The following is a 72,089-nucleotide window of genomic DNA, read 5'->3' as shown; positions in this document are numbered from 1 at the left end:
CAAGCAATGCAAGATTCCTCTCATGGGATGCAATGCACTAACCTTCACATATTAGAAGGCTGCCAGGCAAAATCGATTGCAACTCATTGAACTTTCAGACCCTAGAAATCAATGATTCAGATGAAATAAGTATTCTGAAATACAACATATGGAAATGTTAAAAGATCCAACTCATTCTTAGACAGCTAATATAGCACTTGATTTAAAGGAATTATATGTACCCTTATTAGAAGCCAACCTAGTGTTTTCTATGCCTCTTGCCGTGGCTCTGATTGCAAAACTTTCAAGGTTGATTAACTAAAGTTAAAGAAAAGTATGTCTACCAGCCATTACAATAGCATTTTTTTTTTCCAGGAAGTATACCTGGGCTGTGCAAAACACTTCTCAGTAAACTATGTATGCACTAAAGTTTTAGGCTTAGCTGTTTAGTCAATTATGTGCCCTACTCTGACTGAAAGTACCTATTATATATTTAAGTTAATCACATTTACTCTTAAGGATTCAAAATTGTTACTGTCTTATTATAGTAATGAGATTTACAGCGTAGCTTTTTGTACCATTTGTTTATGTTATTTACAAGATTGAGAAACTATTCAGTTAAATTCAATAAACATTTATTTTGTCTCACCTATAACAAAATACTCTGTCACTTTGAGTACAGATTTAAATTACACATGGTTCCTCCTTTCAACTAAAAACGCAATGTTATGGGTACATTTATTCATATGCACATACTTAAAAATAATGGAATGCAGTAAAGGGCCTCAGTATGTGAAAGATTTTAACTTGGGGGCACTTCATTTAAATAACAGCTTCAACAATTTTTTTGTTCAATCATTAAGTATGGCTTTTCTAAGCATCTGCTGTCTTATCACTAAAAAATAAAAGTTTTGTACTTTTTAAAGTTAGAATTAAATAATATAGCATATGTTAGGAGTTTGGCATTTGGATGGCCTTTGATGAATATCGGTTTATTTCTCTATTTGAATGCACATAGAAGCATGAAAGAAAGACAAAGCCATCCTTAAGAAAGAAATGTTAAACATGTAGAAACTAAATTTACAAATAGATATGGTTTTATAGGCAGAAATAGACCATTCCTGGAAGCAGAGAGTCTGGAAACAAAAGTTTGGAATTACAGGGAAGCCTTAGAAGGCAAGATTATATGAAAAAAAAAAAAAAAAAAAAAAGAAGAAGAAGAAAGAAAATGAAAAAAAAAAGAAAATACACAGCAGTCTTCTCATTTTGAACATAATGTTTGTGGAATAAGGCTGGCTAGTTTGTACAAAGGGGAGAGGAAAAGATAAAAGGAAAAACAAAGGATGATAAAATATCATGTAATTGTGATTAGAGTGATTAATGTAACATAGTAGCATTTCAATAAACGTTGAATTGACATTGAATTAATTTTATGTGTATTTGTACCCTGGTTCCATGTGTCAATTATTATTAATGAAAAGACAACAGGTTCCTATGTGAAAAATTTTTGTAAGTTTTTTTGCAGTGGGGTAGGTAACTTACTGAATGTGAGTTTATGAAAATGCTATGTAGGTTACTCCATATTTCCAGAGTGATTGATTTTTATGTCAATTGCAAAAGAGAAACTGGGCCATGAAAATACACACACACACACACACACACACACACACACGGCCCCATATACACCTTGTAGCAATGCCCTTCAAAGAAAAAAAATCATATGAAACTGCTACACAGTTATCTCCCTGTCCGTTTCTGGCACTTTAAACAATTTAAATCTTTATTTTCACAAATACATATATGCCACCCAGTGAGGCAATCATGCTAGTTGCAAAGGACATTTGTGATTTTTCTGTACTGAATCCTGGAATAATTAAGATGGTTGTGTTAGAAAGAAAAAGAGCAAATGACAGTCCCCAAAATAGGAATAAAAACAGTATGGCTGCTGTTTGGAAATCTCCAGTTACCATCACAGTAAAGGATTTGTCTCTAAGTAGCTGTTTTGTCCTTATTTCTTATATTTCTGCTGTGATGATCTGTAAACTATTTTAAAATAATTTTAAAATATGGACCTATGTGCTTGTTTTCATGGAACCAAAGAAGAATGAGAAGCTCAGAAGCTGGCTTCCCACTCTGTGGACAAACTTAAAATGGACAGAACCCAGAGGTACAATGTCTGATGGGAGGCAGCCTCAGTCGCATCATGAAATAATTATATGAACCAGCTTTTGTGAGAAAGTGACATGGGCCTAAGCAATAAGTTGATCTATAGAATACTCCATGCATCTTTTTAAAAATAATTTTCAATGTTATTATAGTGAAGAACATATAGACAGTGACCTCAGTGGAAGGAATAGTATATTAATTTTGAGATCTGGAGTTCAATCCAGTTCTTTTCCCTCTTCCAGCCATGTGACCTGGGAAACTCATTTAACATTTTCTGGTACTATTTAATTGCATGATTTTCAAGAGCTGTTACTGCTCTGAAATACTCTTTGATGCTAGGAAAGGTTTTGCTGGACTCCATAGAGACAAAAATAAACAAAATCTCAATTAAGATGCAAACCAGATGCAACATTTGAAGACTTTGGAGTTTTAAAATAGTTCCCATCCTGCTGGTGAGAAGACTAACGAACAGTGAAATGACCAATTGCGAGCAATAGATGGAACAGGGATAGTGGGAGGGAGACATCTGAAAAACTCCATCACCTGGATAATCAGCCCCTGAATAATTCAGAGATGACTGCATTTCCTTTACTTGTTGCCTGAACATTTAGCAAAACTCATTGATGTTATTCCTATGACTCTCATGAGGTGACTTATATCAAAACAAATGCTCTTCCATAAAGGCCCAATACTAAGTAAGAAAAGATCAGTAATGACGCTTTTCCCATTTTTCAATCATTGGCAACTTTTACATTCAGCCAGGTTTTCCCTGCCCTCTGCCATTCGAACCCATTCCATCCTATATGCTCCCACTGCCAGTCCCTTTGTCCACATCGCAGTACCTCTCTCTTAGATTTTTGATGTAATATCTTAGTTGCTCACTCTGATTCCAGGCTTTCCTTGCCATTAAACATGCTAGCTATAAGAAAAGTCTTCTAAAATTTGAACCTCTTTATAAACGTCCAACATCACTCTTCAGAGCAAGTGATATACACCAAATTTTGTGTTACAGCTTTAAACTTCCCTTTAGCACTAATGCAAAATTCTCCTCATTCCCATCTTTGAAAATTCCATTACTAAGGAATTACTGCAGCCTACTTATACTCAATGTTTACTTTGTCACTTTTATACAGATACATAAATACACATATATTTTAAATTTTGAGAATAGGCAGAAAATATGACAAAAGAAATAGAGGGTACTGAGAGGCAAAGCCCGCTGGGCTTCTGGGTCTGGTGGGGACTTGGAGAACTTTTATGTCTAGCTAAAGGATTGTAAACACACCAGTCAGCGCTCTGTGTCTAGCTAAAGGTTTGTAAACACACTAATCAGCACTCTGTAAAAACATACCAATCAGCGCTCTGTGTCTAGCTAAAGGTTTGTAAACGCAATAGTCAGCACTCTGTAAAAATGGACCAATCAGCACTCTGTAAAATGGGCCAATCAGCATTCTGTAAAATGGACCAATCAGCAGGACGTGGGCAGGGCCAAATAAGGGAATAAAAGGTGGCCACCAGAGGCAGCAGCAGCAACTGCTTCTATGCTGTGGGAGGTTTGTTCTTTTGCTCTTAGTAATAAATCTTGCTGCTGCTCACTCTTTGGGTCCGCACTACCTTTGTGAGCTATGACACTCACTGGGAAAGTCTGCAGCTTCACTCCTGAAGTCAGCGAGACCACCGAACCCACTGAGGGGAACGAATAACTAACTCCGGACATGCCACCTTTAAGAGCCCTAACACTCACTGTGAAGGTCTGCAGCTTCACTCCTGAAGTCAGCGAGACCACGAACCCACCGGGAGGAATGAACAACTCCAGATGTGCCACCTTTTAAGAGCTGTAACACTACTGCAAAGGTCTGTGGCTTCATTCCTGAAGTCAGCAAGACCACGAACCCACCAGAGGGAAGAAACTCTGGACACATCTGAACATCTGAAGGAACAAACTCCAGACACACCATCTTTAAGAACTATAACACTCACCGCGAGGGTCCGCGGCTTCATTCTTGAAGTCAGTGAGACCAAGAACCCACCAGAGGGAACCAATTCCAGACACAGTACTATCAGGAAATGTATTGATTTAACTGATTTACTTATGCTTAGAGCACAATGGATAAAAACAAATCTAAACTTGAGGTCCAAACATTGAAATATCCAAATACATTACTTTAAATAAATTTTCACTTTAGCCTGAAAGTATGGAAACAAAGAAATTTTACATTTAGTCTTTACATAAGTTTCAAAAAATTCTATTTTCTTAGAATTGTTGAGCTATATGTGAAAGATAGAAAGGAAAGATGATAAATTTCATGTCTGTTTCTGTTGCGGGAAGTCAAGGACCCCAAACAGAGGGATCGGCTGAAGCCATGGCAGAAGAACGTGGATTGTGAAGATTTCATGGACATTTATTAGTTCCCCAAATTAATACTTTTATAATTTCTTATGCCTGTCTTTACTGCAATCTCTAAACATAAATTGTAAAGATTTCATGGACATTTATCACTTTCCCCAATCAATACCCTTGTGATTTCCTATGCCTGTCTTTAATCTCTTAATCATGTCAGCTGAGGAAGATGTATGTCACCTAAGGACCACGTGATAATTGCATTAACTGCACAAATTGTACAGCATGTGTGTTTAAGCAATATGAAATCTGGACACCTTGAAAAAAGAACAGGATAACAGCAATTGTTCAGGGAATAAGAGAGATAACCTTAAACTCTGACTGCCGGGCGGAACAGAGCCGTATTTCTCTTCTTTCAAAAGCAAATGAGAGAAATATCGCTGAATTCTTTTTCTCAGCAAGGAACATCCCTGGGAAAGAGAATATGCGCCTGGGGGTATAGGCCCATAAATGCTCCCCCCCAGGTGTGCCCATCTCTTATGGTTGAGTGTAGGGGTGAAATAGACCCCAGTCTCCCAAAGCGCTCCCAGGCTTATTAGGAAGAGGAAATTCCTGCCTAATAAATTTTTGGTTAGACCAGTTGCTCTCAAAACCCTGTCTCCTGATAAGATGTTGTCAATTACAATGGTGCTGGAAACTTCATTAGCAATTTTAATTTTGCCTGGGTCCTGTGGTCCTGTGATCTCGCCCTGCCTCCACTTGCCTTGTGATATTCTATTACCTTGTAAAGTACTTGATGTCTGTGACCCACACCTATTCGCACACTCCCTCCCCTTTTGAAAATCCCTAATAAAACTTGCTGGTTTTTGCGGCTTGTGGGGCATCACGGAACCTACTGACATGTGATGTCTACCCCGGACGCCCAGCTTTAAAATTTCTCTCTTTTGTACTCTGTCCCTTTATTTCTCAAACCGGCCGAGGCTTAGGGAAAATAGAAAAGAACCTACGTGACTATCGGGGCAGGTTCCCCGATATGTTTCTAACATACTCAGAAGTTAAGAAGCATTTTTTATTTTTCATCGTGTTACTTGAGTTTACAAGGATGTGAAACACTGCTAAACCTTTGAGTTTCAGCAATTTGTTTGTACATTTTTTCTTGTACTTGGCTGACACAATAAATAGGGGCAAAACATGTTTTCCTTCCAGCCCAGATTACTTTATTCTAACACTTTATTCTATTCTATTTATAACTGTTCAAATACCATTATCTTCTGCGATAAAAGAGAGATTATAACTAGATTTCATCTAAAAATATGCGTCCATACCCACAAGACAGTACATTCATTCTTCAGTAAAGATAGTAGGTTTTAATGGTATGTAAGAAAGCTAATAATATTGAAATGTCAACAAATGTAATTGTCACAAAGCAACATATAACAAAATATATTTAAAAATGTAGCTTTGCCACTGTTTCATCGCTTGAACTCATTTAGTTGATTAATTAATTAGCAATTTGTTTTATCTATTACTACTGTAATTCATCAGCAATTCCTGGCAATTGTTGGCTTTCCTTGGACACATCTCTCCAATCTCTGCTTCTAGCTTCACATCAACTTTTCCCGTGTGTCACTTTGGGTTTTGTTCTATCCCTCATAAGGACACTTTCATTAGCTTTTTTACCCATCCTAATCCAGTATGATCTCATCTTTAGCCTCAGATCACATTCTGAGTTTCTGGGTGGACAATAAACTTGAGAACTATTATCCAATATACTACACCTTCGATGATAAATTATTTTGGTGTAAGGGAGGTAGAATTCTTCCCCTACCTTCTTAGGGAATCCAGCTGGGCCTAAGAATTAAATGGCCATAGACAGACTAAGAAGATAAAAATACACACATTTTGTTTAATAATTTTTGTAGGCACCTGGGCGCCCTCACAATAAAAAAAAGTCAAGACCCAAAGAAGCAATTGGAGCCCTAAACTTATGTACTAGGTTAAACAAGGAGTAGTAAATTGTGAAAACGTGACACAACAAAGGGTTTGGGGCTGTGGCAGATAATTGTGGGAAAATATTACTACGAAGATAAGAATTAGTTTAACAAGATTTCTTTGTACAGATTCCTCTCAGCCTCAACTGCCTGTCTGGTCAAAAGGATGTCTTCCTTCCACCAGGTACCGGGAGGGCACCTTTCACCTGGGAGTTTTATCTCCTGCTTTCAGGAAAAAAGAAAAGTCAGAGTGCCCTTCTTGTATCTGCTGTATTTCAAAGGCCTTTAATTTAAAATAATGGAACAAAGTGGCAAATTTTGAAGTGGCATTGTTTGAATGCCTTTGTCTAAGGCATGTCTAACTTGTAGGCAATTTTTTCACCACTTAATTCTGAGAAAGAAGGTTGATTAACATTATGAAGGTCTGAGAGAGCTAAAAATATATAAAGACAAGCATACATTACACTGGAAACAAGGTAACAAGAAAATTTTGATGCCTCAAGCAAGAGCAATTGCAGAAGAATGTGACACATGTTGACAGCCATAAATTGAAGACAAGATGGAAAAAGAAAGGATGCCTACAAGCAAGATAATTCTTTAAAGATACTTATTTTTTCTCTAAAGGGGAGGGGCAGGGGAGAGATGGTAAGTTTCTCCTCAAGGGTTCAATGGGAAAATGAAATTCATAAATAAATCTGACCGATTTAAATGATAATGATAAGGAGCTCATTAAACGGAATTCCTAGAAAATATTTATTTTCTATAATTTCTGGCTCTCATATTACAATGAGCTCCTTAAGGTAAGGGACCAACTAAGTATTTGCTATAACAGGTATTCAGTATATATTACAAAGCAGGTATGACTTCATAGCAGTTATTTAGCAGGTATACAGTACCTACTATACTATAATATTTATGTATGCAGTGATATATAACCATTTCTGTTGTTGCTATTGAATTCAATACATACATATATATGAAAAATGGTATTAAATATGAATATCTTTCTAACAATTGAATGGCCTGGGAGTGCCTAACTGAATAGCTATTTCTGGGCATTACTAGAAGAACAAGAATTTACTCTGACTAGGAAATGAAGGCATTTAAGTCAAAGGAAATATAGCGAACTATTTTCGTCCCACTATCATAAAAACTCCTCTTGTACTTTGTCCATTTTGTTTAGTGAATTATGCAATAGGCAGATGCAAGTTTATCAGGCTAAGTAGAAAATCAATCTTTTATTTTATTATTATTAGTATTTTTACTGAATATAGGAGTACCATAGTTATTTTTGGCTCCCTAAAAATTCCTGTGTACCAGTACTTACTCTGACACAGTTATGCAGGTTGTTTTGCTTATACTGATTAGCAAACATATTTATTTGAGGGAAGGACACATTGCTCGTAAAACTCTGAGTGTATATTATTTATCTACCAGAAATCAGCACATAAAATAGGTTTCTATCTACCCATGCCCCCACCCAGGTGAATTGGGGTAGATGAGAGATTCGTAAGGACCTAGCTCCTAGGATGCTTGAGGCTGAAGGAATGGTGTTTAAGGAGAAATCTCAAGCAGTGCCAAGTTCCAGTCAGGTAGAAGGAGAGTAGCTGAAACAAGGGACCTAAAGTAGCCAAACACTGAAAAAAAGAGATAAAAATGTTGTGTGTGCATGTGTGTATATAAATATTCTCAAAGCACATAGATAGACAAGTGAAGAACAGAGCCTAGAGCAATTCCTGAGACAAAATAATAATAAATAAATAAAACAAGAGATGAGTTTGCTTTGTTGGTTAGTTTCCTTTTTCACAGTTCTTCTGAAAGCTGACAAGGATCTGTTGCAGATAATTAAAAAAGATATTCCAGAGTAAATGTATTCATACTTTGCAAAATTGAGAGAAGAATAAGAAGCTTACATCAGTCCCAAAAGAAATCCACTACCCACCATTTTCATTTTGCTTTTGGAAACCACCTCTAGTGATTATTTGGCAGACAAAATCTTATGAAATATGGAGATGATATTTATTTGATTGTAATACTCTAAAGGATGGATAATTGTAATTAATATAGTCTGAGTATAAAGTTCTTAAATTCATTATTATGATTTCACCTTGTTACTGCCCCTGTCAACATTTAATTAAATAAAGAGTAAAGGTGACTAAAATATCTTTCGATTAGAATCTTGGAGAAAAACTCAAGTTTTATGATTCAACTTTCTTTCCATATAGTTACTAGCTTCTTTAATTTTGCAAGCACAATTCATCTAATAAGAATTAAATAAAAGGTATTGTGATGGTTAATTGTAGATGTCAAATATGCTTGCCCACAGTCCCCAGATATTTATTCAAACATCATTCTAGATGTTTCAGTGAAGGCATTTCTTAGATAAGATTAACATTTCTATCAGTAGCTTTTGAGTGAAGCAAGTTACTCTTTATATTAAGGGGAAGAGGGGACATAATATGTATTAAGACTTACCAGTTGAAGGACTTAGTAGAAAAAGACTGACCTCTTATAAAAAAAAAAAAAAAAAAAAAAGGAATTCTGCTAGCTGGCTACTTTCTGACTTAAACTGTGACTCCTTTTACCCTGCTGGCCTACCATGCAGATATTTGCATAAGCCAATTCCTTAAAATTCCCTCTCTCTCTCCTTCTAGTTCTTTCTCAGGATGCATACACACCCACACACACCCACCCCCACACACACACACACGTTTCTGATGAATTCTGACTAATACATGCACTGAATGAAAATTAGAGATATAAATAATGGTTTTATAATTTAGGAATTTTTACATAAAATGTTTAAAATATTTGTGTAGTACACTCTTGAAAATGCAATTTTTATTAAAATATTTATGTAACATATAATGTGTAATTAGAGGATAATAATAGCTGATATCTATTGAGAGCTTACCATAGATTTAATACTGTTCTGAATGTTTTATGTGAATTAATCTAATTCTGATATTATTCCTATAAGGCATGTATTGCTATCACATCATTTCTATGATAAAGAGTCAAGAGTTCAAGACCAGCCTGACCAACATAGTGAAACCCTGACTCTACTAAAAATACAAAAAAATTAGCCAGGCATGGTGGTGCGTGCCTGTAATTCCAGCTAATCGGGAGGCTGAGGTAGGAGAAGCGCTTGAACCCAGGAGGCAGAGGTTGCAGTGAACCGAGATCGTGCCACTGCACTCCAGCCTGGACAACGGAGCAAGATTCTGTCTCAAAATAGAGAAAAGACTGAGATAAAGTGGTTGCCCAACTTATCCAAGGTTTTACTACCAGCTCTAACAGAGCCAGACTGTAGAGCAAGACATTCTGACACCTAATCCCAAATGATAAAAACATTGTGCTATAATGCCTCGGAATAGAAGTGCTACATTCATCTGGGAGGATGTAGAGTCTTCTATTCCTGGCTTACCAAGCTAATGCTTTATTTCATACAACATAAGGTCCCAGGTAACTAGGAAGAGTGAAAAGATTTTCAAAAATAGCATAGGAAGTAGAGTCTTTAGACATGATTCCGGGGTTAACTGACATATTAAGAATAAGGACTGAAGGCAGATACAGCAAAAAAGAAGTATAAAAATATCCAAGGCCCATGGTGAATAATTTATCCTCCTAGATGGCAACACTGCTCTAATGCAGATTATTACAATAGGCTATATTCTTCCAGTTTCAATGTTTTTTTCTCATTAGAGACATCACGGATTTTGAGTATGTGAAAAGCATTTCAGGAGAAATGGTAACAGAAATTGGTATAAACACACTGTGTAGTAAAGTTGGTTGGAGGCATTCTCAGTATTGCCAGTGCTTGGTTCCTATTGCAAAGGAAGTCATAACTTAAAAATGGCATTAAAAATGTGTAAAATTGTGTGATGTTTCATCTCAATATATCTCATCTAAAGAAGCAAAGGAAAGAAAATCTGGTGGTTATAAAAGTAGCTGTGGGTAGCAGATTCATCAGCATCTAGTGACCAGTAAAATTTAAGTATTGTGGCTGACTTTTAATCAGTGTCTTTTAAGAGACTCAGGAAGAAGTAGTTAGTTAGCATGTATTTGTATATATAAATACATTGTACAATGTGACTGAAATTCTAGTGCCGTATGGTAAAAGAAAATTGAACACGCTGAAATCACATCAAGGCAATAAAGACAACTTTTTAATCACAGGTGTAGTAAAATGCAAGGACCTTAGTGCACTGTGCTAGGTGACTTTAAGATAAGACCAGATAGTGCCTGTGCCTGCCCTGCCTTTCAAATTTTGTTACCTTAACTTGGGTTTGATGAGAATATAGAACATTCAATCCAGAGAGGCAACTTGTTAACAGAGAGACAGTCACATGAAAAATAATACTGCATAGTATTTAGTAATGTTGGCTTTAGAGTTAAATTTGATATTATTACTAGTTCTAACTCCTACTAGAAGGTTGGACAACCACCTTTTTTAATGTGTGGTTAACAAAGCCTTTCTCACAGATGGATGCTATGGTAGAGTCTCCTTCGAAGGTCTGTTCCTTAAAACCCGGGGGCTATACATTCTTCTTTCTGCAAAGTTTAGAGCTGACAACAGGTGGGAACAATATAATTTATCAGATTAAAATGATTGTTAAACAACGTCGATGAATACTGAACACAGTTCAGTTGCTCATCACTATTCCCTGTGAAGATATGATGACTATAACATAAAATGCATAGGTATTTGTAATTTTTTTTATTTTAAACATTTTAATCCTTATTAAAGTCAGAGAAGTAGGACAGAGAAAACAAAGGCCTGCTTCTTGGTATTGTGCATGATGATCTATTTTACATTTTGCAGCACATATTTTGTTTACTTCAGATGGCATCAACACTGAAAGAAATAAGCTTTTTAAAAGAAATTATGACACAGATAAAACAAAAGACCATTTTATACTGGACAGAAAACAAAAGTAAAAAAATATATTTGTTTAGAATTACATAAAACTTCACGAAGAGACCTATCAGTAGAAGAAAAAGATAGTGGGATAATAACTGACTTTCTCATAGTTACAGTTGCAATAAAACCTGATACTGGGTTGCTTACCTAGGAAAGTAAATGCAACTTTATGAATGATTCATAGGTTAATGGTAGAGAAACTCTGGGACTACAACACAACCAGACAGAGCATCTTTCTAATCCAGAGAATATGCACCATGATTAAAAATCAGATATATAAGAATTAGTGGCAAAAATACCTAGACAAAGATGACATTTACCAGGATGTGCTAATTGAGAAGATGCAAATAGAGATATCAAAGAAAAATGTCAGTATTTTATATGTAGGTTAAAATTGATTAATTCAAAACAATGAAGAGGTGAGTTTATCCGTAAGAATAATGTATTTCTTAGGAATTTTAAAGATAGAGACCATCAGTCTGCTGGCAAGATGGCCAAATAGGAAAAGCTCCAGTCTGCAGTTCTCAGGGAAATTAATGCAGAAAGCAGGTGATTTATGCATTTCCAACTGAGGTACCCTGTTCATCTCACTGGGACTGGCTAGGCAGTCTGTGCAGCCCACAGAGGGTGAGCAGAAGCAGGGAGGGGCATTGCCTCACCCAGGAAGTACAAGGAGCAGGACAGGAAGTACAAGGAGCAGGGGTCCCCCTTTCCCAGCCTAGGGAAGCCATGAGGGACTGTGGTATCAGGCCCAGAATATATGCTTTTCCCACAGTTTTTGCATTCCGCAGACCAGGAGATTCCCTTGTGTGCCTACACCGCCAGGGCTCTGGGTTTCAAGCACAAAACTGGGTGGCTGTTCAAGCAGACATGGAGCTAGCTGCAGGAGTTTTTATTTTTTTTTTCATACCCCAGTCATATCTGGAACCCCAGCAAGACAGAACCGTTCACTCCCCTGGAAAGGGGGCTGAAGCCAGGGAGCCAAGTGATCTTGCTCAGGGGGTCACAATCCCACAGAGACCAGCAAGCTAAGAACCACTGGCTTGAAATTCTCACTGACAGCACAGCAGTCTGAAGTTTACCTGGGATGATGGAGCTCGGTGGGGAAGGGGCATCTGCCATTACTGAGACTTAAGTAGGCAATTTTCCCCCGACAGCACTAAGGAAGCCTGGAAGTTTGGACTGAGTGGAACTCAACACAGAGTGACAAAGCAGCTGTGGCCAGACCACCTTTCTAGATTCCTCTTCACTGGGCAGGGCATCTCTGAAAGAAAGACAGCAGCCCCAGTCAGGGACTTAAAGTTAAAACTCCCATCTCCCTGGGAGAGAGCACCTGGGGAAAGGGGCGACAGTGGGCACAATTTCAGCAGACTTAAACATTCCTGCCACTTGGCTCTGAAGAAAGCAGAAGATTCTGACAAGGAGGGTTCTACCAGCACAGCGCTGGAGCTCTGCTAAGGGACAGAGGGCCTCCTCAAGTGGGTCCCTTACCCTGTGTCTCCTGACTAGGGGAGACCTCCTAACAGGGGTTGACAGACATCTCATATAGGAGAGCTCCGGCTAGCATCAGGCAATTGCCCCTCTGGAACGAAGCTTCCAGAGGAAGGAGAAGGCATCAATCTTTGCTGTTCTGCAGCCTCTGCTGGTGATACCCAGGCAAATAGGGTCAGGAGTGGACCCCCAGCAAACTGCAGCAGACCTGCAGAAGAGGGGCCTGACTGTTAGAAGAAAAACTAACAAACAGAAAGCAATAATGTAAACATCAACATCAACAAAAGAAACTCCCACATGGAAAACCCATCCAAAGGTCTTCAGCCTCAAGAATAAAGGTAGATAAATCCACGAAGATTTGGAAAAACCAGCACAAAAATACTGAAAATTCCAAAAACCAGAATGCCCCTTCTCCAAATGATTGCAACGCCTCTCCAACAAGGACACAAAATTTGACAGAAAATGAGTTTGACGAATTGACAGAAGTAGGCTTCAGAAGGTGTGTACTAACAAAGTCCTCTGAGATAAAGGAGCATGTTCTAACCCAATACAAGGAAGCTAAGAACCTTGACAAAAGGTTACAGGACCTGCTAACTAAAATAACCAGTTTAGAGAACATAAATGACCTGATGGAGCTGAGAAACACGGTACAAGAACTTTGTGAAGCATACACAAGTATCAACAGCCAAATCAATCAAGCAGAAAAAAAGATATCAGTGATTGAAGATGTACTTACTGAAATAAGGTGTGAAGACAAGATTAGAGAAAAAAGATTGAAAAGGAATGAACAAAGCCTCCAAGAAATAATGAGACTATGTGAAAAGACCAAACCTACAATTGACTGGGGTCCCTGAAAGTGATGGGGAGAATGGAACCAAGTTGGAAAACAGACTTCAGGAAATTATCCAGGAGAACTTCCCCAACATAGCAAGACAGGCCAACATTCACATTCAGGAAATACAGAGAACACCACAAAGATACTCCTTGAGAAGTGAAATCCCAAGGCACATAATCCTCAGATTCTCCAAGGTTGAAATGAAGGAAAAAATATTAAGGACCACCAGAAAGAGAGGTCAGGTTACCTGCAAAGGGAAGCCCATCAGACTAACAGTGGATCTCTCTCCAGAAACCGTATATGCCAGAAGAGAGTGGGGGCCAATATTCAACATTCTTAAAGAAACAAATTTTCAACCCAGAATTTCATGTGAAGCCAAACTAAGATTCATAAGGGAAGGAGAAATAATTCCCTTACAGACAAGCAAATACTGAGGGATTTTGTCACCACCAGGCCTGCCTTACAAGAGCTCCTGAAGAAAGCAGTAAATATGAAAAGGAAAAACAGGTATCAGTCACTGCAAAAACACACCAAAATATAAAGACCAACGACGCTATGAAGAAACTGCATCAATTAATGTGTAAAATAACCAGCTAGTATCATGACGACAGGATCAAATTCACACATAACAATATCAACCTTAAAGGTAAATAGACTAAATGTCACAGTTAAAAGACACAGACACAGAATTATCTGTTCATATCCTTTGGCCACTTTTTGATAATGTTGTTTGTTTTCTTCTTGTGAATTTCTTCAAGTTCCTTGTAGACTCTGGATATTAACTCTTTGTCAGATGGATAGATTGCAAAAATTTTCCCCCATTTGGTAGGTGGCCTGCGCACTCTGATGATAGTTTCTTTTGCTGTGCAGAAGCTCTTTAGTTTAGTTAGATCCCACTTGTCAATTTTGGATTTTGTTGCCATTGCTTATGGTATTTCAGTCATGAAGTTTTTGCCCATGCCTATGTCCTGAATGGTACTGCCTAGGTTTTCTTATAGGGTTTTTATGGTTTTAGGTCTTATGTTTAAGTCTTTAATCCAAGTTGAGTTAATTTTTGTATAAGGTGTAAGGAAGGTGTCCAGTTTCTGTTTTCTACATATGGTTAGCCTGTTTTCCCAACATCATTTATGAAATAGGGAATCCTTTCCCCATTGCTTGCTTTTGTCAGGTTTGTTGAGGATCAGATGGTTGTACATGTGTGGTGTTATTTCTAAGGCCTCTGTTCTGTTCCATTGGTCTATAAATCTGTTTTGGTACCAGTATCATGCTGTTTTGGTTACTATAGCCCTGTAGTGTAGTTTGAAGTCAGATAGCAGGATGCCTCCAGGTTTGTTATTTTTGCTTAAAATTGTCTTGGCTATATGGGCTCTTTTTTGGCTCCCTATGGAATTTAAAGTAGTTTTTTTGAATTCTGTGAAGAAAATCAATGGTAGCTTGATGGGGATAGCATTGAATCTGTAAATTACTCTGGGCAGTATAGCTATTTTCATGATATTGATTCTTCCTCTCCATGAGCATGGAATGTTTTTCCATTTGTTTGTGTCCTCTCTTATTTCCTTGAGTGGTGATTTGTAGTTCTCCTTGAAGAGGTCCTTCACGTCCCTTGTAAGTTGTATTCCTAGGTATTTTATTCTCTTTGTAGCAGTTGTGAATGGGAGTTCACTCATGATTTGGCTATTTGCTTGTCAATTATTGATGTATAAAAACATTTGTGATTTTTGCACACTGATTTTATACCCCGAGACTTTGCTGAAGTTGCTTATCAGCTTAAGGAGATTTTGAGGTGAGAAGATAGGTTTTTCTACATATACAGTCATGTTGTCTGCAAATTGATTCAATTTAACTTCCTCTCTTCCTATTCCTATTTGATATCCTTTATTTATTTCTCTTGCATGAATGCCCTGGCCAGAACATCCAATACTATATTGAATGGGAGTGGTAAGAGAGGGCATTCTTGTCTTGTGCTAGTTTTCAAAGGGAATGCTTCTAGCTTTTGCCCATGCAGTATGATATTGGCTGTGGTTTGTCATAAATAGCTCTTATTATTTTGAGATACGTTCCATCAATACTTAGTTTATTGAGAATTTTTAGCATGAAGGGGTATTGAATTTAATCGAAGGCCTTTTCTGCATCTATTGAGATAATTATGTGGTTTTTGTCATTGGTTCTGTTTATGTGATGGATTATGTTTATTGATTTGAGTATGTTTAACCAACCTTGCATCCCAGGGATGAAGCCTATGCAAAAAATATTCATCATCACTGGTCATTAGAGAAATGCAATTCAAAACCACAATGAGTTACCATCTCATGCCTGTTAGAATGGCGATTATTAAAAAGTCAGGAGACAACAGATGCTAGAGAGGATATGGAGAAATAGGAATGCTTTTACACTGTTGGACAGAGTGTAAATTAGTTCAGCCATCGTGGAAGAAAGTGTCGCAATTCCTCAAGGATGTAGAACCAGAAATACCATTTGACCCAGCAATCCCATTACTGGATATATACCCAAAGGTTTATAAATCATTCTACTATAAAGACACATGCACATGTATGTTTATTGCAGCACTTTTCACAATAACAAAGACTTGGAACCAACCCAAATGCCCATCAATGATAGACTGGATAAAGAAAATGTGGCACATATACACCATGGAATACTATGCAGACATAAAAAAGGATTAGTTCATGTCTTTTGCAGGGACATGGATGAAGCTGGAAACCAACATCCTCAGCAAACTAACACAGGAACAGAAAACCACACACCACACGTTCTCAGTCATAAGTGAGAGTTGAACAATGAGAACACATGAACACAGGAAGGGGAATATCACATACTGGGCCCTGTTGGGGAATGGGGGGCTAGAGGAGGGATAGCATTAGGAGAAATACCTAATGTAGGTGACAGGTTGATGGGTGCAGCAAACCACCAAGGCACATGTATACCTATGTAATAAACCTGCATGTTCTGCATGTGTATTCCAAAACCTAAAGTATAATAATAAATAAATAATTAAAATGAATGACATAGATTGGCAAAGTGGAGAAAGAGTCAAGACCCATTGAAGTGCTGTATTCAGGAGACCCATCTCATGTGTAAAGGAACACACAGGCTGAAAATAAAGGGATGGAGGAATATTTACCAAGCCAATGGAAAGCAGGGGTTGCAAACCTAGTCTCTGATAAAAGACTTTAAGCCAATAAAGATCAAAAAAGACAAAGAAGGGCATTACATAATGGTAAAAGGATCAATGCAACAAGAAAAGCTAACTATCCCAAATATATATGAACCCAAAACAGGAGCACTCAGATTCATAAAACAAGTTCTTAGAGACCTACAAAGAGACTTAACCTCCCACACTATAATAGTGGGAGATTTTAACACCCCACTGTTCATATTAGACAGATTAACACGACAGAAATTTAACAGGGATATTCAGGACTTTAACTCAGCTCTCAACGAAGCAGAACTAATAGATATCTACAGAACTCTCCACCTTAAATCAGCAGAATATACATTCTTCTCAGCACCACATAGCACGTAATTGGAAGGAAAACACACCTCAGCAAATGGAAAAGAATGGAAATCGTAACAAACAGTCTCTCAGACTATAGTGCAATCAAATTAGAACTCAGGAATAAGAAACTCACTCAAATCTGCACAACTTCATGGAAACTGAACAACCTGCTCCTGAATGACTACTTGATAAATAACACAATTGAGGGAGAAATAACCAAGTTCTTTGAAAGCAGTCAGAACAAAGACACAACGTACCAGAATTTCTGGGACACAGCTAAAGCAGTGTTTTGAGGGAAATTTATAGCATTAAATGCCCACATCAGAAAGACAGAAAGATCTAAAATCAACACCCTAACATCACAATTAAAAGAACTAGAGAAGCAAGAGCAAACAAATTCAAAAGCTAGCAAAAGACAAGAAATAACTAAGATCAGAGCTGAACTAAAAGAGATAGAGACATGAAAAAAGCCAATGAATCCAGGAGCTGTTTTTTAAAAAGATTAACAAACTAGACCACTAGCCAGACTAGTAAAGAAGAAAAGAGAGAAGAATCAAACAGACACAATAAAAAATGATAAAGGAGATATCACCACTGATCACACAGAAGGACAAATTACCATCAGAGAATACTGTAAACACCTCTATGCAAATAAACTAGACAATCTAGAAGAAATGGATAAATTTCTGGACACAAATGCTCTCCAAAGACTAAACCAAGAAGTCGCCGAATCCCTGACCAGACCAATAACAAATTCTGAAATTGAGGCAGTAGTTCATAGCCTACAAACCAATGAAAGCCCAGGACCAGATGGATTGACAGCCGAATTCTACCAGAGGTACAGAGAGGCGCTGGTACCATTCCTTCTGAAACTATTCCAAACAACAGAAAAAGAGGCACTCCTCCATAACTCATTTTATGAAGTCAGCATCATCCTGATTCCAAAACCTGGCAGAGGCACACACAAAAAAAGAAATTTTGAGACCAATATCCCTGATGAACATCAATATGAAAATCCTCAATAAAATACTGGCAAACTGAATCCAGTAGCACATCAAAAAGCTTATCCGCCATGATCAGGTCAGCTTCATCTCTGGTATGCAAGGCTGGTTCAACATATGCAAATCAGTAAATGTAATCCATCACATAAACAGAAGCAATGACAAAAACCACATGATTATCTCAATAGATGTAGAAAAGGCCTTCAATAAAATTCAACACCACTTCATGCTGAAAACTCTCAACAAACTAGGTATTGATGGAACATATTTCAAAATAATAAGAGCTATTTATGACAAACTCACAGCCAATATCATACTGCATGGTCAAAAGCTGTAAGCATTCCCTTTGAAAACCAGCACAAGACAGGGATGCCCTCTCTTACCACTCCCATTCAAGATAATATTGGAAGTTCTGGACAGAACAATCAGGCAAAAGGAAGAAATAAAGTGTATTCAGTTAGGAAGAGAGGGAGTCAAATTGTCTCTATATGCAGATGACATGATTGTATATTTAGAAAACCCCATTGTCTCAGCCCAAAATCTCCTTAAGCTGATAAGCAACTTCAACAAAGTCTCGGGATAGAAAATCAATGCGTAAAAATCACAAGCGTTCCTATACACAAATAATAGACAAGCAAAGGGCCAAATCGTGAGTGAACTCCCATTCACAATTGCTACAAAGAGAAGAAAATACTTAGGAATACAACTTACAAGGGACGTGAAGGACCTCTTCAAGGAGAACTACAAATCACCACACAAGGAAATGAGAGGACACAAACAAATGGAAAAACATTCCATGCTCATGGAGAGGAAGAATCAATATCATGAAAATGGCCATACTACCCAAAGTAATTTATAGATTCAATGCTATCCCCATCAAGCTACCATTGACTTTCTTCACAGAATTCAAAAAAACTACTTTAAATTCCATATGGAACCAAAAAAGAGCCCATATAGCCAAGACAATTCTAAGCAAAAAGAACAAAGCTGGAGGCATCACGCTTCCTGACTTCAAACTATACTACAGGGCTACAGTAAGCAAAACATCATGGCACTGGTACCAAAACAGATTTACAGACCAATGGAACAGAATAGAGGCCTCAGAAATAACACCACACATATACAACCATCTGATCTTCAACAAACCTGACAAAAACAAGCAATGGGGAAAGGATTCCCTATTTCACAAATGGTGTTGGGAAAACAGGCTAGCCACATGCAGAAAACGGAAACTGGACCCCTTCCTTACACCTTATACAAAAATTAACTCAACATGGATTAAAGACTTAAATGTAAGACCTAAAACCATAAAACCCTAGAAGAAAACCTAGACAATACCATTCAGGACACAGGCATGGGCAAAAACTTCATGACTAAAATACCAAAAGCAATGGCAACAAAAACCAAAATTGACAAATGAGATCTAATTAAATTAAAGAGCTTCTGCTCAGCAAAAGAAATTGTCAGCAGAGTGAACATGCTACCTACAGAATGGGGGAAAATTTTTGCAATCTATCCATCTGACAAAGGGCTAATATCAAGAATCTACAAGGAAGTTAAACAAATGTACAAGAAATAAACAACCTCACCAAAACGTGGGTGAAGGATATGACAGATATTTCTCAAAGGCAGACATTTATGTGGCCAATAAACATATGAAAAAAGGCTTACCATCACTGACCATTAGAGAAATGCAATCAAAACCACAATGAGATACTAACACTTGCCAGTTATAATGGTGATCATTAAAAAGTCTGGAAACAACAGATGCCGGTGAGGATGCAGAGAAATAGGAACACTTTTACACTGTTGGTCAGAGCGTAAATTAGTTCAACCATTGCAGAAGACAGTGTGGTGATTCATCAAGGATCTAGAACTAGAAATACCATTTGACCCAGCAATCCCTTTACTAGGTATATATCCAAAGGATTATAAATCATTCTACTATAAAGCCACATACATATATGTTTACTACAACACTATTTACAATAGCAAAGACATGGAACTAAACCAAATGCACACCAATGATAGACTGGATGAAGATAATGTGGCACATATATACCATGGAATACTATGCAGCCATAAAAAGAATGAGTTCACGTCCTTTGCAGGGACATGGATGAAGCTGGAAACCATCATCCTCAGCAAACTATCACAAGGACAGAAAACCAAACACCACATGTTCTCTATCATAAGTGGGAGTTGAACAATGAGAACACATGGACATAGGGATGTGAACATTACACACTGGGGTATGTCACAAGGTCAGGGACAAGGGGAATTACAGCATTAATACAAATATCTAATGCATGCAGGGCTTAAAATCTAGATGACAAGCCCAGCACTTTGAGAGGCTGAGGCGGGCGGATCATGAGGTCTGAAGACCAAGACCATCCTGGCTAACACGGTGAAACCCTGTCTATACTAAAAATACAAAAAATTAGCCAGGCATGGTGGCAGGCATCCATAATCCCAGCTACTCAGGAGGCTCAGGCAGGAGAATGGCGTGAATCCAGGAGGAGGAGCTGGCAGTGAGCCAAAATCGCGCCACTGCACTCCTCCAGCCTGGGCGACAGAGCTAGACTCCATCTCAAAAACAAACAAACAAACAAAAAAAACAAAACAAAAAAAAAAACAGATGACAGGTTGATAGATGCAGCAAACTACTACCACGGCACATGTATACCTATGTAACAAACCTGAGCATTCAGCACATATATCCCAGAACTTAAAATAAAAAAAGCAAAAAAAGTCAAGGCAAAACCATAAAGTTAAAAAAATAAATAAATAAATAAATAAATAAAGAGACCGTCTTTAAAATATATACCAGATTTAATGACAAGATATGCCATGTTGAAATCATGGGCAAGCAGAGAAAATTAAAGTAAATATTGAAGTATATTTAAAAGAAAATTCTCGTTCTTTGACTCCTCAAAAAATTCTGACCCTTTATAAAAATAATAAAATGACACTCAAATCAGATAAAGATAATAAATATGATAAACATTGTTTAACTTCTCTCAATGTGTTAAGATTGATGACATAATTTTAATCTCTTATTCCAAATCTGTTTTATGAACCCTAAAGGTAAGACACCGCTTACATAAAAATAAGTATGTACCATTGTACCAGGCAACAGAGAAGCATCACATTTCACTATGTCTCTTAATAATAGCGGTTATCAAAATTACAATTGATTGGAATAAATTTGAAAGTTATTTTGAAATAAATCTAATTCTTCTTATTAATGATTTTTTCAGAAGAACTGACAAATACAGAAGATGAAAAATGAATGAATTAAGGAGATAGGCAGACATGGGGTCAAAAATATTAACTATATATTCAAATAAAATAATATATGAAATAGGATAAATATAATTTATCAAATAATAAATACAGCATTTACTCTAGGATTCTCTACCTCTGTTGTACAAAATAAACTTTTTAGAGTGTGTCCTTATTTGTCAAAAAAATAAACAAACTGGAAAAATGAGTAATGGTATCCAATTACCTAAGCAGGAGATATGAAGAAATACAAGCCATAGACCCACTCTCACTTTCTCAAGGGGAAATGTAAATAAAAGAATGATCATAATTTACAGCTTGGCAGTATGTAGTTCTGGTTCATTCACTTTCCTCGCGTTCAAACCCTACTAATGTAAGTACTACTGTCCTTGTCTTCATTTACATATTCAGAAATATTTCCAAGAGTGTAAGGCTAGAGGGTAAATTGCTAGGACAAAGGTGTGTACATTTTCATATTCACTTCAATATTCACCAAATATTCCCAAATTACTCATGAAATTATCATACCAATTTCCTTCATATAAATAACATCCTCCCCAATGTATACTAACAGACTGATAAAATTATTTTTTTCATAGTCTTTCTCAATTGGGATTTTTTATCTGAATCACAAAACATAGAGAGTGAATTGAGTCACTATCTTCTCAATTCACCCAAGAATGGAACATAACTAGTACCATACTAAATGAATTGGGGAGGGACTAATTCATTACATATGTTAAACACCTTAAGGGATTATATCTTAATATTCCCCTGAATCCTGGTGGAGAAAAGCTGTATCAGTATGAGAAATAATATCCTAATTAAGAACTAATTTGTATTTTGCTGATTAGGAATGAGGTTCACTCCATCATTGTTACTGTCCTGTATATGACACCTTTTCAAAAAACAGTAATTATTTACAATTCCAAACAATCCCTTTACTATCAATCTTATTTCACCCCAATCTGCTCTACTTTTTAGTTTTTAAATAATTTTACCTTCTAAAACAGTATATAATTATTTATCAGTAGACTTCTTATTGCTTATCTCTCTCTGTTAGATGTAAGCTTACAGTGGCAGTGATCTTGTATGCTTGTTCACTGATATTTTTAAAATACCTTTTAGGTGTTTTTATACAATCTAGATACTAAGGCTTTTTGGTTTTCAACACTGCAAATATCCCCTGATACTCTCTATGGCTGCTTCTTTTTATTTTATTTTATTTTATTTTTTTTATTATTGAGACAGAATCTCTCTCTGTCACCCAGGCTGTAGTGCAGCGGTGTAATCCTGGTGAATTGTTTTATTTTTTGTAGAGATGGTTGTATCACTGTGTTGTCCAGGTTGGTCTCAGACTCCTAGGCTCAACAGTCTTCCTGCCTAGGTCCTACAGAGTGCTGGGATTATAGGCATGAGCGACCACATCCAGCTTGGCTGCTTCTTTTTAGTAGTATCATGTCACATACAACCTTTTCATACAATCCAGTTTTCACATAATTATATGAAATTTCATTACGTATTATTTAAATTATAAGAAAAATATTACTTAAATATATATTATTTTTCATATACTTCAATTCTTCAGTGTTTTCCATTATGTTTTACTTTTCCAGCCCGTTAACATTTTATCTTCAGTGTTCAAATAAAGATTTTGATAATATATATCACAAATTGTAAAGTTTTGCTTTTTAACTTTACTTATAGTTACCTTGAAATTCATTTTTGTATTCATTTCAATAAAATAATTCAATATATATAGAGATCAATATAACCAATTTCTTCTACATCTTTTATTGAGTTACTCCCTTCCCTATTAATCTGCAATCCCATGTGTGATTTATATTAATTTTTCATATATGCAAGTGTTTGTTCCTAGTTTCTCTATTCTGTTAGTCCATTTGACTATAACTGAACTAATAGGAAGCTCTCAAAATTACAATAGCTCTATCTAGTTCCAAAACATTTCATTACTCCAGAAGAAACCACATACCTATTAAGCAGTCTATTTCTTATTTCCTCTCATCAGCCCCTGAAAACCACTAATCTGATATTTTAGATTTATCTATCTGGACCTTTCATAAAAAATGGAATCAGCAACATGTTACCATTTGTGTCTGGCTTCTTTCACTTATCATGCAGTTGTCAGGTGTATCTCATTGTAGTATCCATCAGTATGTCCTTCCTTTTTACAGCTGAATAATATTCCATTGTATTAATATACCACAAATTGGTTATGTATTCATTTGTTGATAGACACTGGGTTGTTTCCATCTCTTGACTATTGTGAACTATTGTGACTATCTATGAATATGCATTCACATGTATTTGTTTGAGGACTTGTTCTCAGTAATTTGGGGCTTACACCTAAGAGTGGAATATCTAGGTCTAACTGTAATAGTATGGTTAATATTTTCTGAAACCACCAAACAGTATTTCACAATGGCTGCACCATTTTAAATTCCCACCGGCAAAATACAAGGGTTCCACATTCTCTGTATCTTTTTAACACTTACTACGTAAAAAAGTTTTTATAGCCATCATTGAGGGGGTGAAGTAGTTTCCCATAGACTTTTGATTAGCCTTTTTATCATAACTAATGATGTAAAAACTTTTCTTGTGCTTGTCATTTATAAATATTTTGGAAGAAATATTTATTCAAATCATATGCATAGTTTTTAATTGAGTTGTCTTTTTTGATGAGTTGTAAAAGTCATTCATATATTCTAGATACTAGACCATTATCAGATACATAATTTGCAAAATATGTTATACCACTCTATAGATTGATTTTTTCTCACTTTCTTAATAATGTTTTGTGATTCCTACATTTTTAATTTTGACGAAGTTTCATTTATCTCTAATTTTTCCCATTTTTTGCTCATGCCATTGGTGTCATATCTAATAAACCTATTGCCAAATTCATGGTTAGAAAATGTTGCACTATGTTTTATTCTAAGATTTTCATAGTTTTAGCTCATAGTTAGCTTGTAAATTCATTTTGAGTTAATTTTTCTATTTGGTGTGACGTACAAATAAAACATCATTCTTTGCATATGGATTTCTAGTTGCACTAGCACCATTTGTGGAACAGACTATTCATTTCCCATGGATGGTCTTGGCACACTTGTGAAAAATCAATTCATTACCAATGTAATTTTTTTTCTGGACTTACAATTCTATTCCATTAGTCTATATATGTCTTTATGAAAGTCTGACACTTTTGATTACTGTAGATCTACAGTAAATGTTGAAATTAGCAAGTGTAATACTTCCAACTTTTTCTTTTAAATCCTATTAAATGCCTATTAAGATCACTTCCAATTTCCTAGAAATTTGAATTTCTGCTTTTCCATTTCTGCAAAAATATCCATTAGAATTTCAATAGAGATTGCATTGAATTTGTAGATTGCTTTGGGTAATATTCCCATCTTAATATCAAGTCTTCTAATTAATGAACTCATGATACCTTTTCATTTGCTTAGGTCTTCTTTAACTTCTTTCAGTAATACTCTGAGTTTTCAGTGTATAAGTCTTTCCTCTCCTTGATTTAATTTTGGCCAAGGTATTTTCTTTTATATGCTATTGTTAGTGGAACTGATTTGTTGATTATCTTTTCAGAAGGTTTATTGATGTTGTAGAGAAAGAAAATATTTTTGTCTGTTGATATGCAACATTATGAATTTATTAGTTCTGACAGGTTTCTGTGGTTAAGATTTTCTATATCTAGGATCTGTCCTTTGTGATAGGAGTGTTTTCTTCTTCTTTTCCAATTTGAATGTCTTTTATTTCTCATTTAACAGTTTTGGATAAAATTTCAAGTGCATGGTTGAGCAGGAGTAGTACAAGTGAATACCCTTGTCTTATTCCTATTATTAGGGGAATGATTTCAGTCTTTTGTCATCGAGTATAAGGTTAGCAGTGAGATTATATAAGTGTCCTTTATTCTGTTAAGGAAGTCTTCTGTTCCTAATTTTCTGAGTGTTTTTATCAAGAAAGAATATTCTATTCTGTAAAATGCTTTTTTTGTATATTAATTGAAATAATCATGTGACACTTTTCTCATATCATTTTATTAATGTGGTGGTGTCTTACATTGATTATCATGTGTTTACCCTTATATTTCTGGGATAAATCTTACTTGGTTATGGTGTATAATGCTTTAATATACAATTGTATCCAGTTTAGTAGTGCTTTGTTGAGAAGTTCTGCACTTATAGTTACTATTAGTGTGTATTTTCCCTTTTCCTGTTGTGTGTTTTTCTGGCTTTGGTATCTAGGTAACACTGGCCTGACAGAATAAGTCATGTTTTCTCTTCTTCATTTTTGGCAGAGTTTGAGAGGGATTGGTGTGATTTTTTTCTTAATGTTTGGTAAAATTCACCAGTGAAGTCATGCTCTTGGACTTTTCTCTATTAGATTTTAGTATCTGCAGTTTCTTAACCTGCAGTTAATGTCAGTGATGCCTGAAAATGTTTCAGTGGCCTAGGATGCTGGAGGTTGTGCAGCTGCTCTGCTAAATTAGGTGAAGCCTGTTGACTGGGGGCAGGGTTCCTGGGCTGATATATCTGATACTGTACTACTGTACCCACTTGAAACTAAAGCCAATACACCCACCCCAACCAACACCATAAAACACATATGTAGGTGGGAAGCTTTTCCTATGATATCTACTCTATAAAATTAGAAGAGGCAACCATTCATTCAGATGCACATATGTCAATACTGAGACATAAGAAATTAAGAAGCAAGAAAATGTGATGCCACCAAAAAATACCCCACAATAGTTCTCCAGTAATTGTCCCCAAAGAAATTGAAATTTATAAATTTCCCAAAAATAATTTTAAGAAAACTAAGTGAGATACAAGACAAAACAGATAGACAACTCAACAAAATCAGAAAAACAATTCATGATGTGAATTACGATTTCCACAAAGAGATAGACGTTATTTTTAAAAAGCAAATAGAAATCCTGGAGCTGAAGACTGCAATGAGTGAAATAAAAAATATACAATTAAGAGCATTTTTTTAATAGATGGAGTCTTGCTCTGTCACCCAGTCTGGAGTGCAGTGGCATGATCTCAGCTCACTGCAACTTCCACATCCCGGGTTCAAGTGATTCTCCTGCCTCAGCCTCCTGAGTAGCTGGGATTACAGCTGCGTGCCACCACACCCAGCTAATTTTTGTGTTTTTAGTAGAGACGAGTTTTCACCACATTGGTCAGGCTGGTCTTGAACTCTTGACCTCGTGATCTGCCCGATTCAGCCTCCCAAAGTGCTGGGATTACAGGTGTGAGCCACCACGCCTGGCCTAATTGAGAGCTTTAATAGCACACTAGGTGAAGTAGAAGAAATAATTATGAACTTGAAGTCAGGTCTTTTGAAATAACCAAGTCAGAGGAAAATAAATGAAAAGAGTGAAGAAAAGCCATGAGATCTATGGGGCACCAATAAGTGGAAAACCATTTACATTACTGATTTTCACGGGATAAGAGCTGAAGAACAACATGGAAAATTTAACAAAAATAATTGCTGAAAACTTCTCATGTCTTGGAGACATATAAACATTCAGATCCCTGAAGCTCAAAAGACACCAATCAGATTCAACCCAAAGAAGTTCCCTTCAAGAAACCTTATAATCAAACTGTCAAAAGTCAAATACAAAGAGACAATTCCAAAAGCAGCAACAGAAAAGCATAAGACACATATAAGGGGATCTCTATTTGATTATCTGCAGATTTTTCAGCAAAAAACTTGCAAGTCAGGAGAGTGGGATAATATTTACAAAATGCTGTGAAAGAAAGTACCAGGAATACTATACCCATCATAACTATCCTTCAAATATTAAGGAGAAATAACGTATTTCTCAGAAAAACAAAAGCTGAGGAAATTCATCACCAATATACCAGCATTACAAAAACAAAAAGTAAGTAAAAAAAAAAGTCAATAACTACTGTGAAATCATAGAAAACTCACAAATAGATGTACTCTTACAATCAGATTTGGAATCCTCCTTTACTACATGGTAGTATGTAATCTTTCAAATCTCTAATGTGAAAGTCAAAATGATAAACAATAATCACAGCTACAATAAGTTGCTAAGGAATACAGAATGTAAAAACATGTAAATTAAGGCAACAAAATTACAAATTATGAGGGACAGAGTAACAATTTGAAATATTTGTATGTGAACAAAATTAAGTTATTAATTTATAATAGACTTTTGTAAATAAAAGTTTTTATATAAGCTCCAGAGTAAAAAGTTTAAAGAAAAAAATAGAGAAGAAAAAAATTACAGTAGATACAGAGGTGAGAAAGATAAATAAACCAAAGCTTATCACTAGAGAAAATTAGGAAACCACAAATGTAAACAGAACAGAAAGAAAGAAATAAATCTAAAAAATAGAGAAAACAATAAAGAGAATGGCAGTAGTTAAGTCCTTATTTATCAGTAATAACATTAAATATAAATAGAATAAATTATCTAATCAAAAGACATAGAGTTGCTGAATGTATTAACAATAAAAAAAAGACTGAATTCTATACTGTCTACATGCCTATGTTAGACATACTTCATGTGCAAGGACACACACAGAATGAAAGTAAAGTGATAAAAAATGATATTGCATGGAAATGAATATCAAAAAAGAGCAGAAGTAGCTATACTGTCTGTATTAGTTTATTTTCACACTGCTATAAAGAACTACCGGATACTGGGTAATTTATGAAGAAAAAAGTTTTTAATTGAGTCACAATTCCACAGGCTTAACAGAAAGCATGGCTAGGAAGCCTAAGGAAATGTAAAATCATGGCAGAAAACCAAAGCGAAGCAAATATGTCTTACCGCAGCAGAGAGGGAAAGGCAGTGAGAGAGCAAAAGGGGAAGTGCCACACACTTTCAAACAACCAGATCTTGTGAGAACTCACTCACTGTCATGAGAATAGCAAAGGGGAAGTCAGAACCCATGTTCATTCACCTCCCACCAGACCCCTCCCTCGACACTTGGGAATTATAGTTTGAGATGAGATTTGGGTGGGGACACAAAGTAAGCCATACCACTTATATTGGATAAAATAAAACTTCAAATAAAAACTGTAAAAAGAGACAAAGGCGGTCATTATACAATGATAAAAAGGGCAACTCAGCAAGATAATGTAATAATTATAAACGTATATGCACCCAACACTGGAAAACCCACATACATATAAAGGATTTTATTAGATCAAAAAAAAATCAATAAAATAGTAGGATCCTTCATCACCTCACTTTAAGCAATAGATAAATCATCTACAGAGGAAATCAAAAAAGAATCATCTGATTTAAAATGCACTGTAGATTAAATTGACCTAATAGACATTTACAGAACATTCTACCCAGTTTTCTGGGTAGAATACACATAGCTGCAGAATACACATCCTCATAAGTAAATACAACTTTCTCCAGATCATATCTTAAGCCACAAAATAAGTCTTAATACATTAAAAAAAATCAAAGCCATAATAAGGATATTTTCTGACCATAATAAAATAAGTTAGAAATCAATAACAGAAAGAACTTTGAAAACTATGCAAATGCATGGGAAGTAAACAACATACTTCTGAACAATGAATAGGTCAGTGAAGAAATTAAAGAAGAAAATTTTTTAAAAAAATGTACTTGAGACAAATACAAATAAAGCACAATGTACCAACAACTTAAAAGTAAGAGTAATTATGGGATAAAGTAAAAAGTTTTAAGAGAAAAGTTTATAGTGACACATGCTTACACCAAAAGTTAGAAAGATCTCAAATAACCAAATGTTGCACCTCAAAGAACTAGGAAAACAAGAATAAACTAACCAAAATTTCTAGAAATAAATAAATAATAAATAGCAAAACAGAAATAAATGAGACAAAAAATACACAAGTTTAACAAAATGAAAAGCTTATTTTTTGAAAAGAAAAAGAAAATTGAGAAACCCTTAGGTTAACTGAAGAAAAAAAGAGAGAAAATTCAGATATATAAAATCACAGACAAAAATGAGAAATTACAAATCATACTATATAAATACAAAGAAGCATATGATATTACTGTGAACAACTTTAAATGAACAAATTGGAAAACCTAGAGGAAATGGATAAATTCCTGGGCACACAAAATCTACCAAAATTGTGTCATGAAGAAATAGAAAATCTGAACAGATCAATAATTAGTAATTAGGTTGGGTTAGTAATAGTATGTCTTTTATCAAAGAAACACCCAGGACCTGATGGCTTCATGGCTGAATTCTATTAAACATTTAAAGAAGAACTAATACCAATCCTTTGCAAACTATTCCAAAAATCAAAGAAAAAGGAAGTCTCACAAACTCATTCTATGAGATTAGCATTACCTTAAAAGCAGAACCAGAGAAGAGTACACATAATAAAGAAAACTATAAGCCAATACCTTTGATGAACATAGATGCAAAAACCCTCAACAAAATCCTAGCAAACCAAATTCAATGGCAAATTTTAAAAATATGTACTCACCATGATCAAGTGAGATTCACCCTGGATATGCAAGGATGTTTCAACATACACGAATCAGTAAGTGTGATACATCACATTACAGAATCAAGGACAAAAGCTGTATGATCAGTTTAATAGGTATAGAACAATATTTGATAAACTTCACATCCCTTCACTATAAAATCTCTCAAACAAATTAGGTTTGAAGGAACACACTCAATACGATAACGGCCATATATGACAATCTTATATCTAATGTCACCTGAGTAAGAAAAAACTGAAAGCTTCTCTAAGATCTTGAGCAAGAAAAGGATGCCCACTCTCACTGCTTTCATTCAATATAGTATTACCAGCACTAACCAAAGCAATCAGGCAAGATAAATAAATATACAGCATTCAGATTATAAAGAAGAAAGTCAAATTGTCTTGTATGCAGACCACATGATTATATATGGAAAATCCAGAAGACTCCACCAAAAAATTGTTAGAACTAATAAATAAATTCAATAAAGCTGGAGGATATAAATTTACTAAATACAATTAGTCATGTTTCTATTATCAAAAGTGAACTACCTGTAAAAAATTAAGAAAGCAGTCTTATTTATAACAGCTACCAAAAATTAAAATGCCTAGAAATAAATGTAACCAAGGGGTAAAAGATCTCTACAATAAAAACTATAAAACATTGATAAAGGAAATTGAGGAGGACATGAATAAATAAAGATGCACCATGTTCATGGATTAGAAAAACTACTATTATTAAAATGTCCATACCACTGAAAGCAATCTATAGATTCAATGCAATTCCTATCAAAATGCCAATGACATTCTTCACAGAAAAAAAAAAAAAATCCTAAAATTTGCATGGAACCACAAAATACCCTAAATGAAAGCAATCCTGAAAACAAAAGCAAAAACAGAAGCAAAATACAAAAATACAAAGCTGGGGCATCATGTTACCTGATTTCAAGATACACTAAAAAGCAATAGTAGCCCAAGTAGTATGGCATTGGCATAAAAATGGACACACAGACCAATGGAACAGAATAGAAAATACAGATAAAACTCCATGCACTTACAGCCAACTAATTTTTGACAAAGTTGCCAAGAACAGGCATTAGGGAAAGGACTGTCTGTTCAATAAATGGTGCTAGGTAAACTGGATATCAGCATGCAAAATAATAAAACAATCCCCTTATCTCTTACCATATAAAAAATCAACTGAAAATAGAGCAAAAATGTAAATGTAAGACAAAAACCTATAGAACCACTAGAAGAGAAAAAAGGAGAAAGCTTTATGACATTCTTCTTGGTAAGGATTTTTTGGATAAGAACTCAAAGAACAAGCAACAAAAGGAAAAGAGAAAAATGGGATCACATCAAAGCAAAAAGCTTCTGCATAACAAAGGAGACAACACAGTGAAGAGGTAACCTATTGAATAAGAGAAAACATTTGCAAACTACAAACCTAACAAGGGGTTAATATCCAAAATACATTAAAAAATCAAACAATTCCATAGCAAAACCATTAAAAAATGAAAGCCAAACAATTTGTTAAAAATGAACAAAAGACATGAATAGACATTTCTCAAAGATGAACAAATGTTCAACATGAATATAAAAAAGTTCAATCATCAGAAAAATGCAAATCAATACTACATTGAGTATCACCTCTACCCAAAATGAATGGCTATTATCAACTAAAAATATAACAAAAGCTGATATGGATGTGAAGAAATGGGAACACATATGCACAGTTGTTTGGAATATAAATTAGATCAGCTGTTATGGAAAACATGGAAGATCCCCCAAAAATTAAAAATAGAACTACCGTATGATTCATTGGTGCTACCACTGGGAATGCATCCAAAGATAAAATCAGTATGTCAAGGAGAGACCTTTACTATTTTTATTTTATTGCAGCACTATTCATAATATCCAAGATACGGAATCAACCCAAGTATCCATCAATGAATGAATGAATGAATAAAAATTAAAAATAGAACTACCATATGATTTATTAGTGCTACTACTGGGAATGTAACCACAGATAAAATCAGTATGTCAAGGAGAGACCTGTAGTATTTTTATTTTATTGCAGCACTATTCATAATATCCAAGGTATGGAATCAACTCAAGTATCCATCAATGAATGAATGAACAAAGAAAATGTGGTAAGCAATGGAATACTATTCAACCATTACAAAAAATGAAACCTGCTCATTTATGGCAGGATTTAGTATTTCAAGTGTTGCTGGACTGAAGGCCTCAATTGATTTCTGATTCTTGGATGAGACTTCTTCAATTCCTTGTCAGGTGAGCTTCTCCATAGGGGAACTAGCTTCGTCACAGTAATCAAGTGATAGAGCAAGAGAGTGAGAGAAAGTCAACACAATGTAAGACACAGTCTTTGGTAAGTTAATTTTAGAAGTGACACTCCACCATCTTTGCTATAACTAATTTGTTAGAAAAATGTCACTACATGAGCCCACACTAAAGAAGAGGTGATCATGGAAAGTCATGAATGCTACAATGCATGATTCATTGGAAGACTGAAAGCTTTTTCAGAAGCTACCAAACACAGCATAGTATATTTTCAAAGTACCATGTTAGCCATAATCACAAAGCCTCTCCAAGCTATATTAAATTTACATATTAAATAAACTAGCATTGGGATTTTCATCAGAAGGTACATTATATATATGCAAGTATTGCATTAGTCTTTTGCATAGTATGACTAAGATTATTAGAAAATTTTAATGTACGATTAAAATAATTACTTTGGTAGTGTTACCAGAAAAAATTATATCATTATAAAGTAGATTAATAGATTCAGAAGGAATTAGACAGCATTTCTCAATAGAATATTCTCTAATGAACTTGAGTTGTGTAGATTAATTAAATGTTTTCATTATCCAGGCAGCCAAATGAGGTCCAAATATTCAGAATGTACCATTTCCATGCCTAAATGTCCTTGAAGAATGTTTATTGTTTAGGGAGCCCTCGATATTTCATTAATTTAACTTATTTTACAGAATATATGAACACCAAATTATGCATTCTGAAAGACTGTTGGGAGGGTCAGAATTCTGTATATTAAAAATCAAATAATTTGTGGCAACCATATGAAATATCTACCAAGAAAAATGAGTTTCTTCATTGAAACAAGTGCTCCTTTGAGAGAGTTTGACACAATTGACTATGTTAATTAGTTTTTTTAAAAACTCAATTATTTTAATTAAATTTTTATTATTAAAATAAATTATGTATATGATATAAAATTTTTAAATGTTCAGCTGTATAGAAAGTTGAAACTTATATTATCACTTTATTCGAACTCCATATCTCATTCTCCAGAGACAAGTAATATTTATGGCATGTGATTCCATTCATTTGCTATGCCAAATCTATTTATTTATGTGGGTTTGTATGTGGGACGGGATGCATAATTTTTTCTCCTTAATAGGGTCATAATTTAATACTACCTGACACATTTGATTTCTCTTAATGATGTTTTGAATATATTATCATTCACGTGTATGTGTGTATATATATAATCTCTATTATTTTCTATTTTTATACATTACATTCCATTGCTTCAGAGTATTTTACATATTTAAGTATTTTCATAAGCATCAGTAATTGTTTTCCATTAATATATGAATGCTGTGATGAATATACCTACTTATACTCATTTGCTCTTTTGTGTATATATATATATATATATTTAACTAGAAATGAGAGGTGCTATGTGAATCTTTAAAATTGGATAGACACTTCCAAGTAGTCTTAAATTTTTTGTGTCTAATTGTATTCCCATTCACTTCTTTGAGGGCATGTGTTTTCTTACACTTTGACAACATAGTGTGCTGTTCATTTGTCAGATAAAAGTTGATATCATCTTACTGTTTTCATTTTCAGTGTTTTAATAAGATCATACATGTTAATGTGTTTGTTTTCATTTATATTTTGTCTCTTAATTGTGACCGCATAAATTTAATGATATTTCTCTCATTTTAAAGCATTTTCTGCACAATAAGGAAATAAGCCTGTGTTGAACATGTGCTGCAAATTTCTCTAGTTGCTTATTTATGACTTCTGTTTTGTCAGGGTATAGCTATCTATCTATCCACCAATGAAGCAATATGGTTTTGTTTTGTTTTGGGGTTTATGGAAAGCTCACATAGATATATTTCTATGTGGATTATTATTTTTAAATGACATATTTATATTTTATTTACATTTCTTGTATTTAGAGTTCATTTAAGTGAAGAGTATATTTAACTTCCACATTTTCCACTCACTTATACAACAATATTTTTATCACCAATATTATTCAATTGTTCTAAAACATATTTCTGGAAAACATTTTATTGTTTTCCCAATGTTTGAAATGTTACTATTAACTTCTAGATAACTTCTAAAGATATATATTTCTCTATAAGTATTATGTTCATCTTTATCTATCTTCCATGAACACTTTAAATGGTAATATGTATTATAATGTATTAATTTTGGCAACTATTTATTTTTTAATCATGTTGCTCCTTTTCAAAATTTTCATTAATATTTGTACATTTTTTAAAGTACCCTAAATTCTGTTGACATTATGGTTGAGATCTCATTGGTTTAATAAATAAATTTAATGAAAATATGAAAGTATAACTAAGATGTATATATTACATGATCAAATTATATATGTAGATATAACCAACCTATACACAAGTTATATATATTTGTATGTATATATGTGTATATGTATATTTGAGATAATAATCAAATAATAAAATTTATTACTTTAAATTATATAATTCAGTAAAATAAACTAACATTTAGTGTATTCAGGATATTGTAGAGCCATCACCTCTACATAGTTGCAAAACATGTTCATCACCCAAAGGCAAACTGTTGGGAAAGACAGCAAGGTAGATTGTTGCCCCTTGCATAGCAACCAAAGAGTGGACTTGAGGCTGGGCGATGTCCTTACAATTCATTAAAAAGACCTTACTGCCAGGGCTGGATGTAACTCTCTGCCTGGACATACTTTTCCTTCTTTTGGATTTGATGAGCAAGTTTGTTCTACTTAAGTGTGTAAATCATATGGTACCTGTCCAGCCTCACTGCTTTATCTGTTCCTGATTGGGTGGAAGCAGGGTCCTTCACCTGCAACACAAGAGGTGTGTAGGCAGACCATCTCCTTGCATCAGCTGCAAGGTGAAGTCTGCTGGCCTTGGGGACTGATGTTCATTATTGAAGCTGATCTTGCTTGGTCTCTTTTCTATATAAGCAAAAGTGTTCCATCCAGTGCCTGTGTGAGTCATATCTTTCTTGGTGACCCCAACATCTGTAAACCATGCACTGGGTTGCTATCGTGGGACTGTCACCCTCCTGTTGGAGGGCAGCAGGTCTCACTTGTGTGTTCTCTCTCTCCCATAAATATTACACACATAGACACACACAAACACACACAGATAAATACATATATATGCATATATATTCATGTAATAATAGATTTTTGAGGTAATATTCAGATAACATTAAATGAACCATTTTAAAGCATACGATTCAGTGGCATTAGTGCATCTACTGTGCCATGGAATCATTGCCTCCATCTAGTTACAAAATATTTTTTCCCAAAGGGAAATGCTGTATCCATTCAGCTGTCACTCACCCAGCTGTCCTCTTTCATCAGCCCCCCGGCAACCATTAATCTGCCTTCTATATCTATGGACTTGCATATTTAGAATACTTCATGTAACTGGAATCATACATTAGACATCCTTTCATGTCTGCCTTGTTTCACTTAGCAAAATGTTTCTGAGACTTACCCATGTTGTAGCATGCAGCAATATTTCATTTGTTTGTATGGCTGAATACTATTCCATTTATAATTACATTATGTTTTCTTTATTCATTTTTCAGTTGATGGCTACTGAGGTTGTGTCCACCTTTTGGAAACTGTCAACAGTACTGTTATAAACACTGGTGCACAAGCTTTTGTATGAATACCTGTTTTCAATTTCTTTTAGTACATATCTAAAAAGAAAATGGCTGAGAATTCTGTGTGTAATTTTTTCAGGAACCAACAAACAGTGTACCACACTGGGTAGTGGTTCACTGAGGACTTTTACATTCCCTCCAGCAATGTATGCAGGTTTCAGTTTCTCCGCATACTTTTTTAATACTTTTGTTTGTTTGTTTGAGACAGAGTCTCACACTGTCACCCAGGCTGTAGTGCAGTGGTGGGAGCTCAGCTCACTGCAGCCTTCGCCTCCTAGGTTCAAGTGATTCCCCTGCCTCAGCCTCCCAAGTAGCTGTGGTTACAGGCATGCACCACCATGCCCTGCTAATTTTTGTATTTTTAGTAGAGACAGGGTTGTGCTTTGTTGTCCAGGCTGGTCTCGAACTTCTGACCTCAAGCGATCCACCCACCTTGGCCTTCCAAAGTGCTGGGATTATAGGCGTGAGCCACTGCACCGTGTCTGTGTTTTGATTTTTAAATTACAATTATACCATTACAGTTATACCACTGAAGTGTTATTGTGCTTTTGATTTATATTTTTTAATGACTAAAAATATTGACTTTATTTTTATGTGCACGTGGGCCATTTGTATGCCTTTTTGAAGAAGTGATTATTGAGGTCTTCAGCCAATTGTTTTAATTGATTCGCTTGTCTTTTTGTTGTTGAGATGTACAAGTCCTTTACATATTTTGGATACTAAACTCTTTTTATATATAAGATTTATAAATTTTTTCTCATTAAGTAGGTTTCTTTTCCTTTCTTATGTATTTTGATTTTTCATTTTTAATTTTTATGAAATCCAATTTGTCTTTTTCCTTGTTGCTTGTTCTTTCGAAGTCATTGCCAAATCCAATGCCATGAATCTATTTCTCAATGTTTTCTTCTATGAGTTTTGCATTTTTAACATGTGCATTTTGATCTTTGATTTATTTAATTTTTGCATATGTTATAATGTACAGGTCCAAGTATGGTCCTTTGCATATAGATATCCACTTTTGGTAGAACCATTTGTTGAAGAGATTATTCTTCTTTTTTTCCTTTTTATAGATTTAGGGGATAGAAGTGCAGTTTTGTTATATGGAAATAAAGAGACTATTTTTCCCCCATTGAACAATCTTGCAACTCACCAAAATATTAATTTTCAATTTTTACTTTTTAAGTTTATTTTTAATGGACAAATAAACATTTTATATATTTATGATGTACAATATTTTGTTTTAAAATATGTGCACATTTTAGAATGACTAAACAAGGTAATTAACATAGGCATTATTTCTACCTTGATGTAATCACACACATCATTTTTTATGGTGTGAAAACTTAAAATGTGTGCAGATATCTTTCCCAGCTGGTGATTTATTTCTTAGATATATATCCAGTAGTGGGATTGCTGGATCATATGGTAGTTCTATTTTTTATTATTGGGGGGAATATCCATACTATTTTTAGTAATTATTGTACTAATTTACATTCTGATCAACAGAACACAGGGTTTCATTTCCTCCACATCCTTTCTAACGCTTGTTAGCTTAAATCTTTTTGATAATAGCCAATCTAACAAGTGTGAAGTGGCATCACATTATGGTTTTAATTTGCATTTTTCTCATGATTAGGGATGTTGAGCATTTTTTCATATACCTGTTGTCTATTTACATGTCTTCTTTTGAGAAATGTCTATATTTTACTGTTTCGAATATTCTTTTCTCTAGTGAATATTTTTGACATATTTCAAACAATATTTGCATATTTATTTTTAGGTTTACTTAGAGAATTTATTATACTCTTCACTATTTTTAAAATAAGTGAACATTGCTATTTAAAAAATGGAAGTGTTTATTCATCTATACTTATTAAGTGACCACATGAAATTTATTTTGGGTTCTATTATTTCTTTTTCTTTTTTAAATTTTACACGTGCAAAATAATGCCAGGAATTAGTAATATTTTCTATTTTCTAATATTTATACCATGAAAATGGTATTGAATAGCAGATCTGTGATCCATTCACTTCCTTTACTGAGGGGATACTCTAAGGTCATATACACAAAACTCATAGAAAATGAGTTTTTTTTGCTCTAGGTATGACATAGAGCAAATTGCTGCTGTTTTCCCAGTAAACAGTTTGTCACAGCTTAACCTATTTTTCCAAATATACTAAATGCATGTAAAATGTGAATGTGGGTGAATTTTAATTAACGAAGTATAAATGGAAAGTAGGAAGGTTTGAGGAAGGTGGATACGAATGTGATTTGAGTTGCATGATATTACAGATAATACCCTTCCAGAGGTGCACAAAAGATGTGTATGTAACATCTCATGGCTATATTTAGGGATAAAAAATACTCAATCGACAGTAACTTCTATTTTTCAACTTTCTTCATTGTCAAATGCTAAAGATATACATAGTAGCTTGATCAGCACTTTCCTCATCAGGCCTTTTATATATATTGTGTTAACATTTAAAACATGTAATTTTATCGAGAATTTCATGATGTGATTAGCTCTGAAGGAGGATGAAAAAGTAGTGGGGTTTATATATGGCGGGGGGGGTTGTCTACTGGTAAGGTACTCATTTCCAAAGCTGAGTACCAAGTATACTATATTATATTTATCAAAGTTTTAAAATTACATGAATTTGTAGTACATATTTAAAAATCAAGTTTCTTCTATTAGTTCATTTAGTAGTTAAATCTTTACAGGTAAATTTAATCCAAAATGATGAAACAGGTAATTCCATTTTACACAGAACAGAATATTTCTATTTTATTTTTATGTGTTCTATTAACTTTATATCCAAACCAGATAAAGACAGTAGGAAAAAAAATAAAGGCAAAAGACATTAATGAACTTAGTTGCAAAAATAATTGTGGCAAAGCAAATCTAGAAAATATTTGATATTATTTGAAAAAAAAAAGTACGTAATAGTCAAGGAAGATTTATGCCAGAAATGCATTTTTTGTTAAACTTTAGAAAATCTGGTAGTTTAATTCACCACATTATTTTTAAAAATGAAATAATATGGTTAACTCAAAAAATGCCAAAATATATGTGATACAATTCCACAGTCGATGATGATAAAATTGCATTAAATTAAGAGGAGAGCTTGACTTTCTTAATTTCATTGAGGATAGCTATTTAAGTAAACAGCCATATGACAGAGTGCATAATTAGTGAACTACTAGATGCATTCCAATTAAAGTTAGAAACAAACAAGAAAGCTTGTCCTTAATGAATTATTCTATATGTTCCACACTGTTTTTAAACTTTTTGCAAGTGCAAAAAGATGATAAAACAAATAAAGGTGGCTACAAACTAAAAAGAACACCAAAATTATCTGTATTTTGCAGTTCAGTGGATGATCTACATAGTCAAATAAGCAAACTATAGGGAAAATAGTATAATTACATAAATGTAAGCATTCTCATTATAAGATCAATATAATAATAATATATTTTACTCCTATTAACCAATAGCAATAGTTAGACAATGTAATAACATCTAACTTTGTAATGAAAAATGTATGCAGAAAAACACAAATAAAATACATGCCTGCAGCTTATAATACATTTGGAAAAATATTTTTGAAGCTTTAAAATACAACAGACAATCAAAGGCAGATTTTTTATGGCTGGAAACACTCAAAATCATGATGGCATGCACTTCAAACAAATGGATCTATATATCCACTACAAGTCAATTAAAAGTTCCAAAATATGTTATTGAGGAATTTGATGAATACTAAAATTTATATAGGTAGGCAACAATCCAAAAATTACCAAAAATCTTTGAGAGAAGACAACTAAGTGGAAGAAATGTTTCTCTTGGTGCTATGATGCAGTTTTAAATAAATGTCATCAAAATAGTGTGGTATTAGATTGGGGATAGATAAATACTGTATACATAGCAGGTAAAGTAAAGGGCTCAGAAATAGATGCACACAAATATTTCTGAGCTAGCAATTTCTGTAAGAAGGATTTTCCTTTTATCTAGCACCTTTAAATGATAAGTCATTTTCAAACTACTTAGGAGCCAACTTGAAGAGACTTCTGCTGGTCAAGAATGTAATCATTTGAGTAGAAAAATAATGACAACTGCAGTGGATTGAAATGTATAAAGTATCTTTACATTGTTGAGTTAATAAGGATATTAAAACAAATTCATAGTAATCTTTGGTGGTTTCTAGGGTTTATATGTTTAAAAATTATTAATGATAAAAGGGAATAACCACTTATCCTTCATTAAAAAAGCTTTGCATTAGGAGAGCAAAATCATTACAAGAGAAGCGTTTTTTAATTACAGATGCCAGCTTGTGAATAAGGAACAAATGTTCAAATTATATTACCACTATTTAAAAAAAATTGAAGAAATATTGGACCTAGTCTTTAAGTATGGCTGTGAGAATCACAAAAAAACTAGATCACTGGTTACTATATGCCTCCTGATAGAAGCAAACAGCACTTCCAATAAGTTAATCTTACCAGAAAAGAAAAGCTGAAATTGAACAATATTTCAATTCTACCAAATGCTTTTAGAAAATACTGAGGATAGTGAGAAATATTAAATCATGCTACTCCTAAATTAGCCAAAGTCAAAATATAATAATAAGATATTTGCAAATCCAGAATATGAAAAAGTCTACCAAAGAAACCAAGCACAAAAAGGTTTTTCAACCAGTAAGTTGAAAACTCCCAGAATAGAATGAAATGAGCCAAATAGGTTTTCAAAGACTTTTATAAAACTTATCAAACAAATGCAAACCTACCATACCAATATGCAGATATGGAATGTATTTAAAGTTATTTTGAAAATTTTATTTATAAGATTATTGGGAAAATTTAAAAATTGACTAAAGACCTAATGGTGTTAACTATTGATGAGTTTATTTAGGTTTGAAAATGTATTGTCATTATGCATTAAAAAGAGCAGCTGATATTCTTTTAAAATTGCCTAGTAAAGTATTATGAATGAGATTTTAGAGGGTCTGGGTTTGTTTCAAAATAAACTTGTGTGTTTCAAACTTGTGTTTCAAAATAAACTTGAGTGACTATGAGTTGTTAATTGTGGCACTACCACAACTGTGGTTGCTATATATTTCCAGGAATCAGAGTAATTTATATCACTTGAAGGTCTTGGGGTTAGCATCTTAATGCCTTTTAAATTGAACACTCTCTAGAATTTCATTTTCTAATACAGTAGCCACTAGGCACATGGATATTTAGATTTCAAATTTGGTGTAAAAACTCAGAACCAAAAAAGAGCCTCTATAGCGAAGACAATCCTAAGCAAAAGCAACAAAGCTGGAGGCATCATGCTACCTAACTTCAAACTATATTACAAGGCTACAGTATGATACTGGCACCCAAACAGATATATAGACCAATGGAACAGAACAGAGCCCTCAGAAATAACACCACACATCTACAACCATCTGATCTTTGACAAACCTGACAAAAACAAGCAATGGGGAGAGGATTCCCTATTTCATAAATGGTGTTGGGAAAACTGGCTAGCCATATGCAGAAAATGGAAACCGGACCCCTTTACACCTTATACAAAACTCAAGATGGATTAAAGATTAAAACGTAAGACCTAAAACCATAAAAACCCTAGAAGAAAACCTAGGCAATACAATTCAGGACATAGGCATGGGCAAAGACTTCATGAGTAAACACCAAAAACAATTGCAACAAAAGCCAAGATTGACAAATGGGATCTGATTAAACTAAAGAGCTTCTGCACAGCAAAAGAAACTATCATCAGAGTGAACAGGCAACCTACAGAATGGGAGAAAATTTTTGCAATCTATCCATCTGACAAAGGGCTAATATCCAGAATCTACAAGGAACTTAAACAAATTTACAAGAAAAAAAACAAACAACCCCATCAAAAAGTGGGCAATGAATATGAACAGACACTTTTCAAAAGAAGACATTTTAATGGCCAACAAACACATGAAAAAAAGATCATCACTGGTCATCAAAGAAATGCAAATCAAAACCACAATGAGATACCTTCTCACACCAGTTAGAATGGCAAACATTAAAAAGTCAGGAAAGAACAGATGGTGGAGAGGATGTGGAGAAATAGGAATGCTTTTACAGTGTTGGTGGGAGTGTAAATTAGTTCAACCCTTGTGGAAGACAGTGTGGCGATCTCTCAATGATCTAGAACTAGAAATACCATTTGACTCAGCAATCCCATTACTGGGCATATACCCAAAGAATTATAAATCATTCTACTATAAAGACACATGTACATGTATGTTTATTTTAACACTATTTACAATAGCAAAGACTTGGAATCAACCCAAATGCCTATCAATGATAGAGTGGATAAAGAAAATGTGGCACATATACACCATGGAATACTATGTAGCCATAAAAAAGAATGAGTTCACATCTTTTGCAGGGATACAGATGAAGCTAGAAACCATCATTCTCAGCAAACTAACACAGGGACAGAAAACCAAACACCACATGTTCTCACTCATAATCGGGAACTGAACAATGAAAACATATGGGCACAGGGAGGGGACCATCACACACCAGGGCCTGTCAGCAGGTTGGGGGAAAGGGGAGAGATAGCATTAGGAGAAATACCTAATGTAAATGATAGACTGATGGGTGCAGCAAACCACCATGGCGCATGTATACCTATGTATACAAACCCGCATGTTCTGCACGTGTATCCCAGAACTTAAAGTATAATAAAAATAAATAAATAAATACAAAACAACTCAGTTCCTAGATAGTACAAGCCGCATTTAAAGGGCTCAACAGCCACATATGGCTAGTTGCTATTGTAATGGATAACACCAATATAGAATATTTCTATCATCACAGAAAGTTTAGAGAATAGTATTAGCCTAGGGAATTTCTTTTAATAGTCAATCACTGGTGAAAGTTGATACATGTAAGCTGTTTTGACAAGCTCACTAGGACATAGCTGTTATGTGATTAATATCATGCTAACTCCATGGCTTTTAATACAAAGTATGACTTCTAGCATAGATTTATTTTTCTTAAATTACATTTAAGACTCTGTATAGTGTGAATTTTAATCAATTGTGGTAAAATAATAATTATCAGAATAATAATCACCCTAATACTACAAACTTTTATACGTAATAGGCATAAGTTTATCGAGTTTAGTTAACGTATTCACAATTCCACAGTTAACAGTGGTAGGTAAATTGTCGTTCCTTCCTGTGATCTCCAGCACTAGGCAGGTCAAGATTATCCTCTCCCATAAATGAGATAAAAATATGTAAACACTTTATCACAGTGTTTATCATATAATAATCATTTACTAAATGAAACTTATAATTATAATTATTATAGTACTTTAGACATTTAATCTACCTGAATTGCTCAACTAATTTTTAAATGAAGCAACATGAGTAGAAAATACATATTGAATGTACTGTATAAGAAACAAAATATAAATACGTCAGCAAGTATAAATAAATAAGGTACCATTAAATGAACAGAGATCAAGGGATGAGAGAAATAATGAATAATTCAACTAAAACATATAATTATGAATGCTTGCTAGAGTCCTAGACAGATGGCACTGCTACTTTATAGCTACTGGTAGGATGTGATATTGCCATAAGCTTGGTAAATAATTCTTATATTGTTTATCTTCACAAAGTAAATTTTTTCAAATATTCAGTTCTGAGAAACTTTTTACTGTCATCATATAGTCTATTAGTTTTCCTTTCTTATTTTTATAAGGCAATCAAGTAAACATATAATGTTATAGTTACTGAATATTTCCAAGAAAGAACTTTATGTTAAAAATATTTTTCTGCAAAAAAATTTGCTTTGTATCAAGGAAGCTGATTCCCTTGGTGTCAAAAAGTCTTGGATATAAAATATTTGTATTTTTAATAAAGGATATTAAATAGAAATGACAAAAAGCATATTTAAACTTACATTTTAATTGATTTCTTTCCCATGGCCTGATTTTAAGGGCAGTAGTAAATTTGTGACCAGTTAAGAAGCAAATAGATTATAGAATATATCTGGAAAACTTGCAGCAAAGACTTGGAATCAACCCAAATGCCTATCAATGATAGACTGGATAAAGAAAATGTGGCACATATACACCACGGAATACTATGCAGCCATAAAAAACAATGAGTTCATGTCCTTTGCAGGGACATAGATGAAGCTGGAAACCATTATTCTCAGCAGACTAACACAGGGACAGAAAATCAAACACCACATGTTCTCACTCATAATCTGGAACTGAACCATGGAAATAAAGTGTTTACATATTTTTATCTCATTTATGGGAGAGAATAATCTTGACCTGCCTAGTGCTGGAGATCACAGGAAGGAACGACAATTTACCTACCACTGTTAACTGTGGAATTGTGAATACGTTAACTAAACTCGATAAACTTATGCCTATTACGTATAAAAGTTTGTAGTATTAGGGTGATTATTATTCTGATAATTATTATTTTACCACAATTGATTAAAATTCACACTATACAGAGTCTTAAATGTAATTTAAGAAAAATAAATCTATGCTAGAAGTCATACTTTGTATTAAAAGCCATGGAGTTAGCATGATATTAATCACATAACAGCTATGTCCTAGTGAGCTTATCAAAACAGCTTACATGTATCACCTTTCACCGGTGATTAACTATTAAAAGAAATTCCCTAGGCTAATACTATTCTCTAAACTTTCTGTGATGATAGAAATATTCTATATATCTGGAAAACTGTTTTTGTGTGATTTTAGTAGACATAGAACCCTAGCATTTGTAGAATATAAAATTGAGCATTCTCTGCTGTATTATATATTGTATCCAACGGCATTAAAAGTTATTTAAAGAATGAGAAAAAATATGAGTAGATTTAAATACTGGAAGAATATAAAATGGTAAAAAGCTGACAAAATTAGATATTGTTTACATTTCAAGTACCCATATTCTTTCTTGGGAAGAACAGAGTAAAACAAGACTACACAAATTAAATCAAAATAATGCATTCTAGGCATTAAAGGTTTCTTGTTTTACTGCCAATATTGTGCAGCTGAAATTTAAAAAAAAATACATGAAAACACGTACAATTATCACGTATAAAAGTAGACTATCATTTCTACCCCTTACAACGTAAAAATTAGCTAATGTAGACAAATGTGGTTATGCCAACAGTCATTACTCATAATCACTGATGTTGAAACGATCAGAATTTTATCCACACAATAGGAAATACAGAATATGTTGATTTCAAACTTCTGTAAAACAGAGAAGATTTACAATGTAAAATATCTGTATTAGATAATGATGTCTTAAAACATTATAACCTAATTTGTGTCAAAATAAAAAAATTAGAAAATCAAATTAGTCTAAGAAAATAAAAATTGAATATATATATTCCCCAATGCAGTACTAATCATTTCAAACATTTGATATTTCCATTCATAAAATTTTTAGTATATTTTAGAATGTTGATACAGATCTTTGAGGCAAAATAAATATCAAGGAAGATAAAAAGAACTTGATTTAAAAATACTCATGGCTTCTTTTAAATTGGTAAAAATTTAACAAGATTTGTTTTCTGATTTAATACACTCTCAGTTGATAGTTGTGTTGCTATTTGAAACAACATGACTGATTTCTTTTTACATATCTTGCTTGTGTATTTGAATATTGGATCTTTTAGCCATAGAGAATCATGATTCTTATTTAATTTAAAGTGCTGTTATATTTTCTACAATACAGCATGATTTTTAAAAGGTACGTATCATTGTAAAATTAATTTGTTTTATTGCTCTCTCCCTTCACCTGTGTAGTTAATGGGAAAGGCCATGTTTTGCCCTTGTAAATGTACTTTTCCTCAAATTCTTTTCTTAATCAAAATATTAGTTAAAATTTTATGCTTCATGTTGATAAATGATTACAAAATACAAAGTAATGAGAAACACTATTCAAATGCAAAACATAAGTAATAGCAAGTTAGACATTTATTTATGTATTTATGTATGTATGTATGTATGTATTTATTTATTTATTTAAGACAAGGTCTCTCTCTGTTGTCTAGGTTGGAGTGCAGTGATGTTATCATGATCTCTCTCTCTCTTTCCAGCCTTCTATGTATTTAAATATAAGCTGCATTCGTTTTTCTTTCGTTCCTTTTTGTTTTGTTTTTTTTTTTTTTTGGTTTGCTTGTTCACAAGCCACTAATTTGCTTTTGTTGCCTGTCTATCCAGACTTGATTTTTAGTGTCCCAGTTTATGCTTTTGGGGTGTTATTTTCATTTTGTTTTGTTTTTCTCCTTTTTATATAGCTTTTAAAAGTCAAGAAATGTGCTAGATTTAATCCCTACTTCACTCCTTTGGGTCTTTGCTGTGTAAATTATTCTCTTCCTTATTTATTCAATGTGTCCATCAACCCAAAGTTTAATTTCCATCAGTCTTAGGCCATTTCTCATACCCATTTTGTTTGCTCCCAATATTTTCAATTTTCTATTTTCTTCTTATAGCTGTAAAACTGTAAAACTTTCAATTATCACATATTAATTTTCTACAAATTAATTTAAAAAAATGAAAACCCAGTGGAAAATAGACAAGCAGTTCTTTCGACAAGTATAGTCCACAAAATTATAAAATGTACTCAACATAATCAGTTATAAAAGCAATTTCAAACTAAAACATTAAGGACACATTATTATATACTCACTGGATCGACAAAAGAAAAAAAAAATCAATAGAATGTGTTAGCCAGGATCTGAAGCAACAGGAACTCATATGTTCCTAGTGAAAACATATATTAATATAACTACCTTGTAAAAATGTTTGGCATTACCTAGTGAATGTTGTAAAACTGAATAGATGAATTTCCTATGGTGGTTATGAGAACAGGCTAGCATTAAGCTAGGTGTGACAGTCAAAATTTGAGTAATTGCACTCTAAGATTATCCACCCCCAAACCCTGGGATTGTAAAGCCAATGAGATATCATGCGCATAAATAGGTCACATGACAAAAGGGACTTTACAGATGTTGTGAAGGTTACTAATTAATTTATCTAAAAACAGAGATATCCTAGATTATCTTGCGGGCAAAACATAATCATTTGTTTTTCACAGGCAAAAAGCTTTCCCTGGCTCATGGCAGAAAAAGAAATCAGAGAGATTTGAAACATGACGAGGGCAGATTGTGGTTTTAAGACAGAAATATCCATTTGAAATGGAATGCGCATGACCTTAAGCAGCCAAGGGCCGCCCCTTGCTGGCAGACAGCAAGAAAATGGCAATTTTAGCCATTCAGACACCAGGAACTGAATTCTCCTAGTAACAGGCATGAAAAAAAAAAAAGAAACAAAAACAAAAACAAAAAACAGTTCTCCAGATAGGAATGCAGACAGCCTCCCGTGTCTCAAGAGGAGACTTCAACCTATCATCCTGCACTTCTGTCCTACAAAGTTGTGAGTGAATAAATAGGTATTATGTTGAACCATTAAGTTTGTGGTTTGTTACACAGCAACAGCAAATGCATACACCAGGCAAAACATGCCTTCAAAATCTCAAAGACCAAACATGTAAAAATGACTTTCTTAATCTCCCCTGTCTCTCAAAACAAAAAGCTATTGTAGGTTTAGTAGTGAGGTTTTCTACTTCACATGGAAGACACTCATGGAACAAGATGGCAGCCATCACAATTAAGAGTATCATTGGTCATATGGCTAAGGAGCAAAGCCAGACTCAAAAAACCCCAATGGTTCAGAATTGACACCTATCACTTCTCCTCATGTTTAATGAGTTGGAACCAGGCAAACTGCCCTTCCAAAGTGCCAAAGAACTGAAAAGTAATGTCCCATGTATTCTCAGGAAGGAAAAGGGAACTGGATGACGTTAATACTAACACATTCTGCCCTTAACATCACCTAATAATTACTTTTCTTTCCTCACTCACAAAACTTTGTAGTCTCTCTAATCATCTTCATTTATATTTTATTTTATTATTATTATTGTTATGCTTTAAGTTTTAGGGTACATGTGACAATTATGCTAAACTCACATTTTTTAATTTTAATACCTTAACATAGTCAATGACACCTGACATATAAAACTGACATTCTTTATTCTGAATTTTTTCTTTAGAGTCACCCTCTTTAGAGTCTACCCTCTTAAATTACCCCAAATACCTTTTTAATTAAACCTTTTATTTAGAGATAATTGTAGGTTCATATAAGAGAAAGATCTTATTACCCTTTAATCTGTTTTCCCCAGTGATAACATCTTGAAAAATTAGAGTAGAATATCACAACCTCATATTGACATTGATACAGTAAAGATAAGACCATTTCCCTCACTACAAAGACCCCTCAGGTAGCCTTTTATAGTCACCCACATTCCCCCGTCCCATTCCCTCCATAACCCCTTCTAACCATTAGTCTGTTCCCATTTCCTATATTTTTGTGATTTCAAGAATTTTTGTTTTTGTTTGTTCAGAGTCTCACTCTGTCACCCAGGCTGAAATGCAACGGCAAGATCATAGTTCACTGCAGCCTCAACTCCCCAGGCTCAAGCACTCCTCCGGCCTTAGCCTCCCAAGTAGCTGAGACCAAGGCTAATGTCACCATGCCCATCTACTTTTTTCATTATTTATTTATTGCATACATATGGGAGTCTCACTTTGTTTTCCAGACTAGTCTCAGACTCCTAGGCTCAAGGGATCCTCCCACCTCAGCTTCCCAAAGTTCTGTGATTGCAGGCATAAGCCACTGTGCCTGGCCTTAAAAATGTTATATAACTGGAATCTTGCAGTGCGTAACTTGGGGGATTGTTTTTATTACTTAAGATGATTACCTGGAGATTCATTCAGGTTTATTGTGTGTCAGTGGTTTAGTTCTTTCCTTGCTGTGTATGGAATGGTTGTATGATATTTATTTAGTCACATGGGCTTCTTCCAGTTTCTGGTCATTATTAAATAAAGCCGTTATAACATTTGTCTATAGGATGTTATGATACCAGTTCTTCACTTCTCTTGAATAAATGCCCAGGAGTGCAACTGCTGGGTCCTATGGTAATTGCAGGTTTAGTATTTTAAGAAAATGCCAAACTTTTCCTCACAGTGGATGTGCTATTTTACATGCCCGCCAGTTTTGTATAAATGATTCCACGTTTTTACCACTATTTGAAAACATTATTTTTTTTATTTTAGCCATTCTGATAGGTGTGTGAAAGTATCTAATTGTTTTAATTTAAATTTCCCTAATAATTAGTGATTTAAACTGTTTTGGTTGTTTTGCTTGCCATCTATATATCTTCTTTAATGAAATATCTCATGTTTTGCCTACGTTCTCATTGATGTTTGTTTTATTAATTTTGTGTTGTGGGTTATTTATATATTATAGATACTAGTTCTTTGTAGAATATGTTGTTTGCAAATATTTTCACCTACTCTGTATATTGTCTATTAAGCCTCTTAACAGTTTCATGTTCAAAAAGATACAATTGAAATTCAATTGCTCATTTTTTCCTTTTATGGATAGTGGTTTTCATGTAAAGTTTTAGTATTCACTCCCAAGATTGATACGCTGAAGGTTTCCTCCAATGTTTGTTCTGAAGTTTTCTAGGTTTCAGTCTTATCTATTATCTATCTATCTCTCTCTCTCTCTCTCTCTATCTATCAATCATCTAACAATCATCTATTTTCAAAATCAAATGAGTTTTTTTTGAGTTAATTTCTATATAAATGTGAGGTTTAGGTTGAGATTTTTTCTTCTGTCTTTTAAAATTTTACTGAATATTTTTACTGAATACTGAATATTCAACTGTCCCAACATTTGTTGAAGAGCTTATCTTTCCTCTATTGACTGTATTCACACTTAAATTCAATCAGGCATAATTGTAGGGGTTTATTTCTGAGACTTTTTTGTTCTTTTCATCTAAGCATATATCCCTCTACCAGTAGCACATGGTCTTGAATAATGTGGCTGAATAATATTTTGAAATGAAGTAGACTGATTTTCTCCCACTTTATCTTTATAAAAGTCATTTTAGCTATTGTAATTTCTTTGTATTTATATATACATTTTAGAATAATCTTCTCTATAGCAGCAAAATATATTTTTGGAATTTTTAAAGGAATTGAAAATGTCTATTTATCAGTTTTAGGAGTATTGACATCTTTATTATGTTAAATCTTTCAATCCATGTGCACTATATACCTCTACATTTATTTAGGTTTTCTTTCTTTGTGATATGATTTGAAGTGTTCACCATACAAGTCATACACATCTTTTTCTTATATTTGTGCATAAGTTTTTTGGGTGATGTAAATGGTATTTTCAATTTATATATCCAGTGTGTTCATTGAAAGTATTACGTAATATATTGATTTTTGTATGCTTATCCTGTGATAAATATATTTGGCTGTATAATTTTATGTTTATCCTTTGACCTTGATAAACTCAATTGATGGTTTCTAGGAGCACTGCAAATCCTTAGAATTTTCTATGTTATAAACTATGTCATCTGCAAAGATAAACTATTTTATTTCTACTTGAAAGGAATATGAACCCTGAAATGGATGAAGTATTCTGTAAATGTTGATTAGATCCTACTGGTTGATGGTGTTGTTGAGTTCTTATATATTTTTGCCAATTGGTCTAGTTTATCTATTAAGCATTAAGAAAGTGGTGTTGATGTCTCCAACTATAATTTTGCCTTTGTCTATTTTTCCTTTCAATTCTGTTTTTGTTTTGCATAATTTGCAGCTCTGTTGTTTACTGCATATACCTTTAAAATTACCATTTCTTTCAATGGACAGAACCTTTCTTCATTTTATGTCTTTGTCACTAGAAAGTTTATTTGCCTGACATCTGCTTTTCATGATACTAATATGGCTACTCCAGCTTCTTTTATAAAAAGTTTGTGTTATATTTCTCTTTCCCCTTTTACTTTGAACCTGTCTTCATTATATTTGAAGTGAGTTTCTAGTAGAAAACACAGAGTTTGGTAATGTGTATTCCACATTCCTAGTCTCTGTCTCTTAATTGGAACGTTTTGAAGATAACATTGAATGTAATTATTGATATGTTAGGGCTTAAATCTGCCATTTTATTTTTTGATTTTTGTTTTGTCTGCTTTTTGTCCTATATACCTGTGGATTGCATTGTTGCGGGAAGTCAGGGACCCCAAACGGAGGGACCGACTGAAGCCATGGCAGAAGAACATGGATTGTGAAGATTTCATGGACATTTATTAGTTCCCCAAATTAACACTTTTATAATTTCTTATGCCTGTCTTTACTGCAATCTCTAAACATAAATTGTGAAGATTTCATGGACACTTATCACTTCCCCAATCAATACCCTTCCCCAATCAATCCTATGCCTGTCTTTAGTTTAATCTCATAATCCTGTCATTTTGTAAGCTGAGGAGGATGTATGTCGCCTCAGGACCCTGTGATAATTGCATTAACTGCACAAATTGTAGAGCATGTGTGTTTGAACAATAGGAAATCTGGGCACCTTGATAAAAGAACAGGATAACAGCAATGTTTAGGGAACAAGAGGGATAACCTTAAACTGACCGTCAATGAGCCGGGTAGAACAGAGCCATATTTCTCTTCTTTCAAAAGCAAATGGAAGAAATATCACTGAATTCTTTTTCTCAGCAAGGAACATCCCTGGGAAAGAGAATATGCACCTGGGGGTGGATCTATAGACGGCCCCCCTGGGTGTGGTTGTCCTCTATGGTTGAGACTGTAGGGGTGAAATAAACCCCAGTCTCCCGTAGTGCTCCCAGGCTTATTAGGAAGAGGAAATTGCCACCTAATCAATTTTGGTCAGACAGGTTGCTCTCAAAACCCTGTCTCCTGATAAGATGTTATCAATGACAATGGTGCCTGAAACTTCATTAGCAATTTTAATTTCAGCCCGGTCCTGTGGCCCTGTGATCTCGCCCTGCCTCCATTTGCCTTGTGATATTCTATTACCTTGTGAAGTACATGATCTTTGTGACCCACACCCTATTTGTACACTCCCTCCCCTTTTGAAAATCCCTAATAAAAACTTGCTGATTTTGCAGCTTGTGGGGCATCACAAAACCTACCAACATGTGATGTCTCCCCTGGATGCCCAGCTTTAAAATTTATCTCTTTTGTACTCTGTCCCTTTATTTCTCAAACCAGCTGATGCTTAGGGAAAATAGAAAAGAACCTATGTGACTATTGGGGCAGGTTTCCCAATATTGCATGTTTTAGAAGTTTATTTGTTTGATCTTATTTTTGAGTGTGTCTCTTTGGACAGCCTTTACAGTATCTGATCTAAGTATTACATTGAGTCTACTGGTGTCATTTTATCAGTTTGAGTGAAGTGCAGAAACCTTAGTTCTCTTTACATCCCCATACTCTCTCCATTTATTATATCAAATTCTTATATATTTATTCCACATACATTCAGTACTACATCAGATAATGTTATAATTTTCACTTTAGCTGTCAAACATATTTAAGAAGACTGAAGAGGGGAAGGAACAGTGTTAGGAAATAGTCAAGACATAGAGTATTTCTATTGAATCAAGGCCATGGAGTGTTCAGAGTTGACCTATATGGATATCTTTAATTACATATCATTCTGTTATGTTTTGATTAGCAGTCTCAAGGAAAAGAGGGACAACCCTAAGTAAAGACAACTGTGAGAAGCAAAGAAGGTAGATTGAAAAGAAAAAGTTCACCAATGTGATAATAAATAATAAATTTAAAACATAATGAAGTAAAATTTAAAAATGTAGTTATAATAAATAAAAGTAAAACTAAGAAATTTAGTAGTGTTTGCAAGTACTACTTGGAACAGATTGTTAAAAAATAAAAACGTCAATATCATTCTTAAATACTATGAGATCATATAACTTTTTCTATTGTGCTATTTTTATTATTGTCATTATGAGCAGCTCGTGTTCTTAACCATAATTGTTTGTGTACCTAATCTCTGAATCATTGTGACGACTATACAACTGTTCAATCCTGAAATAGTGGAAATATGAAAAATCTATTATTAGGTTGTACCACATAAATGAAAAAACTAACATGGATGAATTACGGATTAGAAAGTAGGAAAAAGAGAACAGTGACTATCAACAGACACTCAAAAATAGCTGTAGATATATATAAAAAATTAATATTTTCATCATGATTATCCTTGAATCATAGTTTGTTGCATTCTTAAAAATAGGTTTGACATCCTTTCAACTAAAATACGTTTAATAATTGGAAAAAAGTGGTTTGCATCTATATAGGACTGAAAGAGGTGTCCTCAAATGGTTTGATTTTTAATTTGAGCAAAGCTTTATCTCACTTTCTATTAATGTGTTCACAATGTATTCATAAAACAACATGTGTACTCATAAAGATCTGACCCTAATCCATTGAGGTTCTTGTTGCCCTCTTCATCGTGGAGGAACTTTTTTTGAAAATTAGAAGTTGTTTTGTTGGTTTCCTTTTACTTTTTTTTCCCACTTTATAGAGATCAATTAACAAATAAAATTGGATCTATTTAAGTTGTTCAATTTGATTTTTGGTATATAGTATACATTATGAAATGGTAGCCACAATTAAGTTAGTTAACATATTCATCACCTTACATAGGTACCATTTTCCTTTTTCTTTATGTAATAAAAATTCTATATTATTTTGATTAACTCATGCTGCAGATTTTTTAAAAACAATGGCTAAATAATTTACATTCATTGAAATAATTAAACCTTTTTCTCATTTCCATTAATGTTAATCATACCACAAATGAGACATTATTTAAACACTTAAGAATATCTTAATATATAGAGTAACCCTAAAGGAAAATGCACATCGAGAGGATCTATAATATTGAGCAGCAATAAAAAATATTTTCTTTTGAATTTAAATATTGCTTTATGTGGACCTTATTCTGTTTGAAGTTTCCTTCCCATCAAATATTGACCATTCAGCTTCAATTGATAAGAAAAACTCTTGAGACTATCATCATAAGTAATCACTGTTTAAATTGTTTAGGGAAATATTATCTATAAGAAAATTATTAAGTATGAGATAATTATGTACCATTAATTCAAGGTATTTCTTTAAAAGTTTAAAAAGTGAGAATTGTCAAAATTAAAGAATAGCAAAGCTAAACTTGCACCAATCATTACTCATAGGCATAAATTTGGCTTGTGAAAAGCACTTTTAAATTTATGAAATGTGACTATAGTAATGATGTGAATACAATGTAGGAAAAAAAAATAAAAGAAACCTTAATTATGGATAGTCATATATTAATTAGAGCTTGCCAGCTTCATTTAAGTATGTGACTTATTACACCTATCAGAAATTATTAGAACCCCTAACTGCAGTATGGGTAAAACTTCCCACCATTCAAAGCTCTTCCACTTTTGTATCCAAGTAACGTATAACAATTCAATGTTTATGTAAGCCAGAGACCATCTCTTCTTTACCTCTATCTTAACTCTATTAATTCTGACATTATTCCTGATTTATTCTCATACTTTTATTCCTTTATTCATTTGACAAATATTTGTTGCCTTCTTTCTGTATGTCAGACACTATTCCAAAGAATCAAGTAGCACAAATTCCTGCCCTCCTGGGGCTTATGATCCATAAATAGTTGTAGGCTAAAACAAAAGTAAATATATAGAATAGAGAAAATATTTAAAAATAATTTTCAAAGAAAAACGAAAGAGGAAATACTGAATACTGGAATTTTAGGGTGAAAATGGGGGTACAATTTAAAATAAACTATTTGACATACATATTACCAAAAACATAAGATTTGACTAAAGACTTACAGATTATCTATGGAAGGAACAACCCAAGAGAAAGAAACAGCTAATGCAAATACCTTAGGAACTATAAATAAATCTGTATGGATAGAGAGCAGAATATTTGGCAAGAATTTAAGGAGATGTTCAAATAAAAAAAGAAGAGTTGAGAATACAGCAGAAATGTATGATTCACTGTCATAGTTTTTCTCTTTAGTTTACAACAGGAAGCCATTGTACAGTTCTGAGCAAAAAGGAAGTATGATACTCATTTAAGATTTTTAAAGTTTTATTTTACTTACAATCACCTCTCAAGTTAGTGTACGTATGTATGGGGTATAGTGTGATGTTTTAATACATATATACATTGTATAATGACCAAATCAGGGTAATTAGTACATCCATCGCTTTAAACATTTATCCTTTCATTGCGGTGATAATATTCAAAATCTTCTCTTCTAGCTATCTTAAAACATGCAGTGCATTATTATTAGCTATAGTCACACTGCTGTGTAGAAGAACAGCACCTTCTCTCGCTATGATACTGAGAATAGATGGGAAACTGTGGAAGCAGAGAAACCAGCGAGGAGGTTCTTGCAGTAATGCCAGTGAGAAATTATACGTGGCTTTTACCTGGATAGTAGTGATGGAGGAAATGAGAAGTGTTCCAACTCTGAATATTTGTTGAATGTATAATCAAAGGACTCCCTTACAAAATGTATATGGGACATGAGAGGCAGATGTCAAGAATGTTCCTAAGATTTTGGCCTAAACAACTGGAAAAACTGAACTGAGATGAAGAAGGCTGAAAATGTAACATGAGTGAAAGGTAAGGTCAAAAGGTGGGTTCAGAAAAGTTTTTTTTTTTTAATAAAATGTCTATTTTACTTTAGTGAAAATGTTGAATATGCAATTATATACATGAGCCTGGAGTTCAGGACTGACATCACACTGGACATATATTGTGGGTGTTTTTTTAGCCTAGAAATGGGACTTAAAATTTTAAAAGATCATCAGACAAGTGAATTTACCTTCACCTTGATATCTAATCAAGTTACTCATCCCTCTATCCTTGATATCCAGTTAGGTTTCTCTTTCCCCACCCTTGATATCTAATCAAGTTTCTCTTTCACCACTTTTTATACTTAACCAAGTTCCTCTTATCAATTTTCCATTCACTAAGTTTCTCACTTTGCCTGTTGACCATAAATTCCAAGCTGCCCCTGTTATGATCAGAGTTGAACTCAGTTCTATACAGAAATATTGCTCTTCTACAGATTAGATTGAATATAATTTGTCTTATTATGTTTAATAAGTGTCTGGTATAATTTTTCTCCTTAATAGTTCTGGCACCATGACTAACACATGATTATATTCACTATTAGACCCCCAGATTTTGTGCTCAGGTCCTCAAGTGCACACCTTTGAAGACTCTGTCTTCACTCCTCACTGATTGATTTATGTTATAGCCTGAAAGTTTGTGTCCTGCCAAAATTCATTTTGAAATCCAATCTTTGAGGCGATGGTATAAGGGGGTGGGACCATTGGAAAGTAACTAAGTTACAAGAGTAGATTAGTACCCTTATTAGAAGTGGCGTGGAAGCTAGCTAACTCTTTTTCTACCATGTGAGGATACAAGAAGTCTGTCATCTGCAAACAGGAAGAGCGCCCTCACTGGGATCCAAACATGTCACACCCTTATCTCATTTCCAGCCCTCAGAACCACCAGAAATAAATTTCCATTGATAATAAGCCACCCAATCTATGGCACTTTGTTACAGCATCCAAAATGCTGACTAGGACAGAACCTTAGATTTATGACATGGAAAATTATTGTTGAATTTTGGTTGAATTTTTGTACTTTGGTATTTAGAATGCCCTTTCTTTGGAACAAATAGAGATCTTGCTTCCTTTTCTTTGTAAAGTTCTAATTTGTACAGGTGTCTTTAGGATTTTCTTTCTTTTTTGTTGTTATTTTTGAGCTTCCTTTCCCCATGAAAATTCTAATTCTTCTGATTCTCCTCCTCTGAAGATTTCTGCTGACTCTTCATGAACTATGGCACTTAACTTTGTCTAGTTTCTTCCTTGTTGGCATGATTTTACCATAATAATTTGGACCTTCAATGGCTTCTTTGGAAAATTTAAGATCTCCCAAAACTGACCTCTCCCTTCCCATCACCTCTGCTCTTCTTTCTTTTTACCACACTTGATCTTCCCTTCAGCAACCTTAATCATTCAATTTATCCTCTTTCTAAACTTCTGTCTCTTCTATCCATCTGTTCACTCTTGCTAATCCTTTTGCTGCTTCCCACTGTAGCCCCTCAACCTCCTAAAGTGTTTGAACTTTAGGCTCCCTCTACCCACCGGGGGCTTTCAAAGGACTGAGGAACCCCAACTTAGGTTTAATAGTGAAACTCTCACGTTTACTAGATATTTGAGATTATTAAAATTATAAATTTGATTTTAATTAAATTAAATTATTATTCTGACAAAGTTTATTTCAACGATAATCATTTTTAAATGTCTTTCTAAATATACTTTCCAAACATTTTCTGGTCACTTGCAACCTTAGAACTATGCTACATTAAGTAAAAGAAGTTCATTGAATATCTATATAATTTCTAAGTAAATAACTATTGAAACATTCATTACCAAGCATGTTTAAGTTTATATATTTCTGGCTTCGTATTTTTATATGACAAAGCATGGCCGAATATATTTGGATGTTAACAAATATGTTCTTTTTGCCACACTGAAAAACTGTAGTTTGAGGAATCGTACTTATACAAATCATGAGACAATATATTCATAAACTTTGCTATTTGGCCACAAAATGCTAGCATATTACAGACAGTACACAGTTATCTAATTCTTAGCACTTTTCTGTAAAATAAATATTACCAGTGGTTAACAATCATAATCAATATATGTAAATAAAACTACTTGAGTTCTTAAGCCCAACTATAGCATTAGGTTCAATCCTGTTGTCATTTGTTTAAAAGAAATTATGGCCAGATATCACCTTGAATATTCAGTGACAGGATGTCAGGAACTTAAGGTTATATTCCTTGAGCAACTTGCAGAGGTGGATTGTAGAATATGCTGTCACTTCCTGTCCATATTTCATCAAGACATGCCATTGTGAGGGCACTTTGGCTCAATTTCCAACTGCTAGCATATGCATCTGTTTAGCTGAGGGATTTCTGTGTTAGCAGAACCTGCTGAGCCTGTGTGCTAAGAGGCCAGAAATACTGGTAATTTTATACCTCTGACTGGGGTGTATGTACTCCCTCTTGGGAGCAATACTTCTGGATGGCTAATTAGAATTGAGGCACATATATCCCAGTTTCTTGCCCCTGAGGTGAAAAAAACTCTGATGGACATGTCCTTGAAAATGATTCAAGTAGTTACACACAACTGTTTCATGATCAACAGCAGAGCTTATGTTTGTTTTATAATTGATATAACCTGAGTACCTAGAACAGTGCGTAGCACATAATAGTCAGTCAAGTAATATAAGTCCTGGCATATAGTAGAAGGTACTATATGACCCAGTAAGTAAATTAATTGATGAATTAATTTTCTACAAATTAACATATAAGCCACAAGATAGTGGAAAGACCTGATGACGTGTGTTTGTGAATTGTGTTTAAATTAATTTTGGGTTGTTTTTGTTGTGTTTGGTAGGGGAGGTGGGAAGGTCATGCATGATACCAGCGTCAGTCTATAAATGAATTACAGCAATTTTATCAGCCAATGCCATAATGAAGAAAATATACATGGAGTCAGCAGTCACTGGAGATAACATAATCAAACTTACAAATAGTTAGTAGTTGTAATTAAATGAAACTGCCTATTGATTCTTGCTTATCTTAGATGTATTGAATAGTGAAAGAACAAGATTTAACATTTGCCTATTAGTTTTAGACACTTGGTTTCCTAAAGGCAAAGGGATAGAACTAAATGATTTATGGAGGTCTCTTATGGCTCTTTGAATAAAAGTTTAGTTTAATTTCAAGTCAAGGCTAAGAAAAGTTATCATTTAAAATAAAATTGGTTTATCAACTACCTATATTTTCTCTTTCAGCTTCTTTCTATATCTCTAAGATCGTGAGGAATAACAAAAACAAACGAAAATATCTACAAATACCTGACACCCATGAAGAAAGATAACAGAAAACCTAATTCTATTATTTTGAAATACTTTTACAAATAGGCAGATGTAACTGATTTGAGAAAAATATAATATAAACTCTTTTATGGTATCCACCTCACAAAGCAGAATTCTTAATAAACAGGTAGAAAGATATTTTATACCCTCACCATCTCTTCTCCTGACTGTATGTCCCAGTGTTTGGAAACAAACATATAAACAATCAAGAATCAAAAACTGGACAGCTTTGTCTCCACTGTGCATGTGATACTTCTGGAAATGTCTAGATCCAGTGTTATTCTTTTCATCTCACTGTTTTTGTATACTTAGCGTAATTTTTCTAGGAAGACAAGTAGTAAGTAATTAGCTTACTTTATGTGTGTGAGGAGATGGGGAGAAAACTAGTAGTGCTGTCTATTAGGATGAAAATAGTTCAATGTGCCTAAGAACACGTTGTCAAATCTTGGTGAAATTTGCCTCCTCAATATTTCACAATCTTTTCTACTCCACTAGTTTCCCCCAGATGCAAGCACTTGACCTCTGCAGTAACTTCCTAACATTCCCCACCTCCTTCCTTTTCTTAAGCTTTTTTCCTCAAAGACCTTTCAAAATGCAAATCTTAACAAGTAACTCCTTTATTAAAACCATTCAATGGTTTCCCAATGGTCTTAGAAAGAATAAATAAAGCTGCTAGAAGAGAGGACTTGAAATGTTTTCAACACATAGAAATGACAAATGCTTAAAGTCATGGACACCTCAAATACCCTAACTTGATAATTACATATTCTATGCATGTAACAAAATAGCACATGTATCCCAAAATATTTAAAATATTATATCAACAAAAATGATTAAATAATTACATAAGCCTAACTTAGCCTATGAAACCTGTAGGTCATGGACTTACATTTGTGCTAAGAGTCATCTCCTGCTCCTTTCCTCTCCTTCTGTGCACGTCAGTCAAATACATTGGTATTCTTTTAGTTCTCCAAACATGACATCTTCTCTTCTGTCCTATGTCACTGTGCATTCATTGTTTCTTCTGGGAATTTTCCCTCTCATATTTCTTTTAATTTAGATCACTCATTATTCCTCGATATCTCAGGTCAAAGATTACTTCCTTGGGAAAGTGTTCCTTGACCAGCAAAACGCAATAGTCCTTTCCATTCTCTTATTGTTAAAGCTATCATCATATTTCCAATTACACATTTCTGTTATTTTTTGATTATTGCATTTTCTGTGTTACCTTAAACACATACCCCAAGAGAATAGCAACTGTCTTGTTTTATTCACCATTTATTCCTCACCAATTAACACAGTGTCCAGCACTGGGTAGATGTTCAATACATATATGTTGAATGAATTAATAAATGGAGGTTATAGGAGACAATAAAGTTTAGTAGAGTAAATCATTATTAGGTAAAGCCCTGCTAAGAAAATTAGAATTGATTAGAAATTATAATCAAGCTGCAATTACACTTATAAATCAGAAAAAGATAATTGTCAACTCAGAACTGCACATCATGTGGGGACAATGGAAGCTCAAACATTACATCAAAGGCTTCTGATTACATATAACTTATCCAAAGGCAACTTAATATTCAACATAAATAGTATATAGAAAGCTAGTACAGAATACTATCTTGGAAAATCAGAATTTGAGCAAAGCATTAAAAATTATCAATTGCAGGAACAAGTATAAACTTAAAATATGAGTGAGTATTAAGTTTTAATAGAATAAAATTTTTAAAAAGCTCTATTAAATATAAGCAGAAAGCCTTTTGTGTAGAATCAACTCAGTTGAAAAGATGAAGGATAGAGATGAAAAGATAAGGTAGGATAAGCATGATGAATAAGCAAAGGAATATTACAAAGAAACACATAAGAGCACTTATGATGGCAATACAGTTAAATACACTGTAATGAAATAGAAATACAAAGTAAGGGAGTTAAATAGTGAGGAAAAAGACTGATGGCCATCAAAAATCCACATTGTTTTGAGTGGAAAAATAAAGCAAATTATGAAAAATATACTTATTACTAGGCACAGAACTATCATTCTACAAAAGTGATATAACATGCACCCTAAAACTTAAAGTATAATAATAATAAAAAAAACTGTAAATGATCTGAGATTTTGTTGAGCATACCACAGTTTCACAAAGTCTGGAAAAAGACAGGAGACTCCTGGGTCAAAAACAAAGAACTTATTATTTATGGACCAACATGCAGCATGAGCTCTATGTTTGCATCTGTTTCTCTTACCCCCAAAATCCCACAAGTGTGATGTGGAGTGGCCAAAATGGATAATGTACACGAAGTGGGTTGTGCTACCACTGAGGAAGCCAAAGCTTAGGAAACTACGGTCTTTTAAAAGAGGCTTTAAGGAGGAGCTTTTAAGGATACTAGAAGCAAACCTTCTCAATCATTGCTCCAGAGAGAGTCAACACCTTTATTATTCTGGAAAGCCAATGAATCTGCCTTATGCTCTTGAGGGAGGCGCTATTTCTGTATCAAAAGGCTGTCAGGTACACAAATTCTTAAAACAAAACAAAACAAAACAAAAAACCTCTTAAAAATAATCTGTAATTCATCTGCTCCAAAGATATCCAGCAACCCAAAGCCTCCATGGAGAATTGGCTGGTAATCTCCCCCCACCCAAAAAACCCTACATAAATATTATAATTTTTTTCTAGGATAAAAAAACACTTGAAAAAAGAAATATATATCTTGTTCATAAGTTGGAAGGCTCAATATTATTAAACACATAATTATTATATATGTGTCTTTGTGTGGCTGTACACAACATCTATCTATCCATCTATCATCTATCTATCTCTATAATCCACATATATGAAGAGAGATATTTCTAGTTTAAACTAAAGGAGAGTAAACAATTATTTAATCTTGGATTAAGAATATCTTGTAACTCCTCTTGCAGACTTTTATATTTAAAAAAATAAGCTGACAGATTTAAGATCTTTGTATTTCAAAAAAAAACTTACTATTCACTCATATTCAAAAAAAGGTAAAAAACTAAAATATATATAATTTAATAAATAATTTTATACTATAGTATAAAGTGTTAATGCCCTTACTATCTCTTGTATTATAAAGCAATTAGAAAAATTAATCTCTTTAACCCCTAATATTAAGAAAATCAGTAAACGCAAAATTTTAAATTAATGAAAAAAGATTATAAATGATGGATTAAAAATAAATAATACTACATGTATATATTAAGCAGAAATACATAAATAATATAAATTTATATACTTCTTCTTAGACTATAAATTTGGCAAAGATTTAAAGACCCAACAAAACTAGTATTAAGGAAAGCACATGTAAATATTTTGTGTTGGGAACAAGCATCAATTAATCAAAACTTTAGGGAGAAAATGTTAAATTATATATGTATCTATTATATACAGCTGTGTAATATGTTACATCATTCAGGAGCATCTTGACTAGGCAGCTCTCTGGTTCAGGGTCTCGTATAAAATTATAATTATTTATCAGCCAGAGCTAAAGTAATCTAATTGTTTGACTGGGGCTGAAGGATCCATTTCCTAGGTAGCTTATTCACATGGCTGGTAAATTCGTGCTAGAAAGTTGATTTGTATCCACCTGGGCCTCTCAACACGGCTGCTTAGGGGTTCTTATTACATGGCAACTTACTTTTCTCAGTCTGAGCCAGCAAGAGACCAACACAGGCATTCCTATGTCATTTATGACCTAGCCATGAAAGTTATATACCATCATCTTGGCAATATTGTCATGATCACACAGGTAGCCTAATTCAGTACTGGAGAGCACTACACAAGATCACGAACACCACAAGTTGAGGATTACTGACAGCCATCTTGGAAGGTGGAGCATCACAGTCTCCCTCTGGCCTCCAATAAGTCACATCACTCCAAAATGTAAATTATACTACACTTCTTCTCCAAGGCCTTCAGATATCTCAAGAAACTACTGAATAAGCATGAAGTAAGTCCAAGATTTCCTCATCTAAGTCAGATTCAAGTGTGGATGGAACCTATCGGGTGGAGTTCTTCAATTACAATTCTTGATCTAGACATCTGTAAGTTAAACATGTTTGCCTCTCATAAATCCCGCATCAATGTTAATATAGGCATATTATAAGCATTATAAACACTCCTGTTCAAAATAGTGGGGGCAGGTATGGAGGCAGTCAGGAATCGGTAATTCACAATATTTCTGAAAGCCAGCAGGAAAGATGTAGGCAGTTCTTTAACAATGGCTCAAAGCCTGGAATGTTACCTGTTTTTAGACCCTTAGTCTTCCATTTTGAGTGTGTTTCCTTTTTCTATAAATGGTAGCCTCAGTTTACAGTAGAATAATTTTGTCAGCCTGATCTCTATGTATAAAAGTTCAGGAGTTTAAAGGTTTGTTTTTGACTGTGTCTAGACCTTTCAGTTCAAAATATCAGTACATCTGATAATACAGTTCTCTTAAAAACTTTGGGTTTTCTATGATTTGCAGTCACTTCATTAGAAAAAAAAAAAAATCAACATATCTCTTTAAAGTAAGCCCTTGTTCTTTTTGAGTTTTTTCTCTGGGTATGCCAAAGGACAATTCCTTAAGATCTTACAAGGATCTGTTATTTGACTCAACAATTCTTTGAAACATTGTAGGGTTTTATAAAAGAATTTTTCTATCACCCTCATGTGTTTATTTTTAGCTTGTGCTTTCCTGAGAGTACTTTGGATTTGATCTTCCCCACAAGACCATTTCTTAATTTATCATCATTTGCCATTTGAAGAAGCTACAGATAAATCTTGTATTTTTTACATGTAACAGTTGTTTTTAGCTTCTCTTTCTCCTTATGTACATTGTATTCTATAACAGTAGCAAGTAGCCAGGGAGAATATTCAACATTTTGCCAAGAAATCTCCTTAGGGTAATCATTCATTTTTATCATGTGTTTTCCACCTTCCATACTACTGTAAATACCAAAGCTGCTAAATACAATTACATCATAAGAATCTAACATGATTAAGCTCCCAATAATATCATTCTTTTTTCTTTTTAACAACATTTTATTTTAGATACAGGGACAATATGTGCAGGTTTCTTCCATTGGAATATTGCATGATTCTGAGGTTTAAGGTACGGATCCCATTACCCAGGTAGTGAGCATAGTACCTGATAGTTTTTCAGTTCACGTTTCCTACCCAATAGTCCGCAGTGTCTATTGTTCCCATATTTATGTCCGTGTGGGCTCAGTGTTTAGGTCCCAATGATAAGTGAGAACCTATGGTATTTGGTTTTCTGTTCCTGCGTGAATTTGCTTAGGATTATGGCCTCCAGCTCCACCCATGTTGCTGTGAAGGAGATGATTTCATTCTTTTTTTCTAGATGCATAGTAGTCCATGGTGTATACGTACCACATTTTCTTTATCCAATCTACTGTTCGTAGGCACCTGGGTTGATTCAATTTCTGTTATTGTAAAGACTGCAGTGGTGAACATATAAATGTGTATCTCTTTTTAGTAGAATGATGTATTTTCTTTTTGGTATATATCCAGTAATGGGATTGCTGAGTAGAATGGTAGCTCTGTTTTATGTCTTTGAGAAATCTCCAGACTGCTTTCCACAGTGGCTGAACTAATTTATATTCCCACCAACATTCCCTTTCCTCCTCAGCCTCACCACTGGCTGTTGTTTTTCGACTAAGCCAATAACATTTTCTTTAAGTGCTCACTGACAGCCTCCTTAAGGAGAAGAGAACTTCCACAGCAGTCTCTTCATGGTTTTTTGGAACTTTACTAACACTTTCCTCCTGCCTTTCCAGCTTAACTCAATGCCTAGCCAGTCTATGTTTATAGCCACTCCACGTTTATAGGTTTTGTTATGGCAGCATCCCACCTACTAGTATCTACATTGGTATCAGATATCTATCGCTGTGTACCAAACTGCAACATCATAAAGTTGCTTAAAACAATAATAACTCAGTTATTATCTCTTAAAGTTTCTGTGGGTTACAAGCTCTGGAGTTGTGTGGCTGGCAGTTTGGACTCTAAGTTATACACGTTGTCTTCACACATCAACCAGGGCTACAGTCATCTGAAAGCTTGTCTGCTGCTGGTGAATCTGTTTCCATGGTGACTCACTTACATGGCTGGCAGGTTGTGGCTGATAAGTTGGTTCCTTTCCATGTGAATCTCTTCAAAGGAATGCTTAAGTGTCCACATTGTATAGCAGATGGATACCCCCACAGCAAAGGTACTAAGACACCAAGGTAAAATATATAATACCTTTATGATCTATCTATTCAAGTCCAAAACTCTCACTCTGCCATAGCTTACTGCTGACTCAGTTCAGCCCTAGTTAAAATAGGAGATGGACTACACAAGGGCATAGATACCAGAAAGCAATGTTCACTGGAGGTAATATTTAAGGCTGCCTATCACAATATATCAAAAACCTTTTTAAAGGTTCATGATATAGCTCATATATATTTCTAGATTTATAAAAGAGAGATATAAAAACAATTTCTATTTTTTTCAAAGTTTCCTCTTCTAAATTCATATATCTTTTATTATCAGCTAAACTCATAAAATCGAAATCAAATGTCTTTACCAGAAAATAGAATATATATCTTATTTGTTGTGACTTTATATACTCTTTATTTCTCTTGCATCCAATTTATTTCTGAATTTATACTTCTCTTACTTTGGTATGGATAATACCGTCTTTACCTCATACATTATTTGGCATGGTATGTCACCTCAAACTACTGGATTGTCACCTTGTTTTACCCAGAACCTTAGAAAATCCTAACAGTTGCTTATTATAGAGTTGCACTTGTGCTCAGTACTGAATGGTGGTAATTATTTTTTAAATGAATCCTTAAATTTTATTGAGACAAAAATGTTTCTTCTTCATTGTATTGGATTTCAAATCAGTTTTAAAAAGTACGTAGGACTTAAACTTATTAAACAATAAAAAATAGAATCGTCCCAAACAAATGAGATGATAGTTTGCCTTTGTGATGTTTGCTAAATTGTCCCTTCCAAAAAGCTTTCATTTTTCCTTGCCTAATAAGAAACAAAATTAAATCAAACTACAAAAATAGACAAAATAAGAGAGAGAAGGGAGGACATTGTGAATTGTCTTGTCTCTATTTGTTTAAACACCCTGATATCTTTTATTATTTAGGCAGATTGTCATTATGGTTATTATTTAGGCAGATTGTCATTATGGCTGGGTGCGGTGGCTCACACCTGTAATCCCAGCACTTTTGGAGGCTGGGGTGGGCAGATCACAAGGTCTAGAGATCGAGAGCATCCTGGCCAACATGGTGAAACCCGGCTCTACTAAAAATACAAAAATTAGCCGGGAGTGGTGGCATGCGCCTGTAGTCCCAGCTACTCGGGAGGCTGAGGCAGGACAATTGCTTGAACCTGGGAGGCAGAGGTTTCAGTGAGCCAAGATCATGCCACTGCACTCCCACTTCAGCCTGGCGACAGAGCAAGACCCCATCTCAAAAAGAAAATTATATATATATATATATATATATATATATATATATAATAGATAGATAGATAGACAGACAGATAGATAGATCTATAGATACATCATTTTTACCAAATGTGGGATCTAAGGCAAGAGATTGAATGCCTTTTTTTCCTCATTTTCAAAGGGAATAACATTGTTATCAATTTTGTAGGACTGTTGACAGCATTAAATAGCACCACATACATAAAGTGCTTATAAAGATATCTGGTTGCAAGCATTCAATAAGTAACAGTTATTATTTTTGATGAAACAGCCATTTTCCCTACGACATGTATACAACTGTGAGATACTGAGTCATTTTCATTAAGTGTATATTTTGCAGCAAAAAATAAATACACTTCTTTGTGTAGTAATTACAACCTTTATTTAATTCACGGTTTAGTGTCTGACATACCTTTCTGCTAAAGTGTGTGAATCAAATTATTTTGTTTACATTTGATTTGGCCATAATAACAGAAAGATGTTGGAATGTTTCATTTTGTTCCTTTTCGTTACTAGGTTTTCATCATCAGAAATAAGTAAATAAATAAATGTATAGATTTTAAAATATATATGTATGTGGTTTTTTGTGTGTATATATACATATATATTTATATGTGCATACGTTCTAATGGTTAGGATGTAAGATAGTCCTTTTGGGGGCATGTCCCTCTATCTAACTTTACTCAGCTGCAAAAGCAACATTGTTTCCCAAGCTCCCAAATAACCTAATAAAAATAAATGGGCAAAGGATATGAATAAACATTTATCAAAAAACATACACAAATGACTAGTATGTATACCAAAAAAAAAATGCTCAATGTCACTAACCATTAGGGTAATGAAAATCAAAACCACAGTGAGACAACACCTCACACCTGTTAGGATGGCTGTTATAAGAAAGACAAGAGATTGCAAGTGTTGGCAAGAATATTGAGAAAATGGAACCCTTGTGTGGCATTGGTGGAAATGTAACTTACTACAGCCATTGTGGAAAACACTTTGCGGAGGTTTCCCAAAAGGTTAAAAATAGAACTACCATATATGATCCAGCAATCTTATTATGGAGTATACTACATCCAAAGAGAATAAAATCAGTACTTCCCAAAAATATCTGCACCCCTATGTGCATTGCAACATTATTGACAGTAGCTAAGATATGGGATCAATCTAAGTGTTCGTTGGCAGATTTTTGGATAAAGAAAATGTGTGCCTTCATGCACGCAAACATGCACGCACACACACACTCACACACACAAATAAAATGCTCCACACACACACACACATACACAATAAAACACTCTTTAGCACACACAATAAATGTTCTTCAGTCTTAAAAACGAAGGATGTCCTGCCATTTGTAACAATGTGGATGAACCTGGAGGACATTATACTACGTGAAACAAGCCAGGAAGAGAAAGACAAACACTGCATGATCTCCCAAGTGCAATCTTAAAAAACATTTAACTCGTAGAAGCAGAGTAGAATGGTGGTTGTCTGGGGCCTGGTAGAGGGACAGAGCAAAGTCATCAGGGAATAAAGAGGAGTTGGCCAAACGGTACAAAGTTTCAGTTAGGATGAATTAGTTCTGGAGAGCTGTTGTATAGCCTGACTACCATAGTTAATAGTAATGTATTGCATTCTTGAAAATTTCTGAGAGATTTTAAGGGTTTTGACACAAAAATATGTGTATGAGGTGAGGAATATCTCAATTTGTTTGATTTAATAATTTAACATTGTATACATATATCAAAATATCACATTGCATACCATAAATATATATAATTTTTACTTTTCATTTATACCTTAAGAAATCTGGAGAAAAATAAAATTGCTTTTAAATGGACTAAATTCACTTTTCTAAAATCTCAACTATATTTTCAAAACAATATCTCTGTCAATAACAGGGTCTAAAAATGCTTTTTCAGAATGATCCTAACACAAATTTTTAAATAACTAGTTTTTAAGGAAATTACAGATATCGAAGCCTAGACATAGAATGTCACTAAAGAAATGGCTTCTGATTTAGCCTGAATATATGACAGGCCAAGATCAGATCTCTGTGTTGAAGGTCAAAAATATTTTTAAATTGTCCTTTCTTCTTCCTTTCTCTCCCTCTCTCTAAAATGTTTGAATGGAAAGGTAACTAATTAACGCAGGCAAATACATACAACAATCAAAGAGACCTACACACTTAGATGACAATGTTCATGCCCTCTCTATGTAGGTAGAGTTACATTAAAAGGCTTATGATAAGACTGACCCTTCTGAGCAACTGTCATGGATAAACACGATTCAACTGCATGATTGCCTAATCCACAGCAGTTTTAAATGCAAAATTACTTTCAAAAGGAGTCAAGTGCTGGAGCCCCTAGATCAGTCTGTCACCTCATTGAATGGAGCCTGAGCTAGGTCAGTGATTCTTAAAGTGTGGTAACAGGACCAACAGCATCACAGGAAATCTTGTAGGAAATGATGATTCCTGGGCCCCACAAAGACTATGTGAACCAGAAATGTTATAATTGGAGGCCAGCAATCTGTCATTATTATTATTATTATTATTATTATTATTATTGATGGTGTCTCACTGTCACTCAGGCTGGAGCATAGTGTCATAATCTTGACTCATTGCTGCTTCAAACACCTGGGCTCAAGATGTTCTCTTGCCTCAGCCTCTTGAATAGCTAGGACTCCAGGCATGTGCCACCAGGCCCAGCTAATTTTGTAAAAAAATATTTTTGTAGAGCTACAGTCTTGCTATGTTGCCCAAGGTAGTCTTGAACTCTTAGATTTAAGCAATCTCCCTACTTCAGCCTCCTGAAATGTTGAGATTATAGGTGTGAGCCTCCACACCCAGCCAATCTGCCTTTCAATAGGCTATCCAGATGATCCTAAAGAACACTGAAGTTAGTATGTTTGATTTAATCCATTTCAATTTTATATTTTTGTTACTAAAGAACACAGTTATTTAATGTAGAAATGTTTCAATTCTCCTTTTCTAGTACACTTGATTAGACAATCCAAAAGGATTTTTCTCATCTGAAAGAAAACAAAGCAATAGAGCAAGGCAAAACAAAACAATTCTACCCCAATAAGTTTCTGACCTAGATTTAAAATGAAGTTAATTATTGGTGAACTGAGATAGTTATATAATTATTATGGTTATATAGAGATATGGACATGTATAGTTATGGAGTTAGATGTCTGAAATCCTCTTAATTCTAGTTGTTCATAACTCTAGAGTAATGCTGACAAACAATCATTAGTACTATTTGTTGATGGGAGGCGGAGTTGGCTATATTTGCCCTTGAAAGACTATTCATTTCTGTATACAGAAACTCACAGAAATGTGTATATGGGTATGCATGTGTCTGTATACATTAGACTACTTTCTGTGGGTCAAGCACTGATCTTCCCATTGCGGAGGCTACTTTCTGTTGTGGAGAGAATGATAGACAGTAACAAAATAAGGGGAAAGGGATGAAAGAGACCAATTGTGGGAATAGTTCGTTTATTTAGGGTGAGGTTAGGGAGAACACTTGCATTAAGTGACATCTGAGTAGACTTTATAAAGTGAACGTATAAGTTCTGCAGATACCTGGAGAAAGTCAGAGCTTGCAATAAGTAGCTTGGGACATGGGATCATGTCAACCTATCTTCAAGCTCTGATCCCATTTTTAAATTAACTCTCTGATACCTGAAACAATTACTTAAGTTATGTGAATATTAACATACCTCAATCGAAAACTGTGATATGAATATCCATTTTAAATGTTCATAAAGATTAAAAATTATAAATACGTTAAATGACAAACACAGCTCCTGAATATAGTAAACATGTCAATTCTACTGCATTTTATTGCATTCTGAATATTTTATTGAAGTTGCTTTAGAGTTTTCCGGTATCAAATACAACTATTTTTCTTTCTCTTTCATTTTTCAATTTATTCAGCATCAATTTTCAACACTATCTAAGTGGGCCAGGCACTTTTTAAAAACACATGCCTTATAGACAGTTACAGCAGAACCCTGGAACTGCTTGTATTTTCTGTCCAGCACACCCAACATTGGCACATTTACAATTCATATTATCAGTAAGTAATTTCATGTCTATATACAGCCACTGGCACTTTGTACAATACGTATTGGTCCTTGAGACCAATGCATGGCAGCAACATAAATATTTTCAGAAGCAAATACTATTTTGAAGGTGTTTTTGTCCATACATTAAATCTCCACCTTTTGGCCTCATTATGTATTACAAAGATCGCCTTGAGTTATTTGACAAATTACTTCATTCTATATGTTCTGGAGTGGTTTGATTATTGCTTACATTTTCTCAATACCACTTTTTCAGTGGAAGAAGTAGGGAGCAAAGAGAAAATAAAAAGCGGCTCAGCGGTCTTAAGATGGTAAAAAGCAGATGGATATGGTCAAAATTAGAGTGGGATAAATTTAGCATCTTCCACACTGCATTATTGTTTACCACTCTTTTGTTTTCCTATTTTTACAGCACTAGCAAAATGTTGTCTAGATAACTCTCATATTATAACACAATAAGGAAACCCATTATTTATATTGTCACTATATACTAACAATTTAGAAAGTGTAGTCTTATGATATTCACACATTCATAGATTATAGAGGGTCATAGTATGGAGTTTGAGAACACTTTTGGAAAACAAAATGACAGGATATATAAAATGTCCATGACCTTGAACCTACTAATTTTGTCTGGAAACTTACCTTTAAAAAATAGTTTTAAATATAAGAAAAACTGTACATTTTAAAACAACTGAAAGTGTAATTGCTTTGTTTGCAACTTAGTGGATAAATGCCTGAGAGGATGGGTAATTCATTCTTTTTGATGCGCTTATTTCACTTTAAATTAAATGCCTGTATCAAAACATCTCATGTACCCCATAAATACATGACAGATAACACCTTTAACAGCCAGACTTCTGGGAGTTTTTTTTGTGTGTGACACTGAAGTTATCTCCTTCTACTTGACAAAGAAATAATACATGAGCAGTTTATAATTATGTTGTATAATAGAAACAAGGAATATTGGGCAAAAAGCTAGTGTAAGCGAGCAAAAATAATGTGCCCACAAAAATTAAAAATAAAATGCATGCTTATATTCTTTTAGTCTTAACTATTTAAAGAAATAGTTATTTGGACATTGTTGTTATTCAGTTGTACAAGTGCTTTATACATTCTGGATACTAACCATTTGTTGGATATATGATTTGCAAATATTTTCTCCCATTTCATAGGTTGCCTATTTACTCTGTGAATAGTTTTCTTTGCTGCACAGGGGTTATTTTAAGTTTGATATTATTCCATTTCTCTTCTGTGCCTTTTTTTCCTGTAGTTTGGGTGTTATATCCAATAAATCATTGCCAAAACGAATGTCATGAAACTTCTCCTCTGTGTTTTCTTCTAGGAATTTTACAATATCACATCTCACATTTAGATGTTTAAGCCATTTTAATTTTTTGTATATGGTGTAAAATAAGGATGCAACTTCATTTTTTTCCATATGAATGTCTTGCTTACCTAACAATTTGTTGAAGAGACAATCTTTC

The sequence above is a fragment of the Pan paniscus genome, chromosome 11 (assembly GCF_029289425.2).
Source record: "Pan paniscus chromosome 11, NHGRI_mPanPan1-v2.0_pri, whole genome shotgun sequence".
In the NCBI taxonomy this organism is placed as follows: Eukaryota; Metazoa; Chordata; class Mammalia; order Primates; family Hominidae; genus Pan; species Pan paniscus.
This window is presented reverse-complemented; position numbering follows the sequence as displayed.